At 42.5% G+C, this 54,106-nt stretch overlaps 2 protein-coding genes across 10 annotated transcripts; both read right to left on the reverse strand.

Annotated features, from left to right (window-relative positions):
• Positions 1-3,628: 3,628 nt before the first annotated feature.
• LOC128334682 (signal peptide peptidase-like 2A) lies at positions 3,629-25,570 on the reverse strand. 6 transcript variants are annotated; one of them, XM_053271662.1, is made up of 16 exons: positions 25,126-25,570; positions 23,210-23,309; positions 22,349-22,468; positions 21,522-21,704; positions 21,129-21,215; positions 20,668-20,801; positions 16,684-16,838; positions 15,281-15,377; positions 12,468-12,569; positions 11,401-11,482; positions 10,426-10,500; positions 8,223-8,279; positions 7,349-7,448; positions 6,528-6,605; positions 6,211-6,395; positions 3,629-4,007 (listed from the first exon to the last, which is right to left on the reverse strand). In XM_053271662.1, the coding sequence occupies exons 3-15, from the start codon at positions 22,397-22,399 to the stop codon at positions 6,238-6,240; spliced, it is 1,359 nt and encodes a 452-aa protein (XP_053127637.1). In that variant the 5' UTR covers positions 22,400-22,468; positions 23,210-23,309; positions 25,126-25,570; the 3' UTR covers positions 3,629-4,007; positions 6,211-6,237. The 6 variants fall into 6 exon arrangements, with proteins under 6 accessions (XP_053127637.1, XP_053127638.1, XP_053127635.1 ...); XM_053271663.1 differs by lacking the exon at positions 25,126-25,570 and adding an exon at positions 24,961-24,979; XM_053271660.1 differs by lacking the exon at positions 23,210-23,309 and having other exon boundaries at positions 15,281-15,359.
• A 586-nt stretch (positions 25,571-26,156) lies between these two features.
• Positions 26,157-49,432, reverse strand: SPPL2A (signal peptide peptidase like 2A). 4 transcript variants are annotated; one of them, XM_053272661.1, is made up of 16 exons: positions 48,988-49,432; positions 44,810-44,929; positions 43,645-43,827; positions 43,303-43,389; positions 42,835-42,968; positions 41,466-41,614; positions 40,233-40,329; positions 37,053-37,154; positions 36,402-36,483; positions 35,241-35,315; positions 34,393-34,449; positions 34,018-34,071; positions 33,355-33,454; positions 31,236-31,313; positions 30,942-31,102; positions 26,157-29,374 (listed from the first exon to the last, which is right to left on the reverse strand). In XM_053272661.1, exons 1-16 carry the CDS (start codon positions 49,069-49,071, stop codon positions 29,300-29,302), a joined length of 1,638 nt encoding a protein of 545 aa, XP_053128636.1. In that variant the 5' UTR covers positions 49,072-49,432; the 3' UTR covers positions 26,157-29,299. The 4 variants fall into 4 exon arrangements, with proteins under 4 accessions (XP_053128636.1, XP_053128639.1, XP_053128638.1 ...); XM_053272664.1 differs by lacking the exon at positions 48,988-49,432 and adding an exon at positions 48,728-48,867; XM_053272663.1 differs by lacking the exon at positions 48,988-49,432 and adding an exon at positions 48,644-48,780.
• Between the last annotated feature and the right edge of the window lie 4,674 nt (positions 49,433-54,106).

Consider the following 54,106-nt stretch of genomic DNA (forward strand, 5'->3'; position numbering starts at 1 on the left):
AGTTATAACTAGCACTTTGTATTTTGTCCGGAAACCTATTGGCAGCCAGTTTAACTCCATCAGTAAAGGAGTAACATGGTCTCTCCGAGATGACCCAGAGACCAACCTGGCTGCTGCATTCTGAACCAACTGAAGTTTCCGGACTACGTACAAAGGCAGCCCCACGTAGAGCGCATTACAAGAGTCAAGTCTGGAGGTCATCAACAGATGTACCACAGTTTTGAGGTCATTGATCTCGAGAAATGGGCGCAGCTAGCGTGTCAGCCGGAGCTCAATACCTCAATAACACCTCAAGTTCTTCTTTCTAGTCATCTCCTTGCCCTATAACTCCACTCGATTTTTTTGTTCCTGCTGGCAAAAAAAAACCCCAAAACGCCTCCTTTTTCCTTGGGCAGATCACCTTTTTCTTTTACTCACAGAGGGAGGGAGAGAGAGAAGGGTGGGGGATGGCATCAACAGTAATCTAACCATTCTGCATTGCACAAAACATAATGTGCTTGCCCAAGTGAGACTTGTAATTATTTTAAAATTATGCAGCTCTGCCCAAATACATCTGTACAACAGGCTAGTTCAATATATGGGCATCCTTACTGAAAAGGGTGGCAGTGAATGATATATGGAATCCTTGGTGTAGGAATTTTTTTTAATCGGCTTTCTTAATTCTCATCTATTCTATTTTTTTTTAAATGGCTTGTTCTCTGTGGAATTGGGTAGGGAAAAGGATAGCTTATTAATGAGGCAAACACAATTACGTCAGTTACTGGAATAACTTCCCACCTTCAATAACTGGTTTAAAGGATTATGACGTGATGATGAAATAATGTCACGCAGAAACAGCCCATTCCTTCTTCCCTTTGTGAGTGCCTAGAAATCCATGGCTTATTACAATTGCATGTTACAATTATGCTTTGGCTGGATAATGGATAAGTTTACTCCTCTTAAAATAACGTGTGCAAGACATTTCTGGTTCCTGCCAATCTGAACCAAAAACCCTTAAGAAAATATTAAGCAGAAAGTCTTATATGCAGCTGCAATTGGTGCAGTATGAAAACTCCAATCTCATAGGCAACATCCTCTTAAAGTGGAACAAGGCAAGGGTTTATTGAATATATTCTGGCAATTTAAAAATTAAGAATTGTTAAGCATTTTGATAGCATCTGTAAAAGTAATCTTTTTACAACAATATATGTGCAAGTGTAAAAAAGGTAATTCTTTTTATAATCGGAAGAAATATTCCAGTTCAAAAATTAGCCCAGTCTGTTATCTTAGGTAGAACATTCAGTATTTTAGGTGCCCTGTTATGGTCCTTCATGATGCTTGTTGGATATGGCCTTCATTAGTAGACATAATTGATGGCATCCATCACCTGAATACAAAACAAGAACATCTTTAGTCATCGAATCTCCTTGCCGTTCTTTTCAGTCAGCTGCAAGTATAACTATGCAAAAGCTATGATGATTCAAGAGAAGTAAGCTTAGACAGCACACAAGGAAGTATCAATAGTCTTCTACTAGATAAAGAAAGAATATAGCAAGTGAAGGACCAAAGCCATAGGCTTCAATCCAGCATCATGATCCCTGCATATGCTAGTGGCTAGACATACGCCCTGGGCATTTTCTGGACTACAAGATTTGCAGTGGTTAAAGTGTTGCAGAGTGCAGCAGAATTAGGCAGTGGTTTGAAACCGCGAGTACAGTGGCTTTGATGCAGTTTTCTATGCAATGTGACAGGGTTTTGGTCATTCGTATTGCCCGCCACTGCAGTGGATTTTCCAGGCAGAAGGTGTCCATATTCCACCTGGATCCCCTCCTCCTCCTCCATTTCCAAGCCAATAGGGTTGCAGAGGGAGTGGGGAACAGCTGACGCGACAAACCCTTTAAAAAAAAAAGCTTCTCCTTTGCGCAAGCAGAAGCATCGAATACGTGGGGCGTGGGACCAATGGGATCAAAAGCCAAGGACGAAAGCGGAAATGAAACAGAACGCAAATACATTAGATATATTTGTAAAAAGAAAGGGGAAAAATCGGCTTTACATAGCAGATTCCAAAGACAAATGTGACCAAAACCTAGGGCTGAAGGCAGAAATTAAGAACTGAGAGATGACAATATATGAAGAAAACTATATTGTGGGGCTTTACACATCAACAGATCCTCAATCTGCCAAATGAGCCTGCAAATAAACAGGTTGCTTACCTGTAACAGATGATCTGGTAGTGATCCCACAATATTCATAAAGAATGGGTTGTTTATGACTGTCGTGGGGTCACATCCAGATCCACAGTGTGAATGTGTACCAAAAAAAAAAGTCTTAATGAAAAACATGAGCGATCGAAATCAAAAGCCGAAAGCAGATGAGAAACGAATTGCACCCTTGCACAAGAACTCACATTGAAAAATAAAATAAAATAATGATGATGATGACGACGACGATGACAACTCAATGTCTGGATAAAACAAACCAGTCAATAACACCTGTCTGACTGTGTAAACAAGAAATAATAATAATAATAATTTTACATGAGCAGCAACATTATTTTAGGAATGGGCAGAAAGGGGCTGTAAAAAAATCGACAAATCCAAGCAAACCATCCAGACCACACCGCGCTGCAATGCAAGAAACAAGGGGCAAGCCTCCGTACAATGGAAAAACACAGCACTTTCCTGCAACAGTGTTACAACGTTATAGGGCCAAAACACATCTATAAAACCCGAATCAAGGCATCGGAAATATGGACAGCACCCTGGTGACAGCGCAGCGACCGCGATATCAGAAAATGAGAACTGTGGAGGGGCACTTAACAGACACGTTGCGAAACTGTTGCAGTGTGTAATCTGGAAAACACCTAGGAGTTTTTTCCTTATTGGTTTCACTTTCAGCAGTTCTTGTGCCAAAGCTGGGGAGGGTGGGGGAGAGGAGGACCTACACTATAGGCTGAAACTCATTGTTCTCTGAGGATCCCAGGAACTGTAGCTTTGCAAGAGGACTAGGAATCGCCATTGTTTACTTTGCAGGGGGAGTCCCCTGCTTTCTTCCCAGAGCTCTTGAGGGCTTTGTCTCTCAAAAGCCCTGCCGCCCCCAGCTCTGAGGACAGAGGGGCACCTAGGTAATTTTGGAGCCTGGACTGAAAGGCCTTTGGAGCCCCCGCCCCCTTGCTGGAAGCCCCCCACCCCCAGCTACAAGTTAAGCATCACCCCCCTATGCACACATAAGACATGAGTTCTTGAGGGCACAAGCAGCTACTGGACTCACAAGTATGTAAGAGTATAAAACCGGTATATTTATGCAAATATGCATTCGCAGCTGTGACATTTCAACATGCAACTTAACATATTCCGATCCCACATATTTCTTTCCCCACTCCTCCCTCTGTCTCTAAATCACCTGGAACAGGTCATGATCACACTCGACTGCCCGGCACAGTGTGGGCCAGCGGCGACCACACCTCCCAAGACAGATTTAGGGGCCCCAGGGGGTGTGGAGGCCATGGACTTTGGCCCCAAAGTCCAGGGGTAAGAGCGCCACTTACTGAGGAAAGCAATTATGTGAAGCAAGGTGGAAATGGCTCTCAAACTGAAGGCAGTTTGCCAAAGTGGCCCTCACTTGAAAAATAATGGAGACCACTAATTAAGACAGTATTGCCATGCCTTGTTTACTTTTGGAAGCAAAGCATATGTTTTTAATTAGTCAAGTATTTTCCTACGTGTCGTAACTCATACGACTAGAATTTCAGAGGTGCCACAGACTGGAGCTGCAATGCACCTTCAAGGGCAGTGTATCTCATGGGTCACTGCTGAGTGTAAATCAGTTCAGCCTGCAGCAAACACATCTGGGAATCTATGCAGGTGTCACCAGAGCCTACAGGTGAGTGGTGCAAAGTGTACTGGTTCCTTCTCTTGCCTCTTGACACAGCATCTTGTGGAAGGGCACCTCCCAGTGGTTGATGACAAAGCAGTTAAGAGGCAGCCATCCCTCAGGTTTCTCTTTCCAACCATCAACTCTTGTCCCTGCTGGCAAAATACAAAAGAAAATACAAATTATTTAGTTGGGCAGCTATCGCCGTTTCCTCACAGGAGAGAAATTTTTAAAATGGCATCAGAAGTAACCTGGAAGTCCCATCTCCGGCAAAGGAATTGCAACTCAATCATCTGTCTGTATGGCTTCCTCTTGTTGATTTCAATCCTTTTGCACAGCACAAAACCCAACGAGGCATTTGCCCAAGGGAGGCTTGTAATCAAGTGGCTCACAGGTTTATTTGATTCCTCGTTTCAAAACTATGCAGCTCTGCCAAATACATCTGCACAACTGGCCTAGTTCAATAGAGCTAAAATGAATAATGAAATTTTACAGCATCTCCAAAATCTAAAATGTTTTTTTCCAAATTATGATCTAGGAAGACAGCATACTTATATTTAGTTTAGTTTATTTAGTTTAGAATAATATTTAGTTTAGAAAAAAGACAACTGCGGGGAGACATGATAGAGGTCTATAAAATCATGTATGGTATGGAGAAAGCGGACAGAGAGAAATTCTTCTCCCTCTTCCATAACAGTAGAACCAGGGGTCATCCCATTAAACTGATTGCCGGGAAATCTAGGACCAACGAACGGAAGTACTTTTTCACCCAACGCATAATCCACATGTGGAATTCTCTGCCACAAGATGCGGTGACAGCCAACAACCTGGATGGCTTTAAGAGGGGTTTGGATAACTTCATGGAGAGGAGGGGTCTATCATCGGCTACTAGGCAGAGGGCTATAGGCCACCTCCAGCCTCAAAGGCAGGATGCCTCTGAGTACCAGTTGCAGGGGAGTAACAGCAGGAGGGAGGGCCTCCTGGGAGAAGAATACACTTCTTGGCCTACCAGTCTAACCTACACAAAACAGTCTCCATCTAGTCTCCTCTCGGCAGCAGCTTGTTTGAACGTGCCTTTTGCCCTGCTGCCCATCTCCATCCCAGGGCTGACTGACTGTACCCCCTGGCAGGAGCCACAGCCACAACGCCACCAAATTACATTAGCTCTCTGGTGGGTGAGGGGCACTGACTGAACAGTGGAATATAAATCCTCTAAACAGAAACAAGAACTTCTCAACACGTATGTAAAACCCTACTCTGTATTTCTCCAGAATATTATAGAGCTTTTAGTAGCAATAGTTCTCACTAGTTCTTCCCCTTCCTTGGACAGCCTATGCTCAAAACACATGGGGAAGTTCAGAGAGTGTGTGTGTGTGTGTGTGTGTGTGTTTAAATCTTTGAACTTCCACTGAAAGTTGGCCATTGTTTGCATTCACAACCCATGTAGTTTCACTGGCCTGGAGTGTCAACCCGTGTTCCCTCTAAGAGGGATTCCCAGATGCTGTTGACTACAATTCCCATAATCCCCAAGCAAAAGCCATTGCAGCTGGGGATTCTGGGAGTTGTAGTCAAAAACATCTGGGAATCCCTCTTAGAGGGAACACTGGTGTCAAGTGCATATAAAAACTGGACTGAGAAAATGTTACAGTTTTTCTCTTAGAAAACTTAGCTTCTAGTTGGAGAGCCAGTATCATCACATTTCCTTCGCTAATTCTCTGAGGTGGAAAACCCAGTGTCTGGTCTGTATCATTTCAGTCCTCAAATGGGAGCTCGTACATGGTAAACCCCTCCTGTAGTCTACCAAAGACAACCACAGGGCTCTGTGGTCGCCAGGAGTCAAAATCGACTTGACGGCACACTTTACTTTTGTCACTTTCACCAAAGAGAAGGAAAATGCTACCTGCTTTGCTCACACATGGCTCCAGTGTTCCCAAAGAAAGAAGAATACAAAATATGCAACGTAGTTTTTAAAATTTATTTTACTATCATCATATAGAGGAAAATGAGGTACTGTGATATAGAAAGATCCAAGCTAAATTTCATACCCTATATCAGGGGTGGGGAACCTTGGCACTCCAGCTGTTTTTGGACTACAACTCCCATAATCCCCAGCCACAGAGGCCAATAGCTAGGGATTATGGGAATTGTAGGCCAACATCTGCAGGAGTGCCAAGGTTCCCCATCCCTGCATGAATAAAACACCTGCTTAATTGCCTGTCTTCTATGTTGCTAAAGCCATTTGCTTCACTAACAGCCATTGGTTTTAACAGCATATGGACCAGAAATCAAAGTGTGACCTCAATAGCTATGCCCAGGTTATCCCACCTAAGCCAGGAATAATGAGCAAGTGGTACTCACCCTGACCGAATGCACTCTCTCTCCCTCTTAGGTGCTGCCATTCCAAAACTGTTTCATCTCTTTGCGGCTGAAAGCAACTACTGCACTGGTGATGAGCGTGGATGGTACTAAGTAGAGAAGGGCTGGTTGTCCTCTTTTCATTAGTATCAAGGCCACAAATGTGATCACCAAGCCAACAGCATAGGCTGGAGAGAAAGAGTGAAAATACATTTTTTTAAAAGAAGAGCTACGGAATGATTTACGTGCATAGCCTGACTGCAGAGATTTCAGCTATCGCAATATATACTTTTTAAAAATACTGCAGTAGAGTGGGTTACCTATAGTACAGGAAATGAAATACACATAGTGGGATCCAGTCCGAACATCAAATCTGCAACAATAGGCAACCTGGAAACCTGGCCAAAGAGAGAGGGAGGGCAGTGGCGTAGGTTAGAAATATTTGTCAGGAAGAAAATGAAGTCACCCATATAAACATTCACACTAAGGGTTGCAATCCGATGTACAATTGCTGCCTCGTAAGGCCCATTCAATTCACACATATAAGGAAAGCGGCAGGTCTCAGAACCTAAGCATACTTGATTGGCAAGCCAGATGTTGCCGGTTCGCTGGTATGTTTCCCAGACTATGGGAAACACCTATATCGGGCAGCAGCGATATAGGAAGATGCTGAAAGTGTGCCGCTCATACTGTGTGGGAGATGGCAATGGCAAACCCCTCCCTGTACTATACCAAAGACAACCACAGGGCTCTGTGGTCGCCAGGAGTCGACACCAACTCGACTACACACTTTACCTTTACCATTAGATTCTGTATCACAGCACTACCATAATGAATACACACACACACACACACACACACACACACACACACACACACACACACGTAAGAATCCAGAAAGAATTCCAAATTGGACACAAAATAAATGAGAGCCTTGCAATCCATAGGACTAAATGATCTCTGTGATTCAAAGAATGGTGTTATGAAAATCCCATTTCTATATCCACAACCTCATTTTGCCCACCACACACAAACACACACAAGCATTACTAGCAACATCTTCAGTTACATGGTTTCCAGTTTTTGTCCATTATCACCTATGAATGGAGTGCATCATACAACAAAAAAGGAAGACACTTACCTGGCAGCAAAACATCTCCGAATCCAAGCATTGAAAATTGTGGGAAGCAAAACATCAGTGAAGGGAAGTTCACAGGAGGCACTTTGAATAACCCTGGTAACTGCAAAACAGTGTTTGGAAATCCCATAAAAATCCAATCAAATGATATTTTAGAAAAAAATTAATATTGACACAAGTATTTACTCATTTAGCTGATGCAGAACTTCACATTATAAGCAGCTGAATTAAGAAAACAGGACTGAGCATAACATATGAACAAATGCATAAGCCAAGAGAGAGAAGTGCACATGTATGACAGATACTATGCATTAAAACATTAAGAAAACGAAGGAAATTAAGAAAAGGTAACTGAACCTTAACTTTAAAAAACACACAACAACAATTGGACAATACTGAGACCCAGGCCTTGAAGAAATAAATTTTGAGCGACGCAGAAAACCAGTTCCTGCCCCGCCAAACACTATTCTTTTTCGGAGGATGGTATTAAAGGTCCAGGGAACAACTCTGAAATAGTCTTTACTTTCTCATGAGGAACCAACTGCTCAGCAGAGGCTTCCACCAAGTTTCCATCATTCTAGGATCAAACTCAATTCAACAAGCTAATACAGTACTTCAAAAGAAAGATTGGCTATATTCTATGCGTTGATTATACTTACATTCTTAGGACCCCAGCCAGGCAAAGTTTTAGCACTTTGAGTTCTATTGACTTGAACAGCAAAGAGTTACATGGATGGTTAACTGACAATTGATCAGACTTCAAAGTGCTGAACTTTAGCTAAAGTATGCGTTAATATATGCCAGGTATGAAAAGAATGATCATGCTTCACACGGTATGAACATAAATTATATTTTTGTAGAAAGACTATATGCCTACCTTTTCTTTGCTGTCACCAGAACCTGTAGCAACTTCAACCATTATACTTTTCCCGCTCTGAAATGTTATAGTATTTTAATAGAGAATCATTAATTTAGTGAGTAAATGGTTTTAAACTTGCATACTGTTAGGCATTCAAAAGCAGCATGTGCATTGATAATGAAATCCTCTAAAAAGTGGAGTGCCCCTTTAATTAAGGCAAGTAGTAAAAAATGGTCCCACCATTATAAACCTCAAAATTCTGTTGCTTATAATTATAAGCAATAGAAGCTGTTGAGTTAATCACTTGAAACTCGGCATGTTGGATGAAGTCTACAAATGTGCCTAATTTCAAGGAGATCTGATAAACATTGCCGCAATTCTAGCTAGTGAATAAGCACTGAAATTTGAAAAAAGCCATTTTGGAAGGGCGGTATACAAATCAAATAAATAAATAAACAAACAAACAAACAAACAAACAAACAGTAAAAGCTGGCCCCCTTTTGTCCAAACTGTATCCAGGTGTATCATCTATTTCTTTCCAATTTGGTGAACATGGCTGATGTTAGGCTTATCTACGAAAAGTGCCTTTTAGTGGTTTGGTGAAGTTTCAAGCAGCTGTTCAAAAGTTAAGGTTTTCCTATCCCGTTAGAACTTATGGGTAGTAAAGGCTAGTAACGTTATCGTGTGTGGCTGGTTTGACAAAGAAGCTACAATGTTGACCCACAGATGACAGTATTCCGACATCAAAAGGGAGAGCAAGCTAGTGGGTTCTATTGCAACTTCCAATCAGAGGCGTATATAGGGAAAATAGCGCCTAGGGCAAGCACTGAATTTGCGCCCCCTGGCCAAACATCTGACACCCATCTTTCAGATAAGTTTACCATAATATCAGCTGAAAAATACAAGTCAAGCTCGTTAATCTTTTAATATTTCAAAAACTATTTAGCATTGGACGTAGCCAGGGACCATTTGAGCATGTGCAGTGGCCATTAAAAAAAATTTTTTTAATGGCTGCCGTGCGTGCTCAAATGGCCTCTGTGAGGCCTGGCATGGCCTAGGGCCTCACAGAGGCCATTTGAGCATGCACAGTGACCATTTTGTTTTTGGTGGCCATTTTTTAAAAAAAATAATTTTAAAAAATGATGCCCCCCTTCAAGTGGCGCCCGGGGCACATGCCCTACCTGCCCTACTCTAGATATGCCCCTGCTTCCAATGGCTATTCCTTAGTGACGAAAGGTGAGTTCTCAGGAAGCGGGAGGGAAAACATGGAATAAACAGGTGTGGAGAGCCAGGAGGGTTGTTAGTAGCTCTGAGGGGGCTGGGGAAACCATGGTTTGGATGTGGCTGGGTGTATGGAATGATTTGGAAAATGCATACATACTCACACCAACACATGCAAACGAAAAAGCAAACACATATTCAGCACACAACCCTGACTGGCACACAGGACACAATGCAAAGATACAAGCCTACAACGCAAACACACGCACACCACACAAACACGTTCGCAAGACAAACACACACACACACAAACATAAATGCACAACATGCACAAAACACAAACACATGCATCGTACACAAACATGCAACAGTCGAATGCACCCCACACCACAAATGCATGCATAAAGCATAAAGAGGCGCAAACACACAAACACGTGCACTCGACAAAAACACCAATTAAAGCAAATACACTATTGCATATAAACACACATGCAGGCAACATAAATGCAGAAACACTCACACACAGTGTTTTACCACAAGTTTACGTGGAGGCTTTACTGCAAACCTGAAGTTGTCCCCCAAACCCAAAACAAATAGTGGGTTTTTTTTTTACCCTGGATATAAATCAGGTTACCCTCTAATGCGCGGTGAAAAACCCGAAATGTGTGTCCCTCCCCGATAACTTGCAGGGACTTCAGGGTAAATCTGGCCAATATGTGAACTCACATCCTCCATTCCGGAGGAGATGCAAGTTAAAGGGCTTCAAAAGCCCCATGTGAAAAGCTGCTTGGTTGTGGACTACTTTCCTGTGGGATGTTTGATTTTTTGTTTGTCCATGTTGATCATTACAAGCCAATGCAATTATGTTATATTCACAGTGAGTAACAAGAGAGACCATATTGATTGGGTTCCTTAAGTTACCCTCACTGAGACTTAGCAAATGACGACAACAGCAAATATTGTTATACACAGGAGTTGTTCTCTAAGTCCATGCACTTACTTTTGTAAGGAATGGTGTGATGAAGACAAAAAATATATCGTACACAAAGAGAAGGAGTAGGAACAGCACACATAACTAGAGAACAGACAAGAACCATAATATTTTTACAAAATACATGATAAAACAATGACACAATATAACGATAAAACGATATACCAAAAACCATTGCAAGAGGACTAGGTACATGCCCCTCCTCCAGGGGCGTAATTATAATAGGGCAAAGGGAGACAGTTGTCTGGGGGCCCACTGCCTTAGGGGGCCCCCCAGAGGCAAGTCACATGACTGACTCCCCCAGCCGCGCACCCACCCGGGCTTCTTTCAGTTGTATTCATCCTCCGAAACTGATGTGAGTGTTAAGACCTGGAACTACCAGAACAGCATGTCTTTCTCTAGTACCATTAACTGACTTGCATCGACCACAATTTACAAAATCTTTTAAAAAATAATTTAGGAATTTTATTATGCTTTTTGTTACCAATATTCAGCCTTATTTAAGATTTCTTTACTTCATGAGCTGAGCTTCAGTGAGGGGGGGGCATTTTAAAATCTTGTTTCTTGGTGCACTCCAACCTTGCTATGCCCCTGCCCTCCTCCCTGAATTAGAATTTGGAATCACCAATTACCCGCTGTGATGTTTTAAATGAGTTCTTTGCGGATAAAATCTCTCGTATTCAGGCCAACGTAGACTCAGACCCCATAATTACTGCAGAATGCGGAGGCATCCAGCAACTCCTCTTATGCGGTTAGGCTGGATCAGTTTCAGTTTGTGACTCCTAAGGATGTGGATAAGCTGCTTGGAATGGGGCGGCCGACCACCTGTCCTCTTGACTCTTGTCCAACACGACTTATACTATTTGACAGGGAGGTTGTTGTTGAAGGCCTAGTAGAGATTATGACTAACAAAGCTACCTCTCTAAAATGTGTAACTTGAATGTATTTTAGCTAGATTAAAAAAAAAAAAAAAACTGACCATACCTTGAAGCTGGGTACTTTCAATAACGTAATCACGTCCAGACAAAAAGCAGCTCCCAAAATATCTAGTAAAATCCAAGACCAGCTAAAATAAAAGGAAATTTATTAAACTAAAAAAGTCTTGCACATTTGCTAGCCTAAGACTCAAATCCAAAGAAGTGCATGCACATACCATGCTTGTGATTTCCCCATCCAGCAGAAACGCCTTACACTTCGTGGAAAGTGGCTGTAGAGGGTCCCCCAACATTCTAGAAGGGGTATTTCAGGGAGCAGGGGCAACAGAGTTGTGAAATAGAAAGTGGTGCGCTGAAAAGGCCCCCTCACATGTGCCATCTTTGGATCTTGGCCAGGGGTAGCCCAACCCAAGTATCGTGGCTCCTGAGGTGAGCTACAAATGCTGCCTTGAGCCACACCCCTGGTGGGGGCCAGCCCCCTTTCAAAACCAACCCTTGCAAGCTTTGAAAGCGGCACAGAGAACAGGGAAGAAGGGAAGGGTGCTAGCAGGCTCTCCGCTCCACATGCCTCTTGCAAGCAGTGTGAAGAGAAGCATCCCTTGCAAAGCTTGTCAAGGTGCTGCTCCGATAGTGGGTGGCAGGGGAGCCACTTCATTGCCCTAATGGTGCCCCAATAATTTGCCACCTGATCTTAGCCTCAGTAAGCTAAGCTATTTCATTAACCCCTGCTAACTTGGTGAAGAGGCACCTTTTAATGTGGTGATTCTCTTTATTTAGCAGAGGAAGAATAACTGGCCCTGTCCACTCCCAGCACAGTACTTCCAGTGACTGTTGCTGGTGTCTATCTTATGTTTATTTTGGATTGTGATCCCTTTGGGGACAAGGATTCATCTTTTCGTTTTTATTTATTATTTCTCTGTGTAAATCGCCCAGAGCAATTTTTGGAAGGGCGGTATGTCATCAAATTATTTATTATTATTATTATTATTATTATTATTATTATTATTATTATTATTATTAATAATATTAATATTTCCAAAGACAAAAAAGATTTAGAAAGCAAAGCAAGCAAGCATGTATCTTCATTCCGTCTCTTTTCTAAGTATTTGTCCTTACCTCTCTTCATTTCGAAACACTACCCAAACAGTAGATGTTGCCAGGCAGATTCCAGCAAGAAAAAAAAGTCTCACTTCAAAGTTTATTTTGTAGCATGCAAGCCTGAAAATAAGATGTCAAAAGATGTTGTCATCAAGACGACACATGTTATTGCTAGGTCTCTAGCTGAAAGCAACCAAGTCGCTCTGCAAATGTGGGTATTATCCAGAACAGCTTTCCCTGGTGGAATTTTAAAGTTCAGTCTAGGCACGTTACTTGGAAACAAATTCCACTGAAATCATGTGTAGGATCAGGAAATCCATTTTTGCAAATTAAGATTTGGCTAATTTTAAGTCAGAGGAAGCAACTCTATAAATTGACGAGCTACCCTGTTTCCCCGAAAGTAAGACCTACCCCGAAAGTAAGACCTAGCAGTAATTTCTGATGTACCGCTAATATGCCCTAGTACATTTTTGGGGGCTAAAATTAATATAAGACACTGTCTTATTTTCGGGGAAACACAGTACCAATGATATTCAACTTTACCCCCAAACCACATTCAAGGTTGCAGAATTCTGTGCTACAGCATGTGTTATAAGCAGCAACTCTTTAATTATCTGCATGCAGAAGTTATACCACAGGATCTGGAACGCGCAAAGGCAGCATCAGACGTAAAGGCACTGTAGGGGCAGCCGTCGTAATATGCAAAGGCAAAATTGACAGTGTTCTCGGCACCAACACTGGAATCTCCTCTACATCCTGGTCAATGTCCAGACCACTACTCAGAAATCCTTGGAAAGTCGATCCTGAAGGGGTACTATTTGACTAAGCGAGCATAGCAAGTAAAGTGATAGCAGTGTTCAGATCCAAGGAGACTTAATCCTCTGTGGTGTGATGGATTACACCACAATCCCCTCTATCTCTCGGTTGTTGCTGCACGGGAGTTGACGTGGATTTTATTGGTGTCTGAGCCAGGGACAATAGAAGGACTCTTGGGCTGTGATGGTTGTACTGGCACCCGACAAAGTTAGAGTGCACGAGGAACTATAAAATTCTACCCCATGAGGTCGAACGCAGGCACAGTACCCAGACTTATGAAGAGCTGCTGATCACTTAAAGATCTAAAAGGCTGCCTGTTTGAGAGTTCATAAGTTCCCAACAGGTTTTCAAGTGCAAGTCAAGGTGCTAGCTTTAGTCTTTAAAAGCTCTCAGTGGTCCGAGCCCCTAAAGAGTATTTGCTTGTTTGTTCGATTTCTACACCGTCCTTAGAAAATAGCTCAGGGCGGCTCACAAATACCACAAACATGTAAACAAATTTTTAAAAATACAATAAAACAGCTAAAACCCGAAACATTAAGAAACCTTTAAAGCAATTTAAAAACCCTGGCAGGCCAGGCCGAACAGGTAGGTCTTTAGGGCTCTCCTAAATGCCAATAAAGAATTCAAATTCGCGCATTCCACAATCTAGGAGCGGCTACAGAGAAGGCCCGTCTCTGAGTCGCGACCAGACAAGCCGGTAGCGACTGGAGCCGGACCTCCTCAGATGTTCTTAGCGCGCGGTGGGGATCAGACCGAAGAAGGCGCTCTCTAAGGTAACCTGGACCTAAGCCGTTCCGGGCTTTAAAGGTAATAACCAGCATTTTTGATGGAAACATAAAACATATCGGCAGCCAGTGCAGCTGTTTTAGAACAGGCATAATATGGTCTCTCTGAGTTGCCCCAGAGACCAGCCTGGCTGCCGCATTTTGAACTAACTGACGTTTCTGAACTATGTACAAAGGCAGCCCCACATAGAGCACATTGCAGTAGTCAAGCCTGGAGATTACCAGCTGGTGCACCACAGTTCTGAGGTCATCCTCCTCAAGGAATGGACGCAGCTGTCAAATCAGCCTAAGCTGATAAAATGCACTCCTGGCCACGGCCTCCACCTGAGATACCAGGGTAAGGTCTGGATCCAGGAGTACCCCCAAGCTGCATACCTGTATTTAAGTGAACATCTACTCCTATGAGAATGTTTCTGTATCTCAGCAATGCTTCAGATATTTTGATATATCAAAATAGGGCTGAAGGATCAGGAGAAAGAGCAGGGTTATAATTTTGCTGGGGGTGGCATGCTCCCTATGGAAATCACTACCACTGAAGGCTTATAGAGCTGGCTCTCTCTTGGTATTTCAGAGGTTGGTCAAGACCTTTTTATTTGCAGGGACTTTGAATCAGCTGCTTTTTTCCAGCTATGTGGGATTTTTAGTTTTCTTTTATGTGATGATATTGTTCCTTTGTTTTAATTTTAACTTACATTTAGACTGACAATTTAAACAATTCAATTGTTCTGAACTTCCGTTCCTTTAGGGCCTTTTTGAAGGTAGACAAATAGTAAGAAATATAATTTCCCCAAATAAAATATATAATGACTTGATATATAACCATAACAGCTTTATCTATATATTTTCTAGAAATGCAGGGGTACAGATGCTAGAAATAAATCATCATCCACCGAAGGATGACTGACTATGAGCCCCCTTAGTCATAATCTGATTTCTGGTGACTCTGTTTAGACTTCTAATTTAGCCTTTTTATTACTAATGTGTATCTTAACCTGTTTTTAAATCATATTTAGTCTAATTTAAGCCCTTCTGTATGCAACATATTAGCAATCACCTTTACTTTCTCATAATTTTAGCAGATAAATTCTAACGTGTATAATTTTATGCTGGTCTCTGACCGTAATAAAGGTTGATTGATTGAATGAGAAATAAATCATATATATTTATAGTTAGCCACAAAGCTTTTTTTTTTTTTTAACCCACACATATAAGATAATGGGCAGTACGTACCTGCATTGTCCATAAGGTATTCTGATAACTAATTCTCTGAGACACTTGTACAGGTCTATAGAACTTAGCAAGGCGAAAACTGCAATAAAGACATATACTAGACAAAAAAGAAAAATGGGGGGGGAATTGGTATAAAGCTACAACTACAGTTACAAGTTATTGAGTGAAGATACAAGGCATTAATTTTTTATTATTATTGTATTATTATTATTATTATTATTATTATTTTCATTTTATATCCCGCTCTTCCTCCAAGGAGCCCAGAGCGGTGTACTCCATAATTAGGTTTCTCCTCACAACAACCCTGTGAAGTAGGTTAGGCTGAGAGAGAAATAACTGGCCCAGAGTCACCCAGCAAGTATCATGGCTGAATGGAGATTTGAACTTCCATGCTTGTGTGTGTGTGTGTATGTGTGCGTGCACGCGCACACACACTCTCCCACCTTCTGTCTCCATTGTTCTATTAAAACAGTGATTAGCAGCACCCAACATAACTTCATGTTTAAAGTGACCAAAAATGCAAATTGCAAATAATTGAATCTATGCATAGAATAATCAAAACAAGATAAAAAGAGAAAAGAAGAGTATTTGTTTCCAGATTTAAAGTTGTGATCAGGCAGATAACATTTTCTATCATTCACAATTTTTAAAAATGTAAGTCATTTTATGCAATCGAATTCAGCATCTGTTTTTGGGTTTTTTTTGCATAAGCTATATGCTGTGTAGATATGAGTGTAGCAGCAACTACAGGCCGCAAACTGAACTGAAAGAATCAGGATCCCAGGATCAGCCCCGTCGGCACTGTACGCTTTGCAGGACTCTGATGTCTTATACAAGATAATATATGTGGAGTGCTTTGAACACTCAAAAGCATTTCCTAGTTCTCCTTACTCTTTGCAACTGAGTTTCAAAACTCTGTGTGCATCAGTCCTGAGAGAAGGAAATACAAGTGCGACTCTGTAAAAAACAGGCTGCACTGTTTATAAAACAAAGGATCAAACCCATTCAGAATTGCTCTAATAGTAAGGGCTCTAACGGTAAGCCTATTTCTGACCTGTACCACTGGACTGGAGGAAGGTGTGTGTGTGTGTGTGTGTGTGTGAGAGAGAGAGAGAGAGAGAGAGGAATGAATGTTTCTCCATTTAAAAAATGAAACTAGTGCAGAACACTACCATGGCAGAGAAAAAGGAAGGCTAGTCTAGGGTCCCACTGTTCAACGTGTTCACTATGTGGAGGGCATTTTTTCTACCTGGAAAAAGCAAGAAGATTCAGTAATGTCAGCCCCCAATCACAGCCTGAAGTGGTTCAACCCAGACACAGGTTCACCACCTCCATGAGAACTTGCATTTAGAAAGAATGCTCAATCAAGAAGTCAAACTAGATAAACCTGAATGCATCCTTACCTAGATATTTAAAGAAGAAGTACATTAGAACTAGTGAAACAGAACAGATGGTGAAAAATCCAGCAATAATCAGGGGATTAAATATAACTTCCTCTGTCTGTGTTTCTGGTGTTTCTTCTGAGTTTTCAGAGCTTGGAGCAACCGCCAGTTTCTCACTGTGTACATATAACAATGATTAGAAAGCAACAACAAAGCTTCACCACACCACATTTGTCATAATAATTTTCAACACAAATGAATAATTCTTGTTTCCACTGTAGTCATTTTTACTGTGTATAGTTCATTTTCAGTTTATCAAAATTTAAGTGGTATTTTGAACTAAATCCAGCAGAGCTACATTAAAGTTAATATATTGTTGTAGAAGTGGGAAAATAACTAAGCAGTTATGGCTGAATTAACTAATTACATCAGAATTATAAAAGAAGACAGCCCTCTAATACTTGTATTCAAAATCTGAATTTATTTCTTCATTATGTTGAAATTATGCTCATGCAACTGCTATATCTTGTTTATTTTGTACATTTAAAGATTTTTTTCAGATAAGTTTTGTAATTTCTGTGTAGGCTTGCTTTTAAATAAGAGAATGCTTAAAAAATCAAGATTAATAAATGGAATTTATTTTTCCTCTTAGGCATGTACCATTTTTAAAAATCAAAACAAGCTTCCTATCTTGCTTATTGATTAATTCTATTTATTTAAAATATTTATACCCTGCACCTGCAGGATGCTTACTGCTTGGAGTGGCTCACGAAATTGGTAAAATTCGTCACATGGGGCCATCTGACATCAGGGCTCTTGTATAATGTATTTCTTACACTACAGTATGGTAGTTGATTGCAAATATGAACAGAAAATCCCTTTGATTGCAAACATTAATAGTTTCATTTAGTATCCATAAAAACATTAGGGTCCTCAAAGCCTAGTGGTAAAACCTAAGTGTGGGACTAAAAGCAGGGAGACCTTCATTCAAATCATGCTTGGCCATGAACCTCACTGGAAATTTTAGCTTAACCTACCTCACAATCATGTAGCACAGTGGGAAAAATGGGACTGAGACTAAATGTAAAGACTAAACTAATGACAACGGGCACAGCAACCAGCCTCAGAATTGATAATGAAGACAATGGAGTGGTGGATAGCTACTGCCTTTTAGGATCGACCATCAACAGTAAAGGATCCAGCAGTCAAGAAATATGCCGCAGACTAGCACTTGGTAGGGTTGCAATGAAGGCCTTGGAAAGGTGTGACGTGTCTACACCTACCAAGATTAGTATCATTCGGACAATGGTTTTCCCCATGACACTCTATGGATGCAAAAGCTGGACTTTGAAGAAGCAAGATAGAAAAAGTATTGACACTTTTGAACTTTGGTGCTGGAGAAGACGTCTGAGGAGACCATGGACAGCCAGGAAAACAAATTGATCATAGAACAAATCAATCCAGAATTCTCACTCGAGGTGGCACAAATGACCAGGCTCAAAATATCATACTTCAGACACATTATGCGAAAACCCAGCTCCTTGAGAAGTCCATAATGCTGAGAAAAGTTGAAGGAAAGAGAAGAAAAGGACGACCAGCAGCAAGGTGGATGGACTTGATTACGACAGCAATGAATGCACCACTGAGAGACCTAAAAGGCCAAGTTGAAGACAGATCATCCTGGACAGAATCTATCCATGTGGTCGCTAAGAGTCAACACTGACTTGACGGCACTCAATCAATCAATCAATCACCTCACAGAATGGTTGTGAGGGTAAAAAGGTAGGATGGTGCCCTGATCTCCTTGAAGAAACACTGTGATAATTAATAAGGGACAAACAGAATGGAGACAAACAACATCTCTCTAAAGCTGATATTTACTCAGGAGCACAACAGTACATATGAAAGGGACCTAGGTTTCTTAGCAGACAAATTGAATATGAGCACACATACTTGGCTACTGTAACATGCTCTGTGTGATGCTGCCCTTGAAAAATGTTCAGAAACTTGAACCGCTGCACAAATGTGGCCACCAGCTTTTGACCAGGAGCAACTGCTCAGAGCATATTGATCGATTATTATTCAATCCACACTGGTTACCTAACTGCTTTCAAGCTCAATTCAAGGTGATGGTTGTAATCTCTAAAACCCTAAATGAATGACCTGGAATACCTTGAGGACCATCTTCTCCCTTATACTCCTTCTTGCACACTCTGTTGAATAGTAGATGCCCAGTTCCAAGTGCCTCTGCAATAGGAGATTTGGTGGCAGTCTACAAGAGGAATCTTTTTTCATCAGTGATGTCTATGTTGTGGACGGCCCTTCCTTAAGAGGCTCACCAAGTCCCCACTTTTTACTGCTTTAATTATCAGACCAAAACCTGGCTTCTCTGGAAAACCTTTGAATTAATCTATGTGCGTCCATACCCTGTTTGCTTTGATATTTTGCTACAAGGTTGTGTGAGGACGTTTTCTTCTTTGATTGCTTCTGTTTTTGCTGTTTTTAATGCTTTTTTGTTAGCTGATTTGACCAAGTTTTCAAATAAAATAAAGCAGGGTGTAGCTTTTAAGGATGAATTAAGTACATACATGCATTATTGCAACTAACAACTGACCCATCAAGTTTTGTCTTGGATGAAACACAGCTTCATGCACTGGCATTTTATTAATGATTCATATCCCACTTCAAGGTATACCAAATGAGGATATTTCTTTCCCCTACCTACCTGCTATGTGTTTTGTGATTTTTTTTCAACCAATGTAGTAAATCAGACACACTAACTTGATGGAGAGGGCTAGGTGTGAGCAGAGGGGCCATGGCCCTGATCCAGTCATGGTGTCTGGAATCCTCTGTGTTTAACACACAGCCAAATGCATCCATCTGATGATGGATCCGCCCAACCTGCCCATTGCTACCACAAGGCAGAGATGTTCTATGAGTTGTGTGTGTGGCCTTCTAATCCTATTCCTTTTTATGTATGTGTGCCTATCCCATACCTACATCGGCATGTGGATGAAGCAACATATTGGGGCCCTTCTCTCAGGGCTCCAGCTCACTTGTGTGACAAAACTGACAAAAGCCAGCTGCCCCACCCACTTACCCACCCTGCCAATCTGCCGATGCTTCCCTAAAACTACAGCTTCTGCTGAAACCCCTGTACCAGAGGCTGCTCAACTTTGGCCTGCCTGCAGATGTTGGCCTGCAACTCTCATAATCCCTGGCCAGGGACGGAGCTAGGGGAGAGGGGGCTTGTGTTCACCCCTCTCTCCAGCGGAGTGGGGGAAATAATGAAGAAAATAGGGAGGGGTGGATCCGGGGGGCCCTCAGGAGCTACAGGGCCCGGGTTCTTTGAACCCATCCGCTCAATTATAGCTACACCCCTGTCCCTGGCTACGGATCACTGTGACTGGAGATTATGGGAGCTGGAGTCCAAAAATCACTGGAGGGCCAAAGTTCATCCATGCGTCAGCAAGGAGTAATTCTACTCAGTGCCCAGATCAGACCTGTTGTGCTATACAATGGCAAGCCCATCTTCTCAGGCTCGGGATCTGCGTCAGACACAGAGTCCATCTCCGATGATGAGCAATCAGGCTTAGGGATCATCGTGACAGTATACAATAGCAACGCCACCTTCTTGGTCTCCATCTTAAGCTTTAATATGGAATGAGTATCTGTTTATTTATATTTTGTTCTTTGGTTTTTCTAAACAGAGCTGAACTTTTAGTTGTTGAATTTATTTTCTTTGAAGAACTCCCTGGCTTCTCCAAGATAGGGCTGAGAGAGATTCCTGTCTGCAACCTGAGAAAAACCGCTGCCAGTCTGTGTAGACAATACTGAGCTAGATAGACCAATGGTCTGACTCAGTATATGGCAGCTTCCTATGTAAATGAGATAGAAAAAGAAGAAAGAGCCATGTGTAATGGCTGTACGTTTCCCCATATCTAAACATGCCTGAAACACCAGGCTGTAGAAATATCACATATATTCATGTTAAAGCCAACTTACAGCTCCTTCATTCCACTCCAATAGCTTCCCAGTGCCACAATGAGCACGGCAATCAGAAATATGAACACCATATTGAAGTCAAAGTTTGACAAAGGCGGGGCATACAGCGTCACATTAATGTTACTTCCAAAACTCTGGAAATAATAAATTACAGGAAAGTTACAAGGAAACAACAACAACAACAGACGCCAGTGGAGTGATGGGTGTCCATTTCTAAGATAACTTATTCAGAAACATGTTGTCAAACAACAGAAAGCTCACATCTTCTCATTTGAATTACATGTATGGCAGTCCAGTATCTGGTCAACATTGGACTTAAGAAAACTGACATTGATACACCAGAACAAACAGGAGAATTCTTTTATATTTCATGACTTGGCCATGATTCTGGAAATTCTATTATACTATATGAATCAATCTATTTTTTTCATAGAAAGCAAACAAGCTTGAACATGACTTACCTCTTTCATATCGTGTAAAGCCAATTCTCTGATCATCACAACAGGAATGCTGACTTTATATTGGGTCATGTTACCTTTAGGAGGAAACTAGAAAAAGGGAATTCAGTGTTTCTGCTTCTTTTAGCTTACAATGGCAGTGTTTGTAATCATTGTTTGTAATGGTGTAAGCAGTGTTTCTGCTTCTTTTAGCTTACATTTTATCATACCTTGACTAAGATGTGATACCAGAAGCCTGATCAAATTGCCTCAGAGGCTAGATCTGATCTACTGCTTCCACTTGGACATTCTTGACCCTTTAAAAACCATTAATGAAAATCACAACTATAATTTGTGTGTGGGGGGGTACTTTTCCATGTAAAAACAATCAAAACAATCATGCATATTAGAACTTACTTTCCTATCTTTCAAGACAACCAGCACTGCTTTAGCACCAAGATTTTGAGCCATTTGACCCTTTTGCAAAAGTGAGCAATTTCCACTCTCCACTGCAACTGCCTTGTCCTGGATACTTTCATGTGGCTTGTCAGAATCACTGCAGAACCATTTGGGAGTCAAGATTGCCAGTTTCATAGAAGTCTTTTTTAAAAAGGCAAGAAAGCTGTGTTATTTTCCTTCTAACAATCAAGACACTAGTTAAGAAATAGGTGTTCTTCATTTTAAGTCTGAAATATTTAAATTTTCAGCAAACTTAACTGCTTTTTCCCTGTTCTTATTAGCCCTGCCACCTTTCCCCAATCGTGATGGCTTTGTCTCACTTATCCTTACATAAGCTTTTAATATTAAGAGTGCAAATACAAAGGTGTTCTGTGATGTGACTGAAAGAGTTATTATAAATCAATTTGTTTACAGGTAAACTCCTATAACTCCCTGAAAGCAGACTTCTACCAGCACTCCCACTACTGTGTGTGTTCTCTGTACACAGAGAGGTAATCCTGGGGTGGAGGTTTTTTTCTGTTCGTTTTAATAAGGGGAACATCCACCACTGTGAACCCCCCCCCCCCGCAGAATCAAACCATTCTAAACACCGCATCCCCACTTCAATCAACTGTACATGTACATCAAGCCTTAAAGGGCTTTTATTGCAGAAAACACACACCATACACTGATGTTAAATCATGACATTCGTGTGCTGCATTGTTTTTCCACAATATTTCCCCAAACCAAATTCATGCATTAAAAAGAGATGCATGAAAGAAGACTGTAGAATTAGAATTACTTACAGTGTCAGTTAAGGTCTCAGGAAGAGAGATCAAGTCGGGATCATAATACATGCAGTAGTCGTTTCTTAACTGAGGCTGGCTGCTCTTAAAAGCATGCAAAATTCCATATCGAGCATTCACCTATAATATAAAAATCACTGTTTTCACTAAATATTATTTAGGTTATGGATGAATAGTATTGATCTTAAAAAGACTAGCATCATTTCAGTTAGGAATCCTTTCTTCTGTGAACAGCCTCAATTACAGGAAGAGAGTAAAATCCTGAAATGGTGTTCAAGATCTGAAATGTACCAGGAAGGCAGGCACAGGCTGAAGTACCAGCCCTTAGATTGCTCTGCCTCAGCCAGCCCCTCTCACCAGTGTTCCCTCTAAGGTGTGCACATGCTCACATATTTTTTTTTAATGTCCACTCAGTTAATTTTAGATCCCGCCCAGGTTGAATCAGGATGGTCCCACCCTGAATGCATGTGTGCACACACTGCCTTGATACTGCCACCCAGAACAAATCTAATTCCACACACAGTTAGAAAGACAGAAAAAAACTACACAAACCCCAAAGAATCTACATACCTTGGTGATCACTGACACAAACCCACAGGTCTGGGACAGAGCGCATTTGCAAAACAAAAAGACAACACAACCTCCAATAGATTCACACTCTTTCTAGATTATTCACAAACCAACTGGGACACAGCAGTTGTGTGTCAAAAATTTGTTAAAAATCATCAAATTAACCAATCCACTTCAAATTGCATATACAGAGTCCCCCCCACCTGCCCTACATCTGTACGCAACATCAAAGCCCTGTGCCAAGCTATTCCAGAAGATCTAAAGGGTGGGACAAAAAGGAGAAGGCTTTACCCTTTTTCATGAAGGCAAAGGGCAAATTCCTCCACATGGGGGTGGACAGATGGTCAGGAGTGGGAGTGGGGGCTTCAGTTCTAGACGTTTTTGTAATTTTCTGCCATGAAACAAGACTTTTGTTAAACAAAGACTTACAGGACTTTCCCGAAATTTAAAAAAGAAAAGAAAAAAGGAAGCAATTCATTGAAAATCAATACATTGACCAGTCCATTTCAAATTAAATATGCAGAGCCCTCCCACTCTGCCCAGCATGAGAGCTGGTCTTGTGGTAGCAAGCATGACTTGTCCCCTTAGCTAAGCAGGGTCTGCCCTGGTTGCATATGAAAGGGAGACTAGAAGTGTGAGCACTGCAAGAGATTCCCCTCAGGGGATGGAGCCGCTCTGGGAAAAGCAGAAGGTTTCAAGTTCCCTCTCTGGCATCTTTTCCAAGATAGGACAAGATTGTTTTATTGAACCAACAAACTACCAAAGCATACAGTACGTTGCCCAAGCACAATTATATACAAAGTAGTTGTTTGTACATGATATATCTACAAAGATTTACACACAATGATTTGGAAACCCACAAGGTTATGAAGTATATGTAGGTAGTACTGTAACTCAGGGGTGGGGGATTTCAAGGCATAGCAGGTAACTGGGCGGGGGGGGGGGTGTTACATCTGACGTCCATTTCCACAATTTGTCCCATTGCTGTTTAGAAGAGATACTCTTGTCTTTTTGCACATAACCATACAAACTTTTCCAGAAGAGATTTACTGTCTCATCTTTATGAACCTCTTGGTTGCGTCTTCCCTCCCTATTCCTATGCAGGAGCATTGCATAAATGACATACAGGTATACTAACCTGATTACGAGGAGGGGAACATTCCAATTCCCTAGTATGAGGGCACCCGTTGTGTCCCGTTTCCTTGAAGGTTTCTTTCTGGGACCTCGAAAAGAGGTTCTATCGCTCAAACCCGATGATAAGGCCGAGAGAGATTCCTGCCTGCAACCTTGGAGAAGCCACTGTCAGTCTGTGAAGGCAATACTGAGCTAGATAGACCAGTGGTCTGACTCAGTATATGGCAGCTTCCTATGTTCCTATGTGTGCCCAATACCAAAGCCCATCATGGAAATATACAAAGTGGGGAGGAATCCCACACACAATCCCAATAATCACACACACACACACACCCCTTCTGGATGTCTCTGAGGATGAGGCAGGCACAAAAAGCAAGGAGGCAGTGATGGGAGCAGCAGGGCCGAGGGCTTGGACAAGTCCGGGACAGCGCGTTCCGGCCCCTCTGCCTCCTACCTTAAACCCAACCTCTGCTGCTGGGCAGCCTGCCAGCCCATGCTGCTGCAGAGCTAGAAAGCAGGCAGTAGGTCTCCGGGGAAAGCCCAGCCTACCTGCCAAGCAGCTGATTTGGACTCCAGCAATGTCTCCAAATGCGCCCCATTCTTTTCTCTTGTAAAAGAAATCAGTGCTCTTCACTAGGGTGGGAAGATGTGCTGTGCATGGGAACACCTTTGCTAAGAAGAGGCCAGAGTTTGTGCTCCATTCCCAGAGGATGCAGTAACTGACAGAGAAACTGAAGCTCCATTCCCAGAGGATGCAGTAACTGACAGAGAAACTGAAACCAAGCAAAGCCACACCAACACGTTTTGTCAACCACCACAACAAATATTTATATACTGCTCTTCAACCCAAGTTCCCCAAACGGTTTATATATAAACAAATAAATAAAACGGCTCTGCAAAGGGCTCACGATATATATGAAACCAGAAGAGAGACACCAGCAACAGCCACTGGAGGGATGCTGTGCTGGGGCTGGAGAGGACCAGGTGCTCTCCTCCTGCTCAAGGGAAGCGAATCATCACTACTTTTTCAAAGTGTCTCTCTGCTCGGTTCGGGTTAGGCAAGCCCCCCTCACCAGTGGCGGGAGCAGGGCCCAGAGGGCGGCCCGCAGCAGCGCCAGGGCTGAAGCCCCCATCCTCCTTCCTGAAGATGAAGAGGCGGCGGCGGTAGCGGCGGGTCTTCTCTCCTGCGGCGGGCGACCGACCTCTCCACGCCGCCTCTCCCTTTCCCGGGCGGCCGCCTGCCTGTGCCGTTGGCGCCTCCTCCCGTTCGCGAGCTCCCGAGCAACTGAACCGCCCGCCGCGTGTTTGGAGGAGGACCGACTTCGCTTCAGCCGGCTGGCTCTTTGGTCTCCCGGCCGGCAGGCTGCCCTCAGCCGCCAGGAGAGGAAGGGCTGCTCGCTCGCCTCTGGCGGGCGGCATTTTCCTGCCGGGGGGGTGGGGTGCTGTGGACACCCTGCACAAAAGGGCGAGAGACACCCCCGTCCCGCGGGCAGGCAGCAAGACGCGTCTCTCCGTGGCAGCCCCAGCGCGCGTGGAGAGAGGAGCAGCTGCAGGCGCCTTCCAAGCCCCTTTGCGCAAAGCGCGTGCCAGGGGAGGGGCTGGGGAAACCCAGGCTGGCTGCGTCTGGGGAGCCCGGGGTGAACCCACACCCCACAGGCAGCAGGCGCTTAAGGGCAGGTTAAAGAGAGAGAGAGAGAGAGAGAGAGAGAGAGAGCGCGCCTGCCTCACAACAAAAGTATTTTATAAAGCCCTTTTAAAAGACAGTGAAACTGCTCTGACACTCTCCGAATGGTACATTTGTATGTACCCTCAAGGCTGTAATCCTACTCCGAATGCATACATCATGACTTAGTGGAATACTAGACCCAGGTCATATACATAGCAGATGAAAGTGTTCAAGATCTGGGCTGCACCACATCAGATTCCATTTTTTGTATGTATAGGCCTTCCTGCCCTCCAGGAGGAAGCTCTCAACCATAAAATTCTCCATCATGACCTGAAGCAGTCAAAAAAAATACCTTTACCATATTCTCTTCCATTTGTCTGAACCAAGTCTCGGTTAAGTTTACACTAAAACCACGAAAGGAATCCCTCAAAACAGTACTCCAATTGTTGTCGAAAACTTTATTAAATACCAAATATTAACATTCCTAGAAGACAAAATTGTAAATGTTGCAAGGGTGGTGGGAAATAATGCAATTATCCATAATGATCGTTGCCATAATGGCATAAGGATTTGAGCATTACTGTTAAGGCTCTTGCTTGTACAAGGCCAACTATATTTTAAATCACAACATTTCTAGTAAAAGTTTCCAGTATCACTCCTATTCAACTAAATTAACAAACATATTTTTCAGTAGCCAACACTAAATTATCCAACTTTTAACATCTTTTTGTTTTTAAATAACCCAAGCAAACACTGTTAATTTAACATCACCTATCATTTACGGCCTATGAAAACCCCTGGAATATTCATTATGACTCCAAAAAGAAAAAAGAAAGAAAGAAAGAAATGCATATTTTAATAAGCATCTATCAGATAATTCCTTCAACTGTAGTCCTTGGGAAATATAATCCAATAAGGTTTGGAAGTTCAAAATATTAAGTGAGACATTCCTCCAGAGATCAGACTGGAGACTGAAGAAAACCAAAGATCAAAAAGGCATCTCTATCTGTAAAAATACTGGTATTTCTAGCTTCTTGAGGGAGTTTAAGAAAATTCTTCCTCTGCAAATGACCAGGACTCCAACAAATCACAATTTCCCTGCAGTGTGGCCTTTTGCCACAGTCACACAGCTTAGGGGGGAAAGGAGTCCTGACAAGGAGGGAGCAACACTGTAATTGGAACATAGGAAGCTGCCATATACTGAGTCAGACCGTTGGCCCATCTAGCTCAGTACTGTCTACACGGACCGGCAGCGGCACTCCAAGGTTGCAGGCAGGCCGTTTTCCCCAGCCCTATCTGGGGATGCCAGGTAGTGACCATGGGACCTTATCCATTCAAAGCACTAAGCTACACCCCATCCTCAAGCGGCAGCCCCATCGCCTGGCGTTTCAGTGTTCTGAAATGGGATATTTCAGGTTCTGTTTAGTATGATTAGCATTAGATTCAGAATCTGCTTGGGCTTGAAGTGGTTGGTAGCGATGTGCACAAACCGGTTTGGTGCTCCCTTCCCTGAGCGATGAACCAGTTTGATCAGCTGGCATTTAAACCGGTTCAAAGGGTGAGGGGTTGCTTTAAGGACAGAGAAGGTGCTGCCTACCCTGTCAGCCCCCGCCCTGCTGCTTCCCACCTCCCCGGCCGGCGCTCTGGGTGTGCTGGGCTGCGGCAGCATTCCTGCTTGCGCGATCAGCATCGCCATGCTCATATCTGATGCGCATGCCAGCCATGCGTGTGGCAACACTGATTGGGGCGCAAGCAGGAATGCTACAACCCAGCACGCCTGTTGTTTTGGAGAGTGCCAGCAGGGGAAAAGTGGCACGGCAGGGGCTCACAGATAGGCAGCACCTTCCCTGTCCCTTAAAACAACGCCTCCCTGCCCTCCCAGGAGTGCATGGTTTGTGCACATCCCTAGTGGTTGGTGGTGAATAACTGGAAGTAGATTACTCCTATGTGGCGATGGGATAAGACAGTTGGTTGGCTGTTACTTCAAGTTTCTCAGGATTGCAGTCCTTGATGGTTGATCACCAATCCCAAAAAGTCACCGTGTGGCCTTGGTTACTTCAAATGCATCTCCCATATCAACTGGCACTTTTGTGGGTGAGCTCCAGATGAAGTTGATCAATGAGGACATCTCTCTGGCGAATGCCAAACTGAAATGAAACTACTACAAAAGATCATTCTGTGACGCTCACATTCGTTTCAAAGGAGCTTATGCAGGACAAAAGATCGTGATGAATTGTGCCCACAATTGAGGAGTTTGTACAGATCTATATCTCCCCACTGTCACCACATACAAACACATTTCTTTTTCTTCTCAGCACAGAATGGAGGTATTCTCATGAGCCAGCTCAGGAAAGAAGCTAATCTATACAGTATTGCTCATAATATCTATTTATGTGGATTAAAGAACTGTATAGAGCTGGCACCTGCTGTATGAATTGGATTACGTTTTAAAAGGACACATGTAAAACTGCTTACAAACAAGAAATCAGTAACTGTCACTTGCTTGTAACCTCAAAGGTGACTCCAGATAATGGTTAGTTTTTAAAAGGTGCTGCTGCTCAAACTTGGAGCTTTTTCTTAATCACTGCTTCCAAAGGAAGGATTTTGAAAATGCTGTCACAGATATTACATCTTCAGATGCATTCAAAGTTACTGTCAAATCTTCAGAAAATGCAAAATAAGAGCAAAAATGGCAGGAGGAGCCTAGCCTGAACTTTCATAAGAACAAGCACTACATATTTTAGTTAATGGAGTAACATGCACAAGAGCTACAGCAATTAAATAATTGTCGGATAGCCCTTAATTGCATCCCTACTGAAATAAAGGGTGAATGATATATGGAATCCTCGGTGTGGGAATTAAGTGTTTAACATACTAATGTGTGTTTAAAAAGGGCGGGGGGGGAGGTCAGTTTTTTTGTTCTTATCTACTCTATATTTGTTTTTGAATGGCCTTTTCTTCATGCAAGTGGGTAGAGAAAAGGATAGCATATAAACTGAGCAAAACACACTTGTTGAAGATGGGAAGTTGTTCCAATGTTTGTCAATTAATACAGACATTGGAACAACTTTCCATCTTCAACAATAACTGGTTTAAAGAATTATGAAGTGATGATAAAATAATGTCATACTGAAATACAGCCCATTCCTCCACTCTTTGAGAATCCCTATCAATCCATGGCTTATTACAATTGCATGTTACCCACAGTCCAACCAAAGGATTATTGGGAGTTTACTCCTAGCAAAATAACCTGTGCAAGACACATCTAGTTGCTGCCACTCTGAACCAAGAAGCTTTAAGAAAATATCCATCAGAAAGCCTCACACAGAGCTGTAACTGGCTCACAGGCAACAACCTTTTAAAGTAAAGCAAGGCACAGATTTATTGAATATATTCTAACAGTTTTAAAAATAAATTTTAAGCATTCTGATAGCATCTTCAACAGTAATCTTTTCACAAAAATATATGTGCAAGTGTAAAAAAGGTAATTCTTTTTATAATAAATCATAAGAAATAGTCCAGTTCAAAAATTAGACCAGTCTCTTATTTTGAGTAGAAAATTCATTATTTTAGGTGCCCTGTTATGGTCCTCCATGTTGTTCATTGGCTGTTATGATGTTGTCTTCATTAGTAACATAATCCATGGCATCCATCACCTGAACATAGAACAAGAACATGCTTAGTAATCAAGTTGCTATTTGCCACTTTTCAGCCAGCTGCAAGTGTCCGTTTGCAAGATTTATGAGGCTATTCAAATTAAAGGAATCTAGGACGGCACACTAAAGAAGTAGGCTTCTACTAGATAAAGAAAACATCCTAAGTGAATAATCAAAGCCATAGCCTGCAACCCAGGAGCATGACATCTACACATGCTAGCAGCTACACATGTGTCCTGGAGTTTTTCCTGATTGGGTTCACTTTCAGCAGTTCTTATGCCAAGCTTGTGAAGGGCAGGAGAAGGGAGGATCTACACCAGGCTTCCCCAAACTGCGGCTCTCCAGATGTTGCTGAACTACAACTACCAACATCCCTAGCCACAATTTATTGTGGCTGGGTATGCTGGGAGTTGTAGTTCAGCATCATCTGGAGCGCTGCAGTTTGGGGAAGCCTGACCTACACTATAGAATGAAATTCATCCTTCCTGTTCTCCATGGAACTCAAGAACTGTACTTTTGTGAGAAAACTACGGATCTCCAATTGTAAATTCTTAACTCCTTTGCTGACTGCACTTCCCAGGATTCTCTAGGATTAACCCATGGCAGCTAAGGTGGCCTAAAACAAATTTATTGTTTTATTAAGACTATTTATTAACACTATGTATTAAGAATTAGGAGAGTTCAAAATGTAAACTGGGTAGTCACTGATGGGAACTGCTGAAAAGAAAATACTACAATGGATATTTATATACCACTTTTCAACAAAGATTTTCAACAAATAGTCAGAACCCCCCCCCCCCAGTATATATGTGGCTATGAATCACAGCTGTTTGATTTACTCCATAAATAGGTTTTTAAGCAATTACAGAACAGCTGCGTTTGCAACAACTAAATCAATAGCTCTTTAGCATCCAACTGAACAGGCTAATTCCTTGGCTAATTCTACCAAGGTAGTAAATTGGTGTGTGATCTGTATCATATCAGCCTGCTGACAGGGGCTCATGGTTCAATGTGCCCCTATACAAAAACATTCCCTGTACATAGAAAACTAGAAATCAGGGATAAGGTTCTCCCCAATATGCTAATTTTTAAATGGGGGGAGGGGATATTTTTGTATGGGAGTGCATTCAGTCTCATGAGCCCCATTCAGAGACTGAAGTGGTGCAGACCAGACACAGGTTTACCATCCCATTTAAAATGAGTCCTTTGTCAATTTCACTAAAGGGAAGGAAAGTGCTACCCACTTTCCTCACAGATGGCTCCACTGTTCCCAAAGAAAGAGGGTACATAATATTACAATGTGTTATCTTTATTTTACTAAACTACTGTTATACAGAAGAATGTCAGGTATTTTAATATAGAAAAATTAAAAATAACTTTCATGCCCCTATGTGAATGTATTGCCTCTTCTATGTTGCTACAGCCATACACTTTGTTAACCATTTGTTTAAAAAACACATCCACCAGAAACAGAAGTGTGATCTCAACAGTTATTCACAGATTATCCCATCTATATCAAAAGGAATGGGCAAACGACACACACCCTGGTTGAACGCTCTCTGCCTACCTGATAGGTGCTGCCATTCCAGAACTTTTTCATCTCTTTGCGGCTCAACGCAACTATTGTGCTGGTTATGAGTGTGGCTGGTACCAAGTAGAGAAGGGCTGGTTGTGCCATCTTCATTAGTACCAGAGCCACAAATGTGATCACCAAGCCAACAGCATAGGCTGGAGAGAAAGAGTAGAACATTTAATTAAAAGCAGATACGAAGTGACATACAACTGTGTGTGCATAGTTTTCCTGCAGACACATCAGCTACAACAATATACTTGGTTGAAATACTGCATTACAGTTACTTACCTATAGTACTGGAAATGAAATACACAGAGGAAGAGCTTGTCTGGACATCAAATCTGTGACAATAGGCAACCAGTAAACCTAGCCAAAAAGAAAGAGGGAGGGAGACAGGTCAGAAATATTCAATCAGGAAGCAGTCAGCAAAACAGACAGTCACAGTAGAAGCTTCTTCTCAGGACCACCTTGGGATTTTCTTAATGAAAGGTGGGGGTATAAATTTAACAATGAATGAATGAATGAAGAGCTCCAGAGTGGGCTGTGTGGAAGGAGGATTAGACTTACTTTCCTTGCAGACTTCTGCTCCTCCTGTGCTGGGCACGCTGCCACGCAGTGGGGAGGGGCGGGGTCCGGGATGTCCCAGCCCCTGGAAATACCATAATGCAGCACACGAATGCACACTGCATCATGGGGATCCCCGCTTCCCTCCCCAGGCTAGGGGTGTGCACAAAACCAGCTGGCCCGGCACCCCTTCAAACCGTGCCCCCCCCCCCGGTTCACACAGGCGCACAGCCCCCAATATGGCAGCTGAGTGAAGGCCGAACTGCAGCCGAAGAGCACCAGAACAGGGCAAGGGGGTTATTTAGAAGGCTGGCAAGGGAAGGGGGAACCTCTGCAGACCCCCCCACTCCACCTCCAGGAACTCCCCTGAGGGGAGTACAAGGACATATATATATTTTGGTCTACGAACCCCCGAACTTCGGGGGAGGTTTGGTCCGAGTCCGGACCAAACCAGGGTGTGTGTGTGGTTTGGGGGTCGAACTGTCAAACCTCCGAACACGAACCGCAACCCCCCAAACCTGTTTGCACATCCCTATCTTGGGCTCCCCACAGTCTGGCAGCTGCAAGCAGCCATGGCTACCAGACAATTAAGACACAGGATTAGGCGAGGGCTCACTCTCCTAGCCCTGTTTTGAGAGGGGGCTAACCCATTTTAAGTGGTGGTGTCGCCAGGATCGGCCCGATCCCAGTGATTCACATGTGTGCACAAAATTGGGCTGGGTTCCCTTAGCCCAGTTTTGCACATATGTGTGAACAGCCTCAATGAGTTGCACTACTGTGTACACTTAGTAGAGAGTAAGCCCCACTGAATTCACATATATAAAATCAGCTGTAAGTCTGAAAACCTAGGCATACTTACTTGGAAGTAAGTCCCAGTGAAACCAAATAGGACTTGACTATGGGTAGGTTCTCACGATCCCTGCAATGTTAGCTGAACAGGAATCCAAGGTTCCCGAGATGTGTACGTTCCCACAGAGCGTGTCATGAAAACTTGAAAACTACCATGAATCTCAGATTTGCCACCGCAGGTAATTACAGGGTAATGAACATCGGCACATCAGATCAGATTTTGGTTTACAATGTCAGCTACATGGCAGCGAATCCTGGTAATTTCTGAGTTCCCACAACATGCTCTGCAAGAGCACACATGTCTCTGGAATCTCTGATTCCCATTCAGCTAACATTGCAGGAATCAAGAGAACCCACCCTACGTTTAGGATCCAGGGATTAGATTCTGCACCTCAGAAGTACCATCACACACACACACACACCCCCCAGATGTGGAGCAAGAATCCAGCACGAATTCTTTTAAGGAATTCCAAATTAGGCACAGAATAATTGAGAGACTTGCAATCAGTGTTCCCTCTAACAGGGATTCCCAGATGTTGTTCACTACAACTCCCAGCATCCCCAGCTGCAGTGGCCTTTGGCTGGGGATCATGGGAGTTGCAGTCAACAACATTTGGGAATCCCTGTTAGAGGGAACACTGCTTGCAATCTATAGGACTATAGAATCTCTGTGACACAAAGAATGAAGAAAAGGACGACGACATTTTTTAGCCACCCCATAACAAATTGTTCTCTGGGCGGCTCACAACAGAGGATTAAAACATAAAATAAAAACACATAACACATTAAATCATAACAGACAAAAAAGGTGGGACATATGGGGCAAGGCGAGTTTTCATTATATGAAAGCTCCCCCCGTTATATTGCCATGACCTCATTTTGTTTACCATGCAAATACAAACATCACTAGCCACATCTTCCATTACATGGTTTCCAGCTTTTGCCCATTATCAACCATGAATGCAATGTACCATAGTTTTTAAAAGTCACTTACCTGGCACCATAACATCCCCAAATCCAAGTAATGAAAATGATGGGAAACAAAACATCAGTGTATAGAATTTCAGATGAGGCACTTGGAATACCACAGGTAACTGCAAAACAGTATTTCAAAGTCCCACATAAATCCAATCCACAGGACATTTAAGAACGATTTAAATTTTAGCACAACTGTTTACTCATCTAGTTTATGCACAAGTTACACATGTAAGTTTATTGTTCCCACAGTAAATTTACTGTGGGAAGTAAACTCCCACACAAGTAAGTTTACTGTTGTAACCACAGGTCATAAACACACATATTAAAGCATAATAAAACTCTAGTTAATACAGAACTTCAAATCATAAGAGGCTTGAATTAAGAAAACAGGATCGAAGATGCTGAGCGTAAAATATGACCAAATGTATAAGCCAAGAGAAAAGCACACGTGTAGGATAGACACGATGCATAAAAGCATTAAGAAAATGCATAATGCAAAGTGAGAAAGACAGAGCTGAATTTTAGCTTGTTTAAAAATAACTGGACAATTCGGAGATGCAGGCCCTGAAGATATAAATTTGGAAAGACAGAGAAAATCAGATTTTTCCCAAACACTATCTTTTCCCCCAGAGGGAAGCTATTCAAAATCCAGGGAACAAATCTGAAATACAGTCCTTACTTTCTCACGAGGAGCTGACCGCTCAGCAGAGGCTTCCACCAAGTTTCCATCATTCTAGGATCAAACCCAAGTCAACAAGCATTTAATACTTCAAAAGAAATTAGAAAGATTGGCTATACTGTATTGTGAGCAGGTTATACTAACATTCTGAGGGCACAATCCAGCCAAAGTCCAACACTTTGAGTCCCATGGACTTGAATGGCAAATCTATAAACAGATGCTTAACTATAATTACAATCTATCAGACTTCAAAATGGCTGAACTTTAGCTAGAGTGTAAAATAGTATACACTAACTCCAGTAGCAGCTTCGAAAATGATCAAAGCTTCACACAGTAGGAATACAAATTAATATTTGTAGAAAGATATATGCCTACCTTTTCATTCATTTCAAGAGGACCTGCTGCAACTTCAACCATTATACTTTCCCCACTCTGAAATTTTAGAGAAGTATTTTGATATGGGATTAACTGAGTAAGTACATGGCTTTCTTCCACACTGTTATGCATTCAACAGTACCCTTAAATAAATTATATCCTCTAACAATATATTTTAGTTAATACATTCCCCAACTACTCTCAAGAAAACTGAAAGCATGGAAATGGAATATTTTCATAATCCAAAGTACATAAGCGTGGTTTCGATACTTTAAAAAACCACACAAAAACAGAATCTGACCTAAACTGACCTCCCATTCTGTCCTGCCTCTATGTGCATTTGTTCACCACTTCTCCCTTCTGAATTTGGATAACTACATTTAATCAAGAAACATTCTCCCTTCTTTGCTTTTTTTGGTCAACCCCCTTATTAATTTCCCCTTAAACACGGGGCGGGGGATCAAAGATGATGCAACTACTCAAGGGTGAACCATGGAGGGATTTCAAGTCGTCTATGCTTTAAATGCCACCTCTTTAAGAGCCCAATATTGCATTCATAAGTTCCACTACACTTTTCTCGATGGTTCCTATTGCAATACTGTACTATTCTTGTTCTCCTGGAAGTGGCCCCACAATCACTCTCTGAAGAAAGTTACGTGGACAGCAATTTGCCCAAGGTCTCAAAATAAATGCCATGGCCACATGAAAAGCTGAACCTACATTTTGCACATCTAAACCTTCCATTGATCTAAATACATTTTTTTAAAAAAATCAAATGAAATATGTACATTAGTGCATTTTATGACTAAGAATATTGATATAAACAAGAGTGAAATTCATGCACTTACTTTTGTAAGGTATGGTGTGATGAAGACAAAAAATATATCGTATAAAAAGAGAAGGAGCAGAAGAATCACACATGACTAGAGAATAAAGGAAAATCAGGATATTTTTACAAAATGCAGGAGTAATATTTAATGTTTTAACATAGCATAATTACACCAAGACACTTAAAGGCATTTGTTCATATTTGGGATTTTTCTCCCCCCCCACTGGTTATCCTATTTCAGCATCCCCCTGCCCCACCCCCATGTCACTGTTCAATTTCTGTTTCTGACTATTAGGATGAGAAACATACTTTTCACAATGATAACTAGTGTACCCATGTTTTAAATTAGACTAATGATCTAGGAACATTAGGGTTCCTACCTAAGTCTCACCGAAATTAATGGGACTTCCACAACTAACTTGTTTAAATGATTTCAGTGGCACTTCGTTCCTTGTGCCCAACTTTCTTAGGATACAATCCACCATATATGGTGCATCCCTCCACTAGTCTATTAGCAATCCAAATGCATGCCTTTAACCAACACAAAACAGAGATCTAATTAAGACAAGCCTGTGAAACAGAGGATTCTAATCTGGAGGGCAAGCACAAACCATTCTTTGGTGATATGGACATGATGACAAACTATTGTTGGCAGTAAAGTGGAACCTGAAAATAAAGCCATGCTCAATAGGGCAGAAGGAACCCTTGACTGGTTTCTATTTATCCCAACCACCCTTAGCAGGATTATCTGAATTATGCCAGGAAACTGTTACTTGCCACCAACAACGGTGACTTTTATCTGTGGGTGCAACAATTGTTGGTTGCTTTCTAGAGGCTCAGAAGAAAGACTACTTTACTCATGAGAAGTCCCCACTGAAGTAGGACAATCTGTCCCACTAATTTCAAGGGGACTATTCATAGGTAATTTACTCTGTATGACAGCCAGTGTAGTAGCCTGTTCCATAACTGTAACGTAGCGTGTGTGTGTGTGTACACACACGCACACGTGGGCAACAGAAGGGGCATACTTGTTGTAAAAGGCTGAAATCCCTTGCTCTTGACAATAAATATCTTTGTTACAAAAATGTGGCAATCTTTGCTACAGCAGACTAAAAGCTACTCCTCTAAAATGCGTAACTTTAATGCAGTTTAGTTAATTTAAAGAGTCAGTTCACTGTACCTTGAAATTGGGTATTTTGAGCATTTTAATGAAGTTCACGCAAAAAGCAATTCCCAAGATATCTAGCAAAATCCAAGACCATCTAGAACAAAAGTAAATGTGTCATATTTCAAAAAGATGTAGTCTGAGGCCCAAAGAAGTTTATGCACATAGCACTTAGCAATAGCAATAGCACTTACATTTATATACCGCTCTATAGCTGAAGCTCTCTAAGCGGTTTACAATGATTTAGCATATTGCCCCCAACATTCTGGGTACTCATTTTACCGACCTCGGAAGGATGGAAGGCTGAGTCAACCTTGAGCCCCTGGTCAGGATCGAACTTGTAACCTTCTGGTTACAGGGCGACAGTTTTACCACTGCGCCACCAGGGGCTCTTTCATACACATAGGGCTTCACCATGCTTGTGATTTTCCCTTCTGGCAGAAACCCCTCACACCTCATGCAATGCTACTATGGAGGGTCACCCCAAACTTTTTGAAGCGGCATTTCAAGGAGCAGGGGTTAGAACAGAGATGTGTAATAGAAAGGGGGGTCTGAGAAGGCTCTCTCCGTGTGCCATTTTTGGATCATGGCCTAAATGTTTCTAAAAGCAACAGAAATGAGCATTTATCACCATTCCAATTCTGGATCTTTGTATTTTTCACCTACCTTTCTTCATTCCGAAACACTACCCAAACAATAGATGCTGCCATGCAGATTCCGGCAAGGAAAATGAGTCTCACTTCAAAGCTTTTGTTGAAGCACTCAAGCCTGAAAAATAACATGTTGCATCGATTTTGTCATGAACACAACACATGCGATTCCTCATTCTCTACCTCAGGGCTGCACAACATTGGCCCTCCTGCAGATGTTGGACTACAACTCCCATAATCACCAATTATTGATTTTATTTATTGTTAAACTTATATACACCGCCTTTCATTAAATAATCCCAAGGTGGTTTGTTATTGGCCACTGTGGCTGGGGATGATGGGGTAGTAGTTCAAAAACAGCTGGAGGGCCAAAGTTGTACAGCCCTGCTCTACCTGAAAACAACCAAGATGCCCCACAAGTGTGGGCATTATCCAGACCAGCTGTCTAAGGGGAAATTATTAAATACCAGTTTAAGCATGTTATCTGGATATAAACTGTCTAAAGTTGTGCCGTCGAGTCAGTGTCGACTCCTGGAGACCACAGAGCCCTGTGGTTGTCTTTGGTAGAATACAGGAGGGGTTTACCATTGCCTCCTCCCATGCAGTATGAGATTATGCCTTTCAGCATCTTCCTATATTGCTGCTGCCCGATAGAGGTGTCTCCCATAGTCTGGGAAACATACAAGTGGGGATTTGAATCGGCAACTTCTTGCTCCCTAGGTAAGTTACTTCCCCGCTGTGCCATTAGGTGGCTTATAAACTGTCTAGAGATGCATATATTGAGCGGTACTGTATAGAAATACATAAAAACACTCACTGAAATCATGTATAGGAGCAGAAGATCCATTTTTGTAATCTTCTCAACTCGATTTATAACTTGGCTAATTTTAAGCCAGAAGGAGCACCTGTAACTATGTACTGGCTAGCTATCAATGACACTCAACTTTAATTATTATTTTTAACAGGAACATTTTATATTTGACTGCACTTGGCAAGAACTTTATCTATACACAAACAGTTTAGATCGCTTAGTACAAATTTCTGTTTTGAATACTTTCACAAGCGACTGAAGGCTAAGCAACAAGTGATGCTAACAATGTCACTGCAAAAAGAATATTTGTTATTGCAAACAGCACACGTGCAGGGGCCTCAGACAGACTGTCACCATGACAGAGGTGGGGTTGCTGTGCTCCCAGTCTGGATCAGGCCAGCTGAGGGGGCCATTTGACAAGTTCCCATTGGTGCCAATGATGTTTTCCCTCCCTTGTAAGACAGCACTTGTGGGAGGGTTGATCCAGATTGGGATCACACTCAACTTTCATATTAAAACCCTAAATATTCTGTTAACCACCTTGTTGATTTTAGACAGTTTTAAATCACCCACCGGAGCCCTAAGGAAGAAGTAAAAACTGGAACAGAAAAAATTGTATTTTTATGTTATATATTATAATAAATGCTTGTAATCGTGTGTGTATATAGCCAGATTTTTCAGATTCAACTAAAAGTGCAGCAGTACTTAGTAGGCAAGTCCCTATAAGACTACTATCTGGTAACTTCCCAAACTGATAATTGTAACTGGCTCTACAGGAGGTGGTGTTTGAAAACTGTTTGGAAACTTTAACTGGTTCACAATGCAGCCACATGTCTGTAAACCAGGCATCCCCAAACTGCGGCCCTCCAGATGTTGCTGAACTACAACTCCCAGCATCCCTAGACACAATATTCAAAAGACAAAGGGGAGGCTTCATATAGTGATGAAGATGAAGTTCAGTTAATTGCATTAAGCAAGATTCAAGAGAAGAGACGGCAAAAAATAGTCCTCAAATGCTTAACACCAGGTCCCAAGAGAGGTTTGGGTTGTTCAGATATACCAGGCAGCTCCCTTCCCATCCATTAAGCCAAAGCAACCTCCCAGATCTACAAAGTTACCATGACTTCTTGATAAGAGTTTATCTTGGCTGGCCACCTGTGAATGCATTGGTGGCATCCAGATCGGATTACTGCAATGCATTCTAGTTTAGAAGCTTCTGCTAATTCAGAAAGCTGCCCAAGAGAACACCTGTAGGCACTAATTGCTTCAGGGAGGACAGCTGGCCTTGGGGTAGCAAGCAGGAATTGTTCCCTTTGATAAGCAAGGTCTGCCCTGATTCACATTTGAATGGGAGACTACATATGTGAGCACTTGAAGATATTTCCCTTAGGAACATAAGAACAGCCCTGCTGGATCAGGCCCAAGGCCCATCTAATCCAGCATCCTGTTTCATAGAGTGGCCCAACATCTCTTGGGGGGATGAAGCTCCTCTGGGAAGAGCAAGAAGCTAGGGCTCCTGCCTGCAACCTTGGAGAAGCCACTACCAGTCTGTGTAGAGTAGACAATATCGAGTTAGATGGACCAAAGGTCTACCTCGGTACAAGGCAGATTCCTATGTCCCTATGTTCCATGAGTACTACACCCAGCCTGCAGCAGCTTCACTCTTTATTAGTCTGCCTCTGGGCTAGATTCAATGTGTTGGTGTTGACCTTTAAAGCCCTACATGGCTTGGGGCCGAGGTTTCAGTGGGACCACTTCTGTCCTTATGAACCTGTCTGGGCCCTCCATTCTCCACCTCAGGGCCTGCTCGAGGCTCCACCATTAACCAAGATCCGGTTGGTGGGGCCAGGAGAAAGGGCCTTTTCCATTGTGGCTCCTCAGTTTTGGAATGCCCTCCCAGATGAGCTTCACCACGTTTCCTATGGGTTTTAAAAAAGACTTCGAGTCCATCTTTTCAGAGAGGCATTCTTGCTTTTTTTGTTTGTAGCAGGCTTTTAATTAGTAGATCTGGATAAGATTAGGAAGAAACTTTAATGGCTGTAATTACCTCCAGTTATCAGTTATGTACATGTTTCTATGTAGCACCCACACACACGCCCCAAAAAGGTAAGAAATGCTTTAAAAATATTTTTTTTAAGCTACAGAAGTAGAAAGCATAAACAGAGATCAAGAAAGGTCAAGTGAAGCAAGATAATTCCTTCTCTTGGTTTAAAAAACAGAATTAATAGCAGATCATGGAGACAATCCTCAAGTAAAATGCACAATGATTTTTTCCTAATCATAAATAACTTTGATTATATATTTTAAAGAAATGCAGGGCTATAGATACTAGAAAAATCATATGTAGTTATAGTTAGCCACAAAGTTATAAAAAAAGGGCAGTACCTGCATTTTCCAAAAGGTATTTTGCTAATTAAGGCACTGAGACAGTTGTACATGCTTACTGCACTTGCCAAGGTGAAAATTGCAATGATGACATATACTAGAAAGGCAAAAAGAGAGAAACTATTACACAGCCACAAGTTATTCAGTAAAGATGCAAGATATTTTTACTAAGATGAATATTTAAATATGCACATATTTTCACCCTGATTCTAAGTGTGTGAAAAGAAAGTCCCACTGCATCAATGGCACTTACTTGCTAGTAAGCATGCTTAGAATTTCAACCACTGCTGCATTTCCATGTTTCCCAGAGGAAATCAGGGGCGGCACAAGGCCTCTGCGAGCCTGAAGCAGGAAGCTAAATAACAAGGCCACTCCTTTTCTTAAGAGCAGGGGGCAAAAGGCATTTGCCACCTCACCGGTGCCTCAATAATTTGCTGCCGGAGGCGACCACCTCACCTTGCATCATGGAAGGGCCACCCCTAGACTTAATGGCAAACTAAGGACTGGTGCTCCACTCTTTCAGGCTTGGCCCCCTGTCTTGATTACTGGGGAAATAATAACAACTTGCCTAACACAACTGTTGTAACAAGATAATGTACATGAAGCACTTTGAACACTCAAAAATATAATATACATATTATTATTATTATGCTTAAAATGCTGGATCTTCGTGCATTAACAATGGAAGCAGAGTCAAAAGCCTTTCCTGGTCTTCCTTACGCTTTGCACCCAAGTCATACAAGTATGACTCCTTAAAGAGAAGTTTTATGTACTGTTTCTCCTCAGCTTTTTAGTGAGTGACTGGAACAATCTACATCTGTCCACCATGGAGAAAAACGGTTCAGAAGTATGGAACCTGTACAGCATTGCTCATGTGAATTCAGAGCCCTAGTTCTCACTGAGGTGGTATCTGGCCTGTACCACGTCAGACTGCAGGAGGGGTGTGTATTGATTGAATGTTTCTCCATACCCCCTATCCCAAATCCCTAGGAAAATAGTACAGAAAAGTACTATGCGAGAGAAAGAAAAATAGTACAGAAAAGTACTATGTGAGAGAACCCAACAGGTGTACTATTTAGAAGGTATTCTTTGCCTGGAAAAATGGTTCCATCATGTCAACCCCCAACCCTCAGTCTGGAGTGATTCAGCCCAGACACACCTTAGTGAGAAGCAGCTCTTAAAACGCATGCTCAATCAAGAAGTCGGACTAGAGAAACCCTAATGCATTCTCACCTAGCCATTTATAGAAGAAGTAGAGCAGAAGTAGCATAGCACAGCAGGCGATGACAAATATAACCACCATTAGGGGAGTAAGTGCAACCGTTTCCTCCTTCTTCCTTGTTTCCGAGTCTTCAGAGCTTGCAATCGCCTTCAGATTTCCACTGTGTAAATAAATATAATGCTTAGAAAGCCATGCAAAGAATAGTTTTACATCCCGCCACTAATCCTTAAAAACATCCTCCATATACAACATGTGGTCAACTCATCAACCATCAGAGGGAGGGAATGATGAATCCCCCAACCTGCAAATATCCACCTAGTTTCACCCGCTGCTGCCACAAGACATGCATGTTCTACAATTTGTGTGTGGCTTTCTAGTCCTGTTCCTTTTTATGTTTGTGTGTGTTTCCCATGCCCACATTGCCTTGTAGATGAGGAAAACACGAGGGGGTCCTTCCTTGGGGCTCCAGTTCACTTGGGTGCTCAGATTACCAACAAAAGCTAGCACCCCCACAACAAGCAGCTGGTTCTTCCCTAAAGCTACAGCTTGTGCTGAAACCCCTACACAGCCTGACCACCACCACCAAAAACAAAACAAAAAAATCTGGCTGGGGGGGGGGTGGCAGCCTAAATCACCATGGTTGCTGCACCTTCCCACAGACTCCTGATGCCTAGTTATCTACTCTCCTCTTTGTCCTAAGTGCTCAGAAGCAAATGAGCAAGACTGAGCCCATGCAAGCCACCAAGAGACCCCCCCCAAAAAAAAGAGGGGGAGGGGGAATGGGACATATGTCTGCCCTATTCATACCTCTATTATGTAAACTACCTGGAGACACAAATTTTGGGGGGTGTGTGTAAATAAATTCATGTGAACTGGCCCTCATGGGGGTGCCACTCCTAGGATCCTCAAGCACACCATCACTATCTGGTGAAGAACCCCACCTCCACCTGCTCTTGCCTTCTTCTGTCGTCTTCATCATCATCATTGTCTTTATTACAGTCATTGACCAGAAGAATCCTCTTTTGTGAAATACTACCCAGGAACAATCCTACTGATTGGGTTTTTTTATTTGTTTCTTTTGGCCATGGCTGGAGGTCGTAAGCCCCATAGCAATTTCTTGTGGTCCATCTTTTAGTGGAATGAGTACATTTTAAAACTGCTTTTTCTGAGCAGAGTTGAACTTTTTGCTGTTGAATTTTTTTTCTTTGAACAACTGAATTTAGGCTGCAATGAAGTTGGGCCAGAACCACCAATCAATTCAAGGTAAGCGAGAAAGTAGAAAAAGCATGTGTAATTGTGTCAGGTTCCCCCTGTATCGAAACACGCCCATAAAAGCAAACTTGAGAAATGTCTCATATATTACGGTTAAACTGAACTTACAGCTCTGCCATTCCGCTCCAATAGCCTCCCACTGCCACAGTGAGCACAGCAATTAAAAACATGAATACCATACTGCAGTCAAAAGGTGACGAAGGAGGTGCATACAGCATCACATTAATGTTACTTCCAAAACTCTGGAAATAATAAATGAATCAGTTAGAGTGGAGGAAACAGTGAAGAAACTGATGTTTATTAAATAAGAGCACTTATTCAGAAACATATAGTCAAACAACAGAAAGCTCTCAATCTCTCATCTGAGTTATATGCGAACTCCCTAGAGCCTTAAATACATACATACATAAAATATGCATGGCAACCATGTATCTGGTAGACACGACTTAGGAAAACTGATACTGATGTACTAGAACAAACTAGACTTGGCCATGATTCTGTATATTCTTCTATACAAATCAAATCTTTTTTCTTTCTTTTTTAAATGAAAAGCAAAGAATCTTGAAAACGACTCACCTCTTTCATATCATATATAGCCAAATCTCTTATAATCCCAACAGGAATGCTGACATTATACTGTGTATTGTTACCTTCGGGAGAAAACTAAAAAGAAAGAAACTCAGTGTATGTGCTTTAAAATCAAGTCACCACCTAGAAGTGTAAAGGTTAAATATCCCCCTCAGGCTCAAGCCACACCTTACAAGAAGATGCATGGACACTGCTAAGAGGCACAGACAGACATTAAAAAGCTCATTAATGAAAACCACAAGGAGGCTACAAAAACACAAAAACTTGCAGTTTATTTATTTATTTTAAACAAAACTTTTCCATGGAAAAATAACCATGCATAGAACTTACCTGACCACCATTCACGACAACCAGCAGTGCTTTAGCACCGAGATTTTGAGCCATTTGTGCCTTTTGTAGAAGTGAGCAATTTCCATTCTCTACTGCAACTGCCTTGTCCTTGATACTTCCAGATGGAATGTCAGAATCACTACAGAACAATCTGGGGGTTAAGTCTGCCAATTCCATAGAAGTCTTAAAAGAAAAAGACAATAATTTAAAATTGTTTTAGATGATGAAAATGTTCATCTTTAATTACTATAAACTGCCCAGAGTGGCTCGATGGGGCAGTGTAAACATATACTGTACTAAGTAAATAAAGTCTCTAATATTAAAAGTGGAAATGAAAGTATGTTCCAATTTAATCTGGAGTGTGATTTAAACAGTTGTTTTAACCACATTATTATTTACTGGAAGGAAACTGAATTAAGACATAGTTAAGGGCATCCATGTTAATATAGATATTAAAATGATAATATAGATGCCATGAACCAATCAGATTACAGGTGAGGGAAATAATTTTAAAATGGTTCGACATATCAAAAAGTTCCCCAAAGTAGACTTCAAGTCCAGCATCCCACTTACTGTACTAATGCTCTGCTTGCAGAGAGGTATTTGGGTGTTTAGTTTAGTTTTTTAAAACAAGGGGCAACTTTCACTACTGTGATCTCCCACTTGCAGACTGAAAGAGAGCTGGTCTTGTGGTAGCAAGCATGACTTGTCCCCTAAGCTAAGCAGGGTCTGCCCTGGTTACATATGAATGGGAGGCTAGAAGTGTGAACACTGTAAGATATTCCCCTTAGGGGATGGAGCCACTCTGGGAAGAGCATCTAGGTTCCAAGTTCCTTCCCTGGCAGCATCTCCAAGATAGGGCTGAGAGAGATTCCTGCCTACAACCTTGGAGAAGCCGCTGCCAGTCTGTGAAGACAATACTGAGCTAGATAGACCAATGGTCTTGACTCAGTATATGGCAGATTCCCATGTTCCTATATAACCCAGAATTGCAGCCACTGCATCCCCACTGTATGTGTAGGTCAAGTCTTCAAGGGTTTTCCCCCAGAACAAGTGTTCAATACATTAGCACAAACTGGCCAATTACTGTGCTGCATTGTTTTGCCACAAATTTTCTCAAACAAAATTCACAAATATTAGAAAATGTCAAAGTAAAACTATTTACCGTGTTTGTTAAGGTCTTGGGAAGAGAGACCCAGTCAGGATAATAATATATGCAGTAGTCCTTTGTTAACTCAGGCTGGCTACTCTTAAAAGCATGTAAGATTCCTTCATAGGCACTCATCTATAAAATACAAAGAATTTTTTTCACTAAATGGATGAATAATGTTTATTTAGACAAGATTAGCATCATTTCAATAAGGATTATGATTATATAATAACATTGGGTGTCTTGTCATATCCTTTCTTATATAAACCGCCTCAGTTCCAGGAAGACAATAAAATCTTGAAATGAGCAGTAGAGCAGTTTGATACAACTCTGATTTCCCCAATCATTTTTGAGATTAACATATTTCAAATAAATAGAAAAAAGCACATGTTTTATATACAAGGAATTTAATTTTACTCATAAATCCAACACTTACATGTATTGTCAATTATTGTCATTACTATTTTATGTATTATACCCTTGTTCCCCATTGTGGGAATATTTTATTGAGAAGCAGGTTTAAAATGTTCTAAATAAACAAACACACTCACAGATGAAGAACGCAAAGATGAAATAACCCACATTTCTATACTTCCATTGTACAAATACACCTTAATTGTATGAGAAATGTAGGATTCAGTATTAATTGATGAAGTGTTCTATTTCCTTAATATTCAAGCATCATTACATCAATACTTACCAAAGAACTATCATGACTCAGATTTGTGGGATGACTAATAATTTAACATTAATTAAGAAGCTTCAGTCCACTTATTTCATGCATCAGAATAAATATGGGAAACTTGACTTTTCTACCATTAATGCAAGGATGGAACATCATGCAAAGGAATGCAATGAAACCTCAACAGCCACTAAAGATAAAGTGTGCTGTCAAGTCAATTTCGCCACCTGGCGTTCACAGAGCCCTGTGGTTGTCTTTGGTAGAATACAGGAGGGGTTTACCATTGCCTCTTCCTGTGTAGTATGAGATGATGCTTTTCAGCACCTTCCTATATCGCTGCTGCTCGATATAGTACCGGCTGGGATTCGAACCGCCACTACTTCTAGATAAATGTCGCTTTAGAAAGGATGTATCTGGACACCTACTCAACAGCACACTTTACCTTTACCTATCTGCACTAGAGAAGTGGCAGAATGGTAGCCCTTAACCCTCTCCCCCTAGAATGGTTCCCCTAGCTACTTTTCCTCTTGTAAGGGTCCAGATGCATTTTTGTGAGGGCAAGCCTGCATCTGGGTCTCCAGGCCTGCTCAACTTTGGCACTCCAGCAGATGTTGGCTTACAACTCCCATAATCCCTGGCTATTGGCCACTGTGACTGATGATTATGGGAGTTGTAGTCCATAAAGAGCTGGGGGGCCAAAGTTGAGCATAGGTGATAGAATCTTGAGATGATATAGTGGACTGTTCTACTTAAGACTGCAGGTGGGAAAATACCATTTTTCACTGCACCCTCATGTAAAATGTTCCCTGAAAGTAGAAAACAGACATACCAGGAAGAAATGTTTTTGTTCATTCCTCTGCCTCTACATTAGTTTTCCACTTTCAGAGAGAGATTTGTTTGTTTTTAATCTAGAGAGTATTCAAAACTATGATCCTCCACCAATAGTCTGAAGCCATGCCTACCACTTTGGTCCCTAACCATCTCATTTCCACTTCACTCTGCTAAGCACAGATCCAGTCATACAGAATGGCTTTGAGACTTTTTCAAGATGATCTTTCATAGTACCAAGGAGATAACTCAGAAACAGTACCTAATGAAAGTACCTTTCTAGAAACTCCTTCTACCATACTTTTCTCTGAGGTTGTGAACTGTTATGGCTTAACTCATTTCAAACACTACTAATTGAGCAGAATAAGAGGCAGGTTATTCAAGTGACAAGCAGAGAACCCTTCCAAAAATGTTTTGAGAGGCAATATAGGAAGCCATAATCTGAACATCTGGTGAAATAATTCAACAATTTATTTGCTGTGAATGTTCTGCTTCATCACTCAAGTAACTCCCAGTGGGAAGATGCACAAAGTCAACTGCAGATGTGACAGAGAGGGGCAAGGATGTGCAAGTCAATGACCAAAAGCCTAGATGGAGCCTTTTTCTGCCCTAGAAATGCCAATTATGTACAGTCTAAGTTGATTGTTACTTATCCCTTAATATGCTATAATCCACCTAACCAGCTAGCTGGAAAAAGCATAGCAGTTAGAGATTCTAGCCACCAGTATAAAATAACTGGTCAAAATCCATGTCAGTGATTGTGGTGACAGAAGCTGGAGTGATTGCTTAGCATAATATTACTTCCAAAGGAGTAGTGAGATCTTGTATAAGGATTATACATAATTTTGCAAAGTCCCCTCAAATCACAACAAGAATATCACTGTCCAGTTCACCTATCGGTAGTCATATCCGTAACACTACAATTTCCTCAACAACTCTCCACCACGCAAACCCCTTCTGTACTGTATGCTCAAGATCACATGGATCAGTTACTCCACCCTCTCACTTTGTGTCTTTAACTACCCTGCTGTGCTCACAGGGCTATTCAAGCTTGGTGACTAGACCAAAGGCAGGTCTGTTTTCTATCCATGCTTTTGGATGAAGTGGAGATTTCAACCTGCATTGGTGACTGCAAGTAGAAATCCAGAGCTGGTAGTATATCTGTAGAAGTCAGTTCCCAAAACTGCATCGCACTTTTAATGCGACCAAGAAACACAAGCCACAGAAACGGGGCTATGCAGAGAGCAGCAGGTCTGGTTCTCTGTGGCTGGAGTAATCAAAGACAGGGAGCAAGTTTCACTCCACTCCAGTAGTATCCCAAAATGCACACCATTAATTTCCCCCCAAATAGCAACCTGGTCCCATTCACTTGGGTGCGAAGATGTAAACTGCTATACATGGGGAAAGTTTTTTGACAAAATCTGCCCTCCATTCCCAGAGGCCTGGCAGCAACTGATTGAAGTGTACATGCACACACTTGGTAACCTTGAACTGCATCTGCCATTTCGTTGCCCACCTCCCACCCGCAGGTTGGAGAGATCCTTTCGGCACTCCTAGATCATTTGTGAATATATTAAAAAGCACCGGTCTCAGTGCTGGTCCCTGGGGGACCCCACTTACTACTTTCCTCCATTGTGAAAACTCTTCATTTCTCTGTTTCCTATGCTTCAACCAGTTACCAATCCACACACGAACCTATCCCCTTATTTACTTTACTGAACATATTTGTATACTGCCCAAAACCATGACTGCCACGTTTTCCCAAGAGCCTTTGTTGAGGAACTTTGTCGATGCTTCTTGGAAGTCCAAGTATACTGTGTCAACTGGGTCACCTTCATCCACATGCCCGCTGACCCTCTCAAAATAACTCCAAAAGGTTGCCCAGGCAGATTCCCTTTTTAAGGTGGTGATTCGCTTGATTTAACAGGGGGAGAGTAACAGGCCCTCTCCACCCCCAGCACAGCATCCCTCCAGTGACTGTTGCTGGTGTCTATCTTAGGTTTATTTCTTTTTTTTAGATTGTGAGCCCTTTGGGGACAGGGAACCATCTTATTAATTAATTAATTAATTAATTAATTATTCCTCTGTGTAAACCGCCCTGAGCCATTTTTGGAAGGGCGGTATAGAAAATCAATCAATCAATGGGGCACCTTTCTAACGTGGTGGCGATTCTCCTTATTGAGCAGTGGGAGAGCAACTGGCCCCAGCACAGCACCCCTCCAGGGACTGTTGCGGGCGTCTATCTTATGTTTCTTTTTAGACTGAGAGCCCTTCGGGGACAAGGAGCCCATCTTATTTTTATTGGTTACTTCTCTCTGTAAACCACTTTGGGCACTTTCCTTGAAAAGCGGTCCATAAAGAGTTTGTTGTTGTTGTTGTTGTTGTTGTTGAATGCTTCCCACCCGCTTGCCTGGCCCAGAGACCTCAATCAAGCTCAGCGGCCTGCGCGCTCTCCCGGACGCCTTGCCGGGTCACCATCTCCCCCCTCAGACCACCCAGTGCCGCGGCGAACCCCGCCTCCCCGGCCCGGAGCCGCCGGGGCCGCGCTCCGTGGCGAGGCAGCCCGGCGAGCTTCCCTTCCGTTCCCCAGAGAGGCCGCTGCTTTCCGGCCTGGCAGAGCAAGGAAGCGGAGGGGACTCCACAGTCCCGAGGCCCACTCCCGGGCCGGGCAAGCCCCCCTTACCGGCGGGAGGAGCAGCACGCAGAGGGCGGCCCGCAGCAGCCGCCCCCGGGCCGCGGCGGCATCAGCAGCAGCAGCAGCCCCCATTCTCCTCCTTCCTGGCGACGACGAAGCGGCTCAAGTTCCCTCAGGCGGCGGCCGGCCTCCTTCTCCTCCGCCGCCTCTGGCGCTGCGCCCTCTCGGCCTGCTGCCGCCGGCCTCTACAATAATCCACCCAGCGCAGAGAGAGCTTCCCTTCCCTTTCCTCTTTCGCTTCAGCCGGCGGCGGCTCCCCCAGCAGCTGCCCTGAGCCGCGACGAGGCAGCTGGTGGGGATGACTCGCCTCTTCTGGGCGGGTATTTCCCCGAGGGCAGAGGCGGCCTTCCCGAAAGGGCAGGACCCGAAACGAAGTTCGCTGGAGAGACTTTCCTCGCCTGTGTGTGAAGAGACTGCCTCCTTTCTCCGGAACCTGCTCTCACCGTTTTGTTGGGGGGGGTGACCTGAGGAACTCCCTGCCTCGTGATTTAACGAAGAGCCAGCGTGGTGCAGTGGTTAGAGTGCTGGACTAGGACGGGGGTCGGAGGGACCCGAGTTCAAATCTCCATTCAGCCATGAGACTTGCTGGGTGACTCTGGGCCAGTCACTTCTCTCTCAGCCTAACCTACTTCACAGGGTTGTTGTGAGGAGAAACCTAAGTATGGTTAGGTTTCCACTCTGGGCTCCTTGGAAGAAGAGCAGGATATAAATGTAATAAAAAAATAAAATAAAATAAAAAACTGTAATTAACCAGCCTCTCAGCCCTTTTGAAATGCTTGACTAACAAGCAGAAGGTTGCCGGTTTGGATCCCTGCTGGTACTATATTGGGCAGCAGCAATATAGGAAGATGCTGAAAGGCATCATCTCATACTGAGCGGGAGGAGGCAATGGTAAACCCTTCCTGTGTTCTACCAAAGAAAACCACTGGGCTCTGTGGGCGCCAGGAATCAAAACTGACTTGACGGCACACTTTACACTGAGCCCTTTAAAGCCTTGGCTTTTCCAACAGGCTTTGAACATCTTTTGTATCCCCCCTCGGCTCTCTTATTGCTGTGGTTTGGGTTTTTTTGGTTGCAGTGTGTGTTAATTGGTAACACTACTTGGTTAATTTGATTGAGGGTATTTTGGAATTGCTTGGGAGCCACGTGGAAACATGACCTTACTGAATTGCTGTAGATCTGTTTCCATTCAAACCACCATTCATGTTTCTCTGCAATTAGGAGGAAGAAAAGCCTTAGCCTATTGCAAAGACCAAGCTACAGGTTATGCAGAAGGAGGCATGCAAACCTGTCCTTCCATTTCCATAAGGAAAGCTGCATCCAGTGGAGGGAATGGGTGAAGGGGAACTTTGCTACACAGAGTAGTGGTAATTAAGAGCCCGTGGGTGATCCACTCCTACAGCCCTCCTCTGCCTTACAGCTCATAATTAAACACTTTTATACAAGCAGAAAAACCACCTTAAGTGGCACAGCGGGAAAATGCTTGACTAACTGGCAGAAGGTTGCCGGTTCAAATCCCACTGGCACTATATCAGGCAGCAGCAATATAGGAAGAAAGCTGAAAGGCCAGCCGCGGAGCAAGGCCGGCAGCAGCCCGTGTTTGGCCACTGTGACCCCTGGCCCCACCTCTGCATCTGACATTAGATGTGGGGCCCCAGCTAGCCACGCCCCCACATCTGACATCAGATGTGGGGGGTGTGGTCTCCCAAACGGGGCCATGCAGCCCAGTTTGGAAGGCAGATTGGCCCATGCTGCATTAGGCAGCGTGGGCCAGAGCGACTCTCTCTGCCCATGGCAGGGAAAGTCGCTCCAGCCCATGCTGCCAATGCAGTGTGGGCAGATTTCGTTCCCAAACTGGGCCCCGTTTGGGAGTGAAGTAATGCCCCCCCCACCGGCATCTGACATCAGACACGGGCAGGTGTTGGGTTGGGGCTGCAAGGCGCAGCCCTGATTGGCAGTGGCCTGGGTTCTTTGAACCTGTTTGCCCAATGGTGGCTCCACCCCTGTGAAAGGTATCATCTCATACTGGGCAGGAGGCGGCAATGGTAAAGCCCTCCTGTATTCTACCAAAGAAAACCACAGGGCTCTGTGAGCACCAGGAGTTGAAATCGACTTGACAACACACTTTACCTTTATACAAGCAGAGGCGCTCTTACCCCTGGGCCTCTACACCCCTGTTGGCCCCCAAATCCTCTTTAGTCTGTCCTAGGTGGTGTGCCAATAACCTATGTGTTAAAAATGATGTTTAACTTGCAGGGGTGGGGAGCTGCAAATGCCTTTAGGTCCAGGCTCCAAAATTACCTAGATGCACCTCTGTATACAAGATGTAGTTTGAGCTTTGAATCACACCCCGCACACTAGTGTTTTACAGATTCTACATGAGGCCTTAGAAGGGAATTTCTTATGTACAAGTGTAAGAAGCTATGGACAAGAACAAGCTGTTGCATTACAAAACAGCAATTATTATTATTATTTTTACATTTATATCCCACTCTTCCTCCAAGGAGCCCAGAGCGGTGTACTACATACTTTAGTTTCTCTTTCACAACAACCCTGTGAAGCAGGTTAGGCTGAGAGAGAAGTGACTGGCCCAGAGTCACCCAGCTAGTTTTATGGCTGAATGGGGATTTGAACTCGGGTGTCCCCAGTCTTAGTCCAGCACTCTACACCACCCTGGCTCTCCCAGTTCCCTTTCACACCATCAGACCAACATGCCAAATGGGCTAAAACTCTGATAGGAAGGAATGCAGGTTTGTTAACAGGAAATGAGAGGTATGGCCAGTTGGGGTATGTGTGTCATGAAGAACTTTCTAGTTCCTGAACTATTGTTCAATAGCTGAACAATTGTCTTGAACTATTCCCACAAGAAATGAGAAACGGCAGTGCTAGTAATGCCAGTGGTCCCAGCATAGGATTACATTTCAAGGGCTGCCAGCTATTTTTGTATAGTTCTCTTTCCTGGCTGGTACAGGGGTTCTAGAGCAGCAGTCGGTTCTAGCGTATTCTGATAAAAACAGAAGTGACGGTTTTGCTGGTACACTATTATTTTGCCTTGAGGACAAAGAAACGTATCCAATTAATACTTTGCAAATGTCTTTTAGTAAATAACTGATCTATCTGTATGGTAGGAGTAGGCAAACTGCCATCCAGCAGTTCTACTACAACTCCTATCATCCCCAGCCACAATAAATTGGGGATGATGTGAGTTGTAGTTCAACAGCTACTGGAGGGCAGAGTTTGCCTACCCCTGCCCTATCCTATAGTAATAGGCCAAGACAACAGCACTCTGTACCATCATGTTCATTTTTAAGCATCTTAGACATTAAGACAAATTCAAGTTTAATGTACAGTATTTGATCTAAGCCAAATAATCACAGGGCCATTTATGCTACATTTACCATTTAATGATTTAATCCATATTCCTTGCAATCCATAGCATAGATGTCAGGACTGCTGCATTGGATAGGTACTGAACATTAATGAACACTTGCCACATGACTCCTCAAGAACAGTGATTCTTAGTGGTGATGTCAGGTTGCTCTCCTCTTCCCTTGCCTCCCAGCATACAGGAGCCTTCCAGTAGTACATACACCATTTGCATAGAGACATACATACAGAAGCATTTCAGACAGATGTTTAAAACCACATGCAGATCACTAGTTTTAAAAAGTCCCTATTTTAAAATCCGAACTGCTTGAATTTACTATGAAAGGCACCATCTTTTTCCTTAGACCACTTTCATATATTGTTAATATAGTTTGTTTTATTAAAACAAATAGGACTTCAGTCCTCTTTTATGTACAGTAATTGAAATAACTGATTGCTTTCACTTTCCTAAGGCCACAGAAGTGACATCTTTCAGTTTTATTCTAGAAGTACCTCATGATGACCCACATTGAAGTTACTTCCTAGGTAACTTTCACTCAACTGAAACCCTAGTTATTTCATATGCTTTTATTAATTTGACAAAGGAATCATTGTAGTAATAATTCCTTTGTCAATTTTATAGAAGCACATTAAATATCTATTGTTTCAGTCAAGTGCCAGTTACATAGGAAATTAGTATCAGACTACTCAGATTGCTAGATCCCACACTGAGTTAGTGTCCAGCCGAGATGTAAAGAACGTACAACTCATGCAAACCATCCACCAGGAATGAAAGCATTACCAGGATTAGACAACAAATAGGTTCATTGCATAATACCTATGCCTAAAGTTAACATGCCTAAAGTTAACACTTTTGACAAACTGGTACCCCACATCTAGAATGAATTATTTTAGAGCATGACAATTCCCTTTACAATAGCAGCAAGAACCCCATCACCTGGTCCTACTAGAACTGAATATTATCCCAGTTTAACATACCCATCTTCCACCAAACTCTTGCATTTCCATACACATTTCACAACACTGGCGATTTCAATGGCATGGTTGTGGGGCAAAAGCAGTTCTAAGAATGCCGTTTTTGCTAGTGATGCCAGGAGACTCCAGCAAACATTCCCATGCTGTGACAAGTATGCTGACATCAAGCACTACAAAAAACAAACCGTCTAAGAGAGATCAGTCTCCTGTTGAGGGAAGACAGACAGACATTAGTGATGGCAGACTCCAAAGGCCAAGAATGTTCTATAGATTTATAGTTTAACCTATCTATCCACCACCTTCCCAGGAAAACTGAAAGACCTATGCGCCCGGAGAGGAAGGCAAGAAAGGAGGTGCCCAAATCTGGAGCTCTTGTCCTCAGCTCTTAAAAAGACCATCAATGGCCTATGATAACAATACTTTGTAAATCTTATGTAACTTGTTGGGTTTTTGGGTTTTTTTTAATATTGTAAACTGCTTTGGGTGCCTTCGTCAAGGCAAAAAAGCTATATAAAAATGCAACAAATAAATAAATCTAATGCATAAGAGTGGCAAGCATGTTTGCCAGACAAACATTTTCCAGATCATGCCCAAGAAACTTAGCAAGAAATTAATGCCTGAAATTAGATTTAGACATAAGTCTCCCAGGGTAGAAATCCTCTCCAGTTTTGAGTTTTATGGAAGCCAGAATTTATTAGAAGTCTAGCTTGACATAAGGTTATGGATTTCGGTACACTATTCCTTG

This window comes from Hemicordylus capensis, chromosome 10 (assembly GCF_027244095.1).
Source record: "Hemicordylus capensis ecotype Gifberg chromosome 10, rHemCap1.1.pri, whole genome shotgun sequence".
NCBI lineage: Eukaryota > Metazoa > Chordata > Lepidosauria > Squamata > Cordylidae > Hemicordylus > Hemicordylus capensis.

Excerpts from the sequence above, each read along its gene's own strand:
- LOC128334682 (XM_053271659.1), bottom strand. The coding sequence starts at position 25,185 with ATGGGGGCTTCAGCCCTGGCGCTGCTGCGGGCCGCCCTCTGGGCCCTG. Across the intron at positions 15,378-16,683 it reads CTTCTTCTTTAAATATCTAG|TATATGTCTTTATTGCAGTT; the intron begins GTAAGGATGCAT and ends TTTTTTGTCTAG. Across the intron at positions 12,570-15,280 it reads ATACCTTATGGACAATGCAG|GCTTGCATGCTACAAAATAA; the intron begins GTACGTACTGCC and ends TCTTATTTTCAG.
- SPPL2A (XM_053272661.1), bottom strand. The coding sequence starts at position 49,071 with ATGGGGGCTGCTGCTGCTGCTGATGCCGCCGCGGCCCGGGGGCGGCTG. Across the intron at positions 43,390-43,644 it reads TTGTCGTGAATGGTGGTCAG|TTTTCTCCCGAAGGTAACAA; the intron begins GTAAGTTCTATG and ends CTTTCTTTTTAG. Across the intron at positions 36,484-37,052 it reads GTGTTTCGGAATGAAGAAAG|ATGGTCTTGGATTTTGCTAG; the intron begins GTAGGTGAAAAA and ends CTTTTGTTCTAG.